The 69164-nt window shown below is 46.2% G+C and overlaps 8 protein-coding genes across 9 annotated transcripts; 3 read left to right on the top strand and 5 right to left on the bottom strand.

The window, feature by feature from the left end:
* Positions 1-8594: 8594 nt before the first annotated feature.
* LOC133911808 (mitochondrial import inner membrane translocase subunit TIM22-3-like) lies at positions 8595-11246 on the bottom strand. The gene is made up of 5 exons (XM_062354223.1): positions 10991-11246; positions 10394-10458; positions 10220-10292; positions 10080-10133; positions 8595-9008 (listed from the first exon to the last, which is right to left on the bottom strand). The coding sequence occupies exons 1-5, from the start codon at positions 11163-11165 to the stop codon at positions 8779-8781; spliced, it is 597 nt and encodes a 198-aa protein (XP_062210207.1). The 5' UTR covers positions 11166-11246; the 3' UTR covers positions 8595-8778.
* A 677-nt stretch (positions 11247-11923) lies between these two features.
* Positions 11924-14603, bottom strand: LOC133911807 (GCN5-related N-acetyltransferase 9-like). Its single transcript, XM_062354222.1, has 6 exons — positions 14281-14603; positions 14109-14180; positions 13344-13431; positions 12628-12760; positions 12508-12546; positions 11924-12301 (listed from the first exon to the last, which is right to left on the bottom strand). The coding sequence occupies exons 1-6, from the start codon at positions 14525-14527 to the stop codon at positions 12236-12238; spliced, it is 645 nt and encodes a 214-aa protein (XP_062210206.1). The 5' UTR covers positions 14528-14603; the 3' UTR covers positions 11924-12235.
* Positions 14604-16281: 1678 nt separating this feature from the next.
* LOC133911806 (cytochrome b561 and DOMON domain-containing protein At2g04850-like) lies at positions 16282-18168 on the top strand. The gene has a single exon (XM_062354221.1). The coding sequence runs from the start codon at positions 16615-16617 to the stop codon at positions 17860-17862; it is 1248 nt and encodes a 415-aa protein (XP_062210205.1). The 5' UTR covers positions 16282-16614; the 3' UTR covers positions 17863-18168.
* Positions 18169-22379: 4211 nt separating this feature from the next.
* LOC133911805 (uncharacterized) lies at positions 22380-24989 on the top strand. Of its 2 annotated transcripts, none has more exons than XM_062354219.1 (2): positions 22380-22536; positions 23503-24989. In XM_062354219.1, exon 2 carries the CDS (start codon positions 23520-23522, stop codon positions 24735-24737), a length of 1218 nt encoding a protein of 405 aa, XP_062210203.1. In that variant the 5' UTR covers positions 22380-22536; positions 23503-23519; the 3' UTR covers positions 24738-24989. The 2 variants fall into 2 exon arrangements, with proteins under 2 accessions (XP_062210203.1, XP_062210204.1); XM_062354220.1 differs by having other exon boundaries at positions 22425-22536; positions 23498-24989.
* An 8048-nt stretch (positions 24990-33037) lies between these two features.
* On the top strand, positions 33038-37334 carry LOC133911804 (inactive FRIGIDA-like protein 2). Its single transcript, XM_062354218.1, has 3 exons — positions 33038-33813; positions 36197-36369; positions 36465-37334. The coding sequence occupies exons 1-3, from the start codon at positions 33150-33152 to the stop codon at positions 37170-37172; spliced, it is 1545 nt and encodes a 514-aa protein (XP_062210202.1). The 5' UTR covers positions 33038-33149; the 3' UTR covers positions 37173-37334.
* Positions 37335-42496: 5162 nt separating this feature from the next.
* LOC133910462 (uncharacterized) lies at positions 42497-45259 on the bottom strand. The gene is made up of 5 exons (XM_062352855.1): positions 44319-45259; positions 43356-43515; positions 43114-43277; positions 42716-42986; positions 42497-42628 (listed from the first exon to the last, which is right to left on the bottom strand). The coding sequence occupies exons 1-5, from the start codon at positions 45257-45259 to the stop codon at positions 42497-42499; spliced, it is 1668 nt and encodes a 555-aa protein (XP_062208839.1).
* Positions 45260-47361: 2102 nt separating this feature from the next.
* LOC133911803 (putative yippee-like protein Os10g0369500) lies at positions 47362-50107 on the bottom strand. The gene is made up of 3 exons (XM_062354217.1): positions 49507-50107; positions 48611-48719; positions 47362-47674 (listed from the first exon to the last, which is right to left on the bottom strand). The coding sequence occupies exons 1-3, from the start codon at positions 49647-49649 to the stop codon at positions 47594-47596; spliced, it is 333 nt and encodes a 110-aa protein (XP_062210201.1). The 5' UTR covers positions 49650-50107; the 3' UTR covers positions 47362-47593.
* Positions 50108-50768: 661 nt separating this feature from the next.
* LOC133911802 (scarecrow-like protein 21) lies at positions 50769-62251 on the bottom strand. The gene is made up of 3 exons (XM_062354216.1): positions 61932-62251; positions 51725-53487; positions 50769-51195 (listed from the first exon to the last, which is right to left on the bottom strand). The coding sequence occupies exon 2, from the start codon at positions 53363-53365 to the stop codon at positions 51755-51757; it is 1611 nt and encodes a 536-aa protein (XP_062210200.1). The 5' UTR covers positions 53366-53487; positions 61932-62251; the 3' UTR covers positions 50769-51195; positions 51725-51754.
* Positions 62252-69164: the final 6913 nt, after the last annotated feature.

The following is a 69164-nucleotide window of genomic DNA, read 5'->3' as shown; positions in this document are numbered from 1 at the left end:
AGACAAAGAAATTCTATATTCTCTCTTAAGTCACAGGCTGGCAATCACGAGCAGTTCGGTCGCGAGGGCTTCAATGCCCCGGTCTCTGGTCGGCCCCAAGGGTCCTCGGGTGGTCCTACCACTTTGGCATGGGTGGTCGGGATCACCCGACCCCAGGAGCCTCGTATACCTTTGGGCGCTCGGGCGCTCCGTTGAAAGAATCAAGTCCCCGGGCACCCGAGCTCGGAAGCACACTCCTCCTGGATCGGTGGGCCGGAAGGCCGACAGCTGTCCGGTGAGTGGTTATATTCAGACAAGTCTGCTTTTAGTAAATTTATGTTCCCGAGTCATTCTCGGGGGCTCTCGCGCCTTAATCTGTTCGGTGAGGTGGTTTCCTCGCACGTAAAAACCCTGCCGCGCGTCTACTTTTTCCCAGAACGACAGAGCGGTTTGCAGAAAAGAGTAGCGCGCGTGCGGTAATGTTTGACCGAAGCCCTTCGTGGTGGTCGTGGTGTTCGGTCCACTTTTAAGGACCCTGAGCACTACCGAGTCCTCGGGTACCCTGGGTAATCCTATCGCTCGAGCTACTCGGGTAGTCCGGAGCTCAGGTCTCGGGGGCGGGCTGTCAGTGCTCGGTCCGACCCGTTTTAAGCCCGGGCACCACCGGACCGCGAGGACTCTTGGTCACATTCTCGCCCGCACGCGTCTCCCTTCTACTAACTGAGTGGTCGCAAAGTGAAAAAGTGTTCATTAGGCACGGCGTGTTCCGAGCGGGATCGATCTATCTCCCGGGCAAGGGAGTCTGTGTCTTCGTTTCTTAACTTAGGCAATGCGGACTCGCGAGAGCTCGAAGGCCGACTGCGCCAGCAACAGCGATCAGGACAACTTCATCCTCGGGGACGGGAAGGTCGGGAATGGCCCGGCTGAGTACTCCCCGGGACTTCAAAGTAAAACACCAGAAGAAACATCAAACACTCAGAGAAACTGGAGTTGCGAGCCCAAGGAAAAACTGCCATTAATATTCACAGGATATATACAAGGCATTTTCTAAGGGTTCACTCCTACATCTACATTCATCAAGACAACAAAAGAAAAAAGGGTACAAAAGGTCTAGTCGGCAGCAGAGGCGTTGGCTGAATCCTCTGAGTCGTCCCCAGGGGCTGGCGGCGGCGACACCTCTCGCCTGAAACCGGCCACCACCACGGCGGTGGTACTCCGGACCGCAACCCAGGCGGCCTCTCCCTCAGCCTCGACCACTCCCTCCCGCGCCGGCTCCAGCGGGAAGTTTGGGTCCCTGCTTCGGTAGCAGGCCAGAACGTGCTCGGCCACTGCATGTGCCAAGCCACGTCCCTCCCGGGCGGCGAGTTCCTGGACTGCCCAAGGCAGAGCCTCGAGGCGCTCGCAGACCTGCTGCAGCCCCAACACTTGTCGTGCGGGGCCGTCGCCCTTCTCGCCTTCAACGAGCCGTCCGAGACCACCCTTCTCTACGGCCCGCCGCATCCGCCGGAGTATGTCTTCCAGCATATGCTCGAGGTTGACCCGCGAGACAAAGGCGGTCTCGAGCTTCTCCTTGGCGGCCCGCAGTTGTGCCTCGAGTCCCTGGTTCCCGACCGGACCGGAAGAACCGCCAACTGCTGCGGGGGCGGCAGCCTGCTTCGTCTTGGCCACCATCTCGGATAAAGCGCGTTCGCGGGTGGCCAGTTCCGCCTCGTGCTTCGCGTTCTGCTCCGCCCTGGTCGCCATGGCCGCCGCCGCCGCGTCAGCCTCGCCCTTTCGGCGACTCAGTTCGCCTTCTCGGCGACTCAGCTCGCCCTCCCGCCGGGCCAGCACATTCTCCTGCTGAGTCATTGAATCCTCCCGAACATCGAGCTCCGACGCTAATAGTTCGTTGTTCACCTCCCGCAAGGAAACGTCCTCCTCCCAACGGTGGATCTCTTCCCTGATCTTCCGAAGGTCGTCTTCCCTGCGCTGGAGGTCGGCGCACGTCTTCTCGGCCGCGCCCTCCCGGCGGGTCAGCTCGGCTTGCCGCTCCTCCGCAGCCTGCTCCCGGGCTGCGATTGCTACCTCCCTCTCCTGCGCCTGCCCCATCCTGGTAAGGGCCTCGGCAGCTTGCTGCCTCGACGCCTCAGCCAGGCGGGCGGCGTCTTCTCGCTCCCGCGCGGCTTCTGCCCGCGCGGTCTTCAAAACTTCCTGTTCCCGCGCGACTTCCGCGCGGATATCTTCTAGGAGCTTCTGCTCCCGCGCGGCCGCCACACGGGCCTCCTCCTGGGCGCCCGCCAGCTGCGCCTTCTCCAAAGCCAGGCGGGTGCGCTCGGCCTCGAGCTCCCCCTCCTTGGCGTCCACCGCTGCGCCCAGCCGCCCGACCGCTACTTGGACGCCTTCAATGGCGGCTAGGAAAGGGTCGGCGAGCTGGCCGGGCACCGGTGGGGCCCAGGCTTCTCCGCAGAGTGCCTCCAGGGGGGCCAAGCTCTCTGCAGGGCCCTGCGCTGCCATCCGCCCCGGGCTCTGCCTGCCCGAGGTAGGCTCCGCCGGCGCCGAAGACTCGGACGGCGGCCGCATTCCCGCATCGGCCGCCCTGTCCGCCGGCCCCGGCAAAGCGTCCACCTCCACCGTCATCCGCCCCGGGCTCTCCGCGCCCGGGGTAGGTTCCGCCGGCACCAAGGATCCAGACGTTTGCTCCGTCCTCCTCTCGGCCGCCGCCTCCGTCTCTCTCCCGCTGGCCGCCACGACGATTGGCGCCTCCGCCGTTCCGGTTCCTGCCTCCGACGCAACGGCAGGCGGGCTCGGTTCTGGTCTCGGGAGACAAATGAAAAATGCCAAAGCTTAGTTCGGGCCAGAAATGCCCATGGAAAAGTAAGAAAGGAGACTCACCGGTACCGCCATTTGGCCGCTGGGAGCCTGATGTCCGGGTCCGGCGCCGTAGGTCCGGACTCCTCCCGCCGCCTCTTCCGCTGGGGGCTCGGCTGAACCGCTGCGCGGGCCTCGGGCGCCGCCGTGCGGGCCTCGGGTGCTGCCACGCGGGTCCCGGGTTCCGCCATACGGGTCGCAGGCGCCGGCGCAAGCCCCATCCGCATCAAGCGCGGCTCCAGCACCGGGAATGCCGCCGCTGCCGTTGGCGACGGCGGAGAGTCTGGCACTAGGATCAGGGCCCGGGGACATTTTCCCCGATCTCCCGGTGCCACCTCTTCGACGATTTCGGTGGCGCCCTCCTCCCTGGCACGGCGGCTGCCGCCTGCGGCGACCCCTTTGCCAGCCCACGCCTAGCTGCCAGCGACCTCCTCGCCCAGTAACTCCTCCAGCCCGGGGAGTTCGGAGGCCTCGGGACTCCGGCTTCTTGGCCGGTCCACAGGCCCCTGGGCGTCAAACTCCGGCAGCCCCGCCATAATGGACACCCGGTTAGGGTTGGCGCAGAGCGCCATCTCCGGCCACAGGAGCTCCGTCCGGCCCATGTCCTCCGTTCCGATGATCACCCTTGTCATCCCCCGCAGTTCCGCCTGCCCCAGATCCCAGCTCGCGCCGATCTGGGTCCTGGTGATGTCCTCCGACCCGGTATAGAACCAGCTCGGCCGGGCCCGCTCTCGCAAAGGCGCCAGCCGACGGCGCAGGAAGTCCACGACCACCAAGACGGAGGTCAGCTCGGACTCGCGCAGTTCCAGGATGCGCTCCAACACCGGCTTCAGCCTCGCGTCTTCCGGCGGCGGCGCCTCCCACGTCGATCGCCGAGGTTCCGCCGCCGCCTCCGGCAGCTCGAGGCGCTCATGGGGGTCGACGTCGACGAAGAACCAGTCCCGTCGCCACTCCTCTCACTTGCTGCGCAGCACCTGGGGAATGTAACGATCCCCCAGGCCCTCCCGGAGCCGAAGGTTGCAGCACCCCGCGACGTCCGCCGTGGAGTGCCCCCTCTTCTTCCCCACCGGCCGAAGGACGAAGAAATGGCGAAGCAGCGTCGCCGACGGCATCACCCCTACGAATATTTCGCAGAGATGCGCGAATGTCGCCAACACCACCACGGAGTTGGGGCTTAGGTGCATCAGCTGAATGCCGTACGTCTCCAGCACTTGCAGGAAGAAGGCGGAGAACGGCGGCACCAACCCCGCCGCCACAAAGGAGGTGAAGAGGACGGTCTGCCCAGGGACGGTCGTCGCCGGCGTCAGGCTCGCCGGCCTCACCACCACAGCACCTTCTTGCCCCTCCGGCACCAGCAGTTTCCTGATTTTGTCCGCCGCCTCCTCATTCCTCAGACGAGACTCCGGCAAGATGCTGTCCGAAGCCTTGTCCCGGCGTCCTCCTCCAACCCTCGTCATCTCGGTAAAGATGGAAGGTGTTTTGGTGGTGGAGAGAGAGAGAAGGAAGAATGCTCCGGTCGCCTGAGAGTTTCCTAAGGGCTTCGGAGCGCAAAGAAAGCAAGAGCACAAGTGCGAGAAAGCGTAAAGAGGGGGACGGACCGATCCTTTCCCCCTTTTATATCTCAAAGTTCAAAAACTGCCGCCCAAACGGTTCGCTCGGCGAAGCGTCGCCTCGATCGACGCAACTGCCAGGCGAATCTCCCGCCGATCGCGCGATGTCAGCGGCTGCCAGGCGTATTTTCCTCGATCTGCGCGGCGACCGCGCGTGCCGCCCGTATGGTCATCATACCATTCGGAAGTTGTGTGGACACGCGTCCACTCATTTTCCCGTTGGGGCGTACTTGAGGTTTGGGTCCGCAAGGGCCACCTCTCGAAAGCTTGCCACATGGCGTCCGTGCCAACCTCGGCCTCGGCCGCGACGAAGGGCCCATTCGCAGTCTCCGTCCCGTCGCCTACCAATGGACCCGGGGGCTGCTGTCGGTGTATTCGGAACCAGGGGTCCCTGAGTTCCGAGACCGGGCCGGCCATCCGCCATATGTCGCCATCCCGCAAGGTCCACCCTGCAAGATAAGAAGAAGCTAAGTCCCGGGAGAAGGTGCTCGGGGCCGCCGCCTCTGGTTCCCGAGCACCCCAGTTCCCCGATGATCCGCAGAGCCCAAATACCGGGAAGGAAGTGCTCGGAAGGGTTCTCACTTACCCCCGAGTACTGTAGTCCCCCGATGATCCAAAACACCACTCGGGAGAGAGTGCTCAGGGCTGCACGTGGCAGCCCCCGAGGACTCGGTTCCCCGAAGGTCTCACCCAAGTGCTCGGGAGAGAGTGCTCGGGGCTGCACATGGCAGCCCCCGAGGACTCGGTTCCCCGAAGGTCTCACCCAAGTGCTCGGGAGAGAGTGCTCGGGGCTGCACGTGGCAGCCCCCGAGGACTCGGTTCCCCGAAGGTTCGCGCAAGATCGTCTGACGACCCAAGGGGTCCCATCATCGGGGTGTCAGCCAGTCAAAGGCCCAATGCCGCATTTAATAGGCACGCGCGGCCTGACATCCTGACATCCTAACATTCTCAGCAGCCCACGCCCTAGTGTCAGACCCTGCCATGCACTGGCAGGGGGGCGTGGGTCCATTTAATGCACAGGTCCCGTCCCGTTTCATCCGGGTGCCTCGGGATAACGTTGCCAGAATCGAAGCGCTCCGCCTGCCACCCTGCCCTGGCAGAAGAACAAGACAGGGTGGGCGCACCGGGCACCTCTGAGGCTGCCCGGTGGGCCCCCTTAATGGCGCTGGAGGGCATCCACAGTGGCGGGTGGTCGGATGCGCGCCGTATTTTTCCACCGCCCCTGTCACTTCGCCAAGACGGAATGATGACGCCTTTCTCCGTGGCGCCTTGGCATTCGCGCCCCCTCTTTCCCATTCTGGATAAGTCGAGGTCGGCGCGCCTATAAAAAGGAAAGGATGGAGAACTCAAGAAAAGGAGGAAGCTCTCTGAAGACAGACCGAAGAACAAGGAAAACAAGGCAAAAAAGCCCGACAACGCCCACGCTCGAACCAGCTCAAGCCGAGCTAGAACACGAGAGCCTCAAGCTCTCTGTAAACGGCTCTCCCCTGTAACCAGATACATCCTTGAAGAATTCCCTTCAAGGATAAATATAGCACTCACACAGGAGTTGGGTGTTACGCCTCCGTGCGGTCCGAACCTGTCTAAACCCCGGTGCACCCATCTTTCTCGCACTAGGGCGATCATCTCCCACCAGCCACTGCATTTATTTCCGTTCCCGCTTATTTTCCAAACAAGCTTATCCAGGATCATCCCCCCGGTCGAATCTCTAAAAAGGGGTCTCTCGGGATCCCTGCGACAGGAGTTCATCCTCCGACAGCCGGGGAGGAGCAGACATGGATTGCCGGGGAGGGCGTCGATGAGCCGGAGGAGGAGGCGGTGGCTAGGGCATGTGGACTGTGGAACGGAGGAGGTGGTGGCTTTGAAAGTGCATCTAGGCATCCTATGTGGGTTTTGGATACTTGGTGACAAATGATTGATGGACTAATGAGTTTAATAAGATTATAAACATGTATTAGTCCTATTGAAGATGTTAAAAGGCATCGGTGGCGTCTTTCAAAAAAAAGAGAGAAACAACATGTAGTTACTCAATAGATTTAAATTTATTTTATTTTCGAATTTAAGTTTATGTGTGTCGTACTATTAAGAGGGATGCGTGTAGATAGACTTAAAGATATCTCAGTGCTCAAAGTACCCTTGTTAACCTAAAAGTTAAGAGACACAATTACCCACGAACATTGGGAAGTTCTAAGTGTTGTTTGTACCTGGATGTTCTGGGGTGACCCGGATACTCCGGGTTGCCGAAGTATTTGAGTTTAGCTCCGGCAGGGAGTGCTCGGTTTTGGTTTTTAAGCCAACCCAGATGCTCTTGGTTGATCCGGATGTTCCGAGTTGCTGGAGTCTCCGGACTTTGCTCTGAGCATGGATGCTCGGTTAATGTCTAAATGTTTTACCTGGAGTCTCTAGGTTGAACCTGGATACTCTGGGTCAGTACAAAAAATATTGTAACTGCTAGCTTTTTGGGGGTACGATATAAATACTCTCTTACCCTCTACATTCATTTGCTATTGTTGCTGAACCAACTCGAGGTAAGAACATTCATAGCCATCTAATAGCACATCCCACTCCTGTAGTGCATCAAATCTTGCAAAGTTTTTAAGAGTTGGGTTGAGAAAGTGAGATTGAGTGCTAGTGAGCATAACTCCATCAGTTGAGCACTTGAGTTCGTCATCAAGCCGTTGATTCACGTTTGTTACTCTTGGAGCTTGGAGCTCCTAGATGGCTAGGCGTCACTCAGAGAACACCCAAGCTTGTGAAGTGCCCTGAGAAGTTTATGAATGTCATCCTCACCTCCGCAAAGGAAAATGAAGCTTTGAGTAAGTCTAAGTTTGATCTTCGTGATCGCTTGGTGAGGATAAGAGTTGAAAGAGATCCGACTCTTTGTAAGCACCTCAACGGAGATGTAGGATCGTTGGATCTAAATTTTGGGAAACAAATTCTTGTCTCATTTGTGTTTTTGCTTCTATTCTTGTTCTAGTTGATCTTTAGAGAAATTTACCCGATCTTTGTGTTTGAAAGTTTGTGACCGCAGGTGGTTGGTGGAAAAATCTTTAGATAACCTTTGGAACATGTGGTAACTCTTAGAATCAACTAGACTTGCTTAGGGTTACTAAGATTTTAATTTCGAGTTCAAGCTAGACTATCTGAGTTGAGCTTGGAACCTCTGAACCCTGGAAGTTTTGAATTGACCCGGAGTATCCAAATTCTATTAATCCGCTGCGAAGTTTTATTTTTTAGGAATCACCTATTCACCCCCTCTAGGTGACATCTAGTACATTTAGGCTCGGCCGCGGGGGAGAGGAGAGGAGGAGCGCGGAGGGGACCGGGGAATGCGGATGGGCGGGCGAAGGACGAATCGGACGGACACGTGGGTGAGAGGATGGAGAAGGAATGGTCACGGGCACATGGACGAGCAGATGGAGAAGGAATGGAGCGGATGCGCAGATGAACGACGATGCGGTTTCACATGCAGAGGAATCTAGCGGAGGCAGAGGAATGGATGGAATACTTCTTATAAAAAAAATTTAAGTAGGAAAGATTTTAGAAGCACAAGACACCCTCAAGAGGACTTAACCGGAGTTGAAAGTTATAAGGTAGTAGATGCAATTAAAATACTTGACGTGGCTTCAGCAGAGGAATTTGGATTTTTTTTTTTCAATACATTACAACTCAAGAGGCTTTGCATACGGGCTGAATCTATTGGGTGGCAACTTTGTTCAGTTCGATATCTGCGTCATCGATGGGCCAAAAAAGGCCGAGCCTGCCGATTGATCAGACGAGCATTGCAATCTCGTGAACCGGGCAACGAATGAAAGGATCTGTGCGTATGTTCAAGCTCCATCGGTCGCAAATGGCGTCGTGGAAGCAGAACGAGTTGGCTGACGCGGTGCCCTTCCTGGACAGCAGAGATGCGCTTGCAACTTTGCAAGGTCGTGTGGAAAAGATCTCTCGGGTCTCAGCAAAAGTATGTAACTACACATATCCGACGTCAACGTTGTTAGCTCTTGGTGCATACTACTTTCTGGAAAGCAAGCCGTTCTTATTGTCCAGCGTTCCTTGGTTACACCGTACACCGAACCGGTAAATGCCACCTGGTTTGAGCCATTTTGTAGTGCAGGCAAGCATATTAGATTTGCATAACCTAACCGGTTAAGAATCTTAGGAAACAACGTCACTTTACTGAAGCAGTGATGGTAAAACAGCTGAACATGGAGATCCAGCGAAATCCGCACACAAGCGCATCTTATCCAAAAACAAAATTTTCATATGCTAAGTCTACATAATAAAGAACCGAAGACTGAAGCTACCTTTCTTCAGCATCTCCCTCCCCCTACTCTGTAGTCTAGTGCTTAGGCTTTATTAACGCTTGGCAGCATGAAGCTAGAGCATCCGATGCATCAAGAATTGGCGGAAGGGTGAACGGGGGCAGAACGCCACCTTTCTCATGCGCAACCGTCAAGGCAGTCCCGCCAAGTGTGTGAGCCATTGCAGCCTGCTGCTTGTTGAGCCCCTCCATGATGCAAGAGAATGCAGCAAAGGTGGCGCAGCTCTGGAGCAACGCTTGCGGTACTCCTGGTGTGAGGAAAACAAGCATGTAAGAAACTATATCACAAAATGTCCAACAATTGAAGATAAGTTGTAGGTAATATCAATATTGGATTCTAATAAGCAGCTCAGGGCAGCACATGCACAAGTGAGCCAAACACTTCCACCTAATCTTCTTAAACACTTGACTTGATAGTTGATACAGTAGATCACTAAAATGTTATGCGGATGTGACCAACGATTACCATGACGCATGACCCAAGATATGTGTCACCAAAGCAGTCAAATATCAAATATGATGTGCGGACTAACCAGAAAAGCGTGTAACAACGTGTTTAGTATATTACCAGTTAACCATCCTAGTGCTGACATTTTCTGGTAATGTATAAGATTAGTCATTGAGCATGACATGCGACTGAACATTGCAATCTATAGACCAATACAGAATTTAATACCAGGAATAAATTTCCCATACAACTTGTGCAAGTCAATACAACATGATGCATGGAAGTCATCAACTGATCAGTCATGATTCATCAACCCTTTCAAGTGTCTAATTCTTGAGATAAAAAGGGAGTGTCCTAATCATACATAGGATTGACATTTAACACGCTGAATAAATGTCCTTAAACAGTTCTTCTGACACAACAGGTTGTCCTCACCATAAAATCTAGAGCCTTTTTACCACCTTGGGAGGTACCAAGAATTATAACTAGTGAGGTACCAAGGTACAAACTTTCGATGCTTCCGAAGGTATAATTTGATGGCATCTCATAGTACCTCCCAAAGGACCGTAAAAACTCTAAAATCTAATGGAGTGACTGCTATTCTATCAATCAAGAATACATACACAAAAGTCCAGATTCTCTAGGTTTAACTGAAATGATTTTTACATGAACCCAGTAGCAAGGAGAACTACGGACAGAAGCAAGATTACCGAAAGAACACGTCTGCAAATACTAGCCAAAAAATTGAGAATGGCATACAACAAAATATCATGTTCTTAAAATGGCTAACTGAGCTAGGCTATGTCAATGCTGAGGCCAGTATAGTAAATTGTAGTACGCAAAAGGTACTGTTAGTTCAATGTAAATGTACCTGGAAAGCTCAAAGCCAGGCCAGTGCAACAACCAGCTATGCCAGCATTTACAACTGCCAACAGAACATGTCAGTTCATACTACACATTCAACTCTAAATATGTTAACAATTAGATGGCCGTCTAACACAGTATACATACTATCATCTTTCCCGCGCAGCCTTCGCAACAGGCACACGACCAAGCTCTGGACGCCAGAGAGAACTGCAAAAGTCTAATCCAAGATATTTCTTTTACACGCAGGCTCCTCTTAGGAAAACACATCGCAATTCCCGTGTTCAAAATGCATTTGCATAAGCATTATGATCAACTAACCTTGGCAGAGGACCCTGCATTGCTGAACGAACCTTTGAAACCATTCTTAGTTATCAAGCCTTGTCCTGGAAAAGGAATCCAATGTGCAACATAAGGATTTTATGCAAGGAAATAGCTATTTCCCACAGGTAACACTAAAAAAAGGGCGTGCCCCGTGCTGAAAGCTCCCACACATCGTGGGGTCTAGGGAAGAGAATTTCTAGGCAGCCTTAACCTTGCTTTTTATATGTAAACAAATACAATTTAATGGTACTCAAGGAAACTAGAATAGGCCAATAGGGTACAATTAGTCCAACACAATAATGAATCAAATTCAGATTACGGGGCCAAAGGATTGCATGAAATGAGAAATTATTTACAATTCGAACAATATTTTTAGGGAGGAAACTTATGTGAAACGATAATTCATTCATATTTCTTATATACCATATCCACATGCTATGGTAAGAATTGGGCGAAACGATAGAAAGAGAAGAAGTTCCTATCTTTTTTGCCCTTAGGAATTAAAATCTAAAGACAGAAAATTTCGAGATGATACATCCAAAATCAATTGTGGGGGTAAGGCTAAACGGGGGGATTTGACAACGGAAGGGATACCGTATCCAACGACGGATCCGACGAAGGCGCCGCCGGCGAAGTCCCCCGCGGAGCGGATGAGGCAGACGACGGGGGCCGCGGCTAGGGGCGGCGGAGTCGCGCCACCGCCGGCTGGGTTGGAGCCCTCCGGTCTGAGCTCTTCGCTGACCGACTCGGTCTCGCGCTTCGCCGCCATCTTCTCTGCTCCCTCCTCCCCCTTCTGCTACCTGTTTCGTTATCGCGTTCGGTTTAGATTGCCTAGGCCAGGCGGCCAGGGTTTACAACTTTACACCCGAGTTGGAGTGCAGGACGGGAAGACCGATTCTGGAGGGCGGGCCCCACTTGTCAGCCCAATGGGTAGGCTGGCCGTCTTGAAGAGGAGAGCATGAGTACTGACACTGCGCTTCTCTTGGGCTCGCATTTAAGTAGGAGCATTGCAAATACCTCAAACCCATCGAAGTGTTCAGTATCATGAATAACGAGCTAAGTTATCGTATGTTACAATAAAAATATAAATATTACACGTATTAATATTAAATATAAACTTAATATATGGATAGTTATGAAAATACCGCTAAATAAATACATCACATCAAGTAAAAACTCAATGTATGGATACATGAATATGCTATGAGAACACCGCTGAACGAATACATCGGAAACAATACCGTAGTTTGATTTCAGATGAGATTAAAAAAAGAAAAAATTAACTGCTAATTTTACTAATAATTTTTATTTTACTTTTATTAGTAAAACGGGTCACGTATTCATAGTTGATAATAACAAGATAATGAGGTTGAATAACGAGCATCGATGATAAAAATAAGTAAATTATTTAAATTTTAAAAGTTTTTTATTAGATAGAAGAAGTAGAGAAAAAAAGATGACATGAAAGCTAATTTGTGTTTTATACCGTAGAGATAATGTGTACAATTTGATCTCAACCCCAAATACTTCCTGCAGACTACTGCAACCTGTCCCATGTTGCCACGAATGCCATTCAGTTCGAGCTCGCAATGTTTATTTTCAACACATCAGACCATAGGGGAAGCTCTCTACATATGCTACCTCACGCAGCATCAACTGTTTAACAATCGTTGGGCGCTGTTATTCTATTTCAAGATACATCACCCCAGACAATTCTTGGGCAGAGAATACATAGTCAGTTACTCAGTTTGTCACGCCGGTTGCACGACAGTAGCTCCGCTCCATGAAATCCATTAATGCCACTTGGTAATTAGAAGCCACCTTGGGGCACATCAGATGTTACCAATCTCCTAAGGTTAGAGGAAATCTCAACGGGAGTGCATCAGCAGGTGCCTCCAGTGTGACCTGAGAAAAGGGAAAGGAGTTTGAGTAACCAGTTATATTTTTAGCTGGAGTGATAGTAATTTACGCTATTTCAATGGAGACATATGTTTTAGGGTCACTGAGACTCCAGGGCACATCAAGGTCGAGAATTGTAATGTTAGCATAAACAATCTTTGGTAATGTCGCATGTTCTTTGCTAAAGTGAGATCAAGTGTCACAATCCATACCTCCTTAAAAACTGCACTGTATGAAGCGTCCCTGAAGCCCTGCATTCAAACCAGAGAAATATAATTATGATCTAGCAAATTGACGAACAAACGAGAGGTTAAGACAAGAGAGGAGCTCACCAATTTCCTGAAGAGTATAAGGGATGCCGTATTTGATTCACTAATTTTTGCTCTGAAAGTGTGAATCCCATACTTTTCTACTGCAAATGCCATCATCAGTAAGATTGCTTCTTGACCGATTCCCTTTCCACGGCTATGAGAAGAAACAGTGTGAGTTTTAGTTAGCATGACCAGACAGCATTGCTATCTCATGGCAAAACATCTTTTTTCTCAGTTCGAAAGTCTGCATCTACTTTCATGTAACATGTATTATTGCTTCAACTCCTCTGTTGCTACTTAAAAATAAGATCACGCCAGAAATATTCAGGACCATGAGCTCATGAGCAAGAGGTGGAGCACAGATTCACGTGCTAAGTACAGATTGTCTCACTTGCAGTACAATATATGAGTTGCACAGAGATAGCATAGTTCCACTGGATTATCAAATAGTTGCAGATTAATGAACTATGCTATGCTACAAATGTCATTAGTGAAGCAGCCAACAAATGAAAGTAAAGGATTAGCAAAATAGCTGTGACTATTTGTTTAAGCTCTCAATGAAAAAAAAAATCAGGTAATAACAACCAAGTGATATGGCCAAATTGGATTATTGAAGCCAAGTTACATACATAAAAATGTATGCATGTAATTGTCGACGGAACAGAACAAAGTAAATGGTGAAAAGATGTCAAAGATGGTAAGAGCAGTTACAGTATCTGTATTATCAGAGACCTTACCTCTTATGTTCAGCTATCATAATCTCTATCTCCGCAAGCTGCAAATCATCAGGGTCATTCATATATATGTTCACATCACCAACCATAGCTGCAATGGATAAGGTACATATAAATGCTAGCAAGAACAGGCAAGCTGTTGGCAATCAAACTCAAAGTACCAAGTATTACCATACTTAAGAAATAGAAAAGGTCAAGTAAACTTAACTAATCAAAGCCAGCAGAAAATTATATAGTTTTTAGTACAACCAATCCTTCGGTTTGTCATTCAACCAGATACAGAGCACACTACTATGCTCATGGGAAGACAAAAACCTTGCCTGCACAAAAATGACCTACTGCTTGGATACCATTGTATATTGCTCTCCACTCCACATACCACATTGAGATGTTGGGACCAAAAGGATGAAGCCATGTGTATTATTTTATAGCAAAAGCAACCAGTATTATTAGTCTATTTTGTTTGACAGATATGTCAGTCAACATATGTACAATCATTTAAAAACACCCATATATCAAATACATGTGTATACTTTTTTCCTTTTCTTCACCTAAAAAACAATGTATATGCTTTTTAGTCAAACTTTATGTAAATTCATTAGGATTGCGCTCTATGCCAATTGGAGACGCATCAGTTATAATTCCTTGACCATAGAGCAGAACAGGCATGATGTTAGGTTATATATTTGTCTCCCAATTCATGATCATAGAGTTGGCTAAACAAGGCGCAGATATAGCTGTGGGAGCAGAGCAGTTAGAGGAATGAACCTTCAGTGTGCGGGTTGCCAGGCACGAACTCTCCCTCGATCAACTCCTTGTCCAACACTATGAACGTATGCTCTGCGAACAGACAAACAAGCAAAAGGATTCCACGGAATCAAGCACAACGCTTCAACAACAAATAGAGACAACTAGAAGCTGGAGGGGTGCAGTGCGGAACTGAGGGGGTCGAGGGTCCAGGAGCGGTGGACGTCGAACTCCTGGGCGAGGGAGAGGGGCTCCGACGCGGTGGCCTCCAGCAGCGCCGGGTCCTGCATCCACTCGTGGTACCGCGGCACGTGCTCCCGCAGGTACGGCACCAGCACCGCTCGCTGCCCCACCGCGTACCAGCTGCCCTTCGTGCCGCCGCTCCTGTCCTCTCCCTCCGCGGCGGCGGTCGCCGCCGCCGCCGCCTCGGCCGCCTCCATCGCAGCAGGGTTTCGACTCGGCGATGGCGTCAACTGGTTTAGGCCCGAAAAGGCTGACGTACTTGATACGCCATATCACTTTGAAGGCGGATCCCCGTATTCACGTAAATGCCCCCTTGGAGAAAATGGGTAAAGACCCTTTGAAGACGGAATTTCGGATAGTGAAATTTTAACGTGGATGGGGTCCTCTACTCTGTTTTCTGCATGGTTAGTTCCTACGTCATCTTTTTTTTTTACTTTTTTATCTAATAAAAATATCTAAATTTTAATAATTTATCTATTTTTGTTATTCATCCTCGTCCTCCAACATCTTCGTCTTATTACCGCTGAGGATATATTATTATTTTACTAACAAAAATAATAAAAAAAAATAAGAGAAAAATTAGCTAATAATCTTTTTTTCGGATCTTATCTGAAATCAAACTATTGCATCACTCCCGACATATTAGTTCGATGGTGCTTTCATGGTACATCTATATCTCCGTACTTTGAGTTCGTACTTGATATTATCGTATTTAATATTTATATTTTTATTGTAATATGGGCGCTTACCCAGTTTCTGGTTTGTGCATAGCAACTGAATGACTGCACAGAGTTGGTTGCTGATGCTTTATTGACACAGGGGAGGTGAAATGGAGATGAACTATTACAAAAATAACTTATTCATGCTTGTTTATAACGGCGCTTTAACGAATAAGTTATGATAGACAAAGAACTGAGGGTAAACAGGTGATCATTTTAGTGTACAAGTTGTTTTTGTGACAGTTTTGACATCTTGTTTGGCCCTCTGCTTTTGTATTTTGCCTTTTTTTTATATGAAAACCCGTTATACCATGAGCTCTTGACTTCCTGTTTCTGTGGCATCAGGTAGTGCTATCTTTTTTCATGCAGATTAAATGACTAATGCCGTCATCTCAAAAAGAAAATGTTTAGTGTCTTCCACGGAGGTTGTGCTTATCACCATGCTTGACAAAATCATACACTGTAACCAACTTCGACAATCAGATGTGATTATTGACCTACGAAAACTAATTTAATTGTCTAATAAAGCCCGCGAACGTGGCACTCCACTAATCCTTCTAAAGTACACAACCCACTTGCTTTCCCCCAAAACATGCATGCCCTGCGCCCATGCTACTTTCTTTGATCGTGCACAAATTCGAGCACCTTTTCCAACCAGAATATCACAATCTCGTAGCCGTGCCTTAGAAGCCAATTATAAGGACCCTCATCATCATCATAACAACTGCACCACTCATGTCTAAAGACCCAAGCTGGGAAACAAATATTCTCTAAATCCATCACATCACATCACCATGTCTGTGAGTGAGATGCCTCTCGAATAGGGGGCAAATTAATTAACTTAAGATATCGACCGATCCTCTTTAGTGTAATTAATAACATTATTTTTTAAATTAAATATTTTTTAAAAAAACTAGTGTTATTAGTTGAACTAAAGATGATCAACAAATAATCTTAGACTAATTAATTTGCACTCTACTCTCCATTGCGGCCTCCCAACCATCTTTGCAATCAGTTACTCGGTTACTCCGCCGTTGAGATCACCGCACACTTAACCTAAACCAGTTTATCGCCTAGCTCCACATAGCTGGCTGGTCAGTGGTCACTACACCCAAAAGGTTAAGGTAAGGCTGTAACAAGCACAAGCATGCAGATGTATATCGCTACCGTGTGGCTTCGTAATTATATTCAGTCGACCGCTACCTTTAACTTACACCTACTGATCCAAGAGGTTAGTGCAGGATGGGGCCGAGGGTCGGCACCACACAGATCCAGATCACAGCGTGCGGCCTCCCTTTTGGAGCCTCTCGTCCCTTGCCTTCAAAGCTAAGAACCCATCGAGGCAACGGCAACCAACCAACCAACGCACATCTCACGGCCATCATCACGCCCGCTCGCTTCGTTCTCGTCACACCCCGAAACGCCCCACTAAAAACCCCACTGACGCGCACAGACAGCCAAATTAAACACGCGCCACACGCCAAAACGTCGTGCACCACTGCACACTAGGTAGCTCGTGGCTGGCCAACTTCGCGGCACTCTGCCGTGCGACACAGCGCGCAGCAATGCGGCACATGCGCTGCCATACGAGGCGTGCAATCCTGGGATTGCTGCTCGTGGTGGTGGTGGTGGTGGCCGTCGTATTTCCCGACGGCGCGGCTGCCGTGGCGGCCGGGCGGTGCACGACGTCGACGCCGGGCAAGAGGTACGCCAAGTGCATCGCCCTGCCGACGCAGGGTGCCACGCTGGCGTGGACGTACGACGCGCGCAACGCGACGGTGGACGCCGCGTTCACGGGCTCCTTCATCTCGCCGTCGGGATGGGTGGCATGGGGCGTCAACCCGGACGCGCCGGCGATGACCGGCGCGCGCGTGCTCGCCGCGTTCTCCGACCCGTCCACGGGCGCGCTCCTCGCGCTCCCGTTCCTCCTCTCCCCCGACGTGAAGCTCCAGGCGTCGCCCCTCGTGTCCCGGCCGTTGGACATCACGCTGCTGGCCTCCTCTGCTTCACTCCTCGCCCCCGCGCGAACCGTCCGCGACGGCGCGTCGATAACCATCGCTGCCACCATCCGGCTCTCCCCTAACCGCACCAAGCTCCACTTCGTGTGGAACCGCGGGCTCTACGTGCAGGGCTACTCCCCGACCATCCACCCCACCGACGCCTCCGACCTCGCGTCGCACGCCACCGTGGACATCGTCACCACCGCCACCGAGGCCTCGCCCACCACGTCGGCCACGCTGCAGTGGATGCACGGGTCCCTGAACGCCCTCTCCTGGGGCCTCCTACTCCCGGTGGGCGCTGCGGTGGCGCGGTACCTGCGGCCGTGCGCGTCCACGGGGCCGGCGTGGTTCTACGCGCACGCGGCAATGCAGGCGACGGGGTACACCCTGGGCGCGGCCGGGTTCGCGCTAGGCCTGGTGATGGGCTCCGCCTCGCCGGGCGTGACGTACAAGCTGCACCGCGGCCTGGGCATCGCGGCAGCGACGGCGGGGAGCCTGCAGACGCTGGCGGTGTTCTTCCGGCCCAAGACGACGAACCGGTACCGAAAATACTGGAAGTCGTACCACCACCTGGTGGGGTACGGGTGCGTGGTGGTCGGGGTGGTGAACGTGTTCCAGGGGTTCGAGGTCATGGGGCTGGGCGAGTCCTACTGGAAGCTCGGCTACTGCATGGCGCTCGCCACGCTGGTCGGAGGCTGCGTGGCGCTGGAGGTGAACGCGTGGGTGGTCTTCTGCCGGAGGCAGCAGGAGGAGAAGCTCATGAGGAGGGAGGTGGAGGACGTCGTCGTCAAGGACAGGGCGGCTGCCTTCTAGGCTGAGCCTGAACGGCGTACGTGTTTTCTTCTCTGCCTCCGTTTGCCATTCATGCAGGCAGTTGTGAATCAAGGGAGGCTGGGGCTGGAGAGAGCGATGTGTCCAGGATGCAGACACCTCCACGATGGGTCTAGACGCTGGCAAGACAAGCGGCAAGGCGTGCGCATTTTGTCGGTTCGATGGCAAGCCTGAACGCTCGTAGTATTGTTACACGACACGAGTGTGTTTTCTGTTCTCCGTCTCTAAAATAGGAATTCATGTACAAGTTACATGTTTGATTTCCAATTGCACACCGAAATATGTGTCCTTAGTTAGTCCTTCTCAAAGAAAACGAACTGATCACAAGTACAGAAGGGGAGTCTTTGTGTTTTGCCGCCAATCTGACGACTGGCGAGCAAGGGAGGTTCCTAGTTCCACGAACTTTCGGATGTCGTGCTCTGGTGTCCAGCTCTCGCTTCCGGTCCAACACACTCCGCGTCCGCCCCGGCCGTGAGGACTCCGGGGTCCCGGAGGGGGAGACGCGCCGCAATACGCGTGCACTGGAGTCTAGCCGACCGGTTACCCGCGCGGATCACCTGGTTGCGCGATCGGCGCGTCGGGCCGGTTGGGCTCTCGTGGAGTGGAACACGTACGTACGCGCGCGGCTTCGAGTTTGGATCGCTCGGGTCGACGGCTTGGGTGGGGGCTCGACCGCACGCGTCGGGTGTAGACCGGAACTGTCGAACTGACGAACGTGTGTGCCGAGTTGCGTGGGTGATCGAGCTGTTTCCGTGTTACAACTTAGGCCCCGTTTGGCACGTATTCTAGGCCCCGTTTGGCACGTATTCTAGATTTTATTTCTTATCAGAAATGAGAGAATCCTTATCGAACATGCGGCGAGCAACCGTTCCAAATAAGAAAAAAATGTTTCTTATTTTTACATTAGGAAGGAGAAATGGCTAAGTGGTCTCATGATACTTCTTCAGGAATTCAAAACTACCATACTAGTCAGACGATTATACAAACTTATTCCTTTTTTAAACGGCACTCCCTATATGTGCGGTGTTCTAGGAGACCAGTAGACCAGGAGTACAGGGCGGGGCCGGGGAACCCCTGCTTGCTCGGCTCCCATGCACGTCCACACACAAACTAATTCTTATTAACTAGGGAAATATTTTTAGAAAAAAAACAAAATCATAAACTGAAACAGGAGAATCCGAATCCTACAGTTGACTTTGGTCCTGTTTGGGGGAGCTGGAGCTTATGGACTTTTTTTGAAAAGCTGCTTTTCTGAAAAGCTGCTTATGGCTTCTGAGATAAGCGGTTTGGCTTATGGGTTTAATTTTTAGCTTCTCAGCATACCAGCTTTTCAGAAAAGTCACCCTCAGCCAGCTTTTCAGCTTTTAGTTCATTTCACCAGAAACCAGCTTTTGCTTCTCCGAAAAGCTCCTCAACAAACAGCCTGTTTGGGGGAGCTTCTCAGCTTCTCAGCTTTTCTGAGAAGCAGAAGCTGCCAGAAGCTCCCCCAAACAGGGCCTTTACCTGACGCGCCCGGCCACCCGGCCTGCCAGGCTGCGGGCACGAGGTCCATGGTGCGGTACGTGGGTCGAGGGGCGGGCCGGGGTTTGATCTTCGGTTTTTGCACGATTCCACAACGTGACTTCGAAGATCGTGCGGAGTTTTTTTTTTTACATTTTCTAACTTAAAAAATTAAATAAATAAATTTTGGATAAAAAATTTAAAAAACAGACTTCTACCGTCCTCGGTCGTTTCATATGGCGGTAAGAATACTACAGTACCAAAGGTAGACCTTACCGTTCTCTCCCTTGCAGAGCAGGGTAGGCTACTGTTACCGTAGTTAACAGTATTTTCGTTTTCTATCTTTTCTGTTTAAAATAGTTATCTTCTGTTACTTTAAAAATCTTAAAAAAAATTATACATGTTTCATAATCTATGTGCAATCCATTTTAATTGGATTCACTAGAAAGTAGCTATAGAATTTAAACTAAAATTCTCTAAAAAATGGTACTTTTATAACTTCTAAAAATTGTTAGGGCATCAAATAAATTCCCAAAAATCTGAAAAATTCACTAATATTCTTCTTATATGATAGACTAATTTCTAAAATTATTTTCAGCCCTAATTTTGTATATTTTTGAATTCAAATAGAGTTAAAAGAAGAATATCACATGAAATTATAAAAATACATATAAATGGAGTATTAGAAAGCAACTCACTTTTTCACCAAATAATATAGGGTTGAAAATAATTTTAAAAAATACACCATCATATAAGAAGAATATGAGTGATTTTTTTCCAGATTTTTGGGAAATTATTTGATACCCTAACAATTTCTAGAAGTTATAAAAGTACCATTTTTTAAGAATTTAGTTTAAATTCTACACATGCTTTTTAGGTGAATCCAATTAAAATGTATTGCACATGGATTATGAAACATGAACAAAAAGTTTTAGGATTTTTGGAGCAACAAAAGAATATTGTTTTGAACAGAGGAGATAGGAAGAGAAATTTTAGCGGTTGAGTAGTGTTCACCGTGGGAACAGTAGCTTAACCGCCTCGGTTGCAAGAGAGAGGACGGTAAGGCCCGCATGAAGGGCTGTAGTCCTTTTGAGAGGGTGGTAGGCGTCTATTTTTGTAATTTTTTTCATCAAACATCTATTTATTTAATTTTTTAAGTTAGAAAATGTAAAAAAAAACTCGATCGTGCACCTCCGAAGATGGGCTGCGGTGACTTTTTGTGTACGCTTTCGACCCGGGAACGTATACATATGCTCTCAAAACTTTGTCACGCTATTACAGAGAGTGGAAATTAGATCATGCTGGTTCCGTCGTTTGCCACACATTGGAAATTCAAGCTTGACCCAAGAAACTCAAGCTAGCAAGAAGCCAATTGCATTCCAAGCAGGAGAGAGCAATGCAAGAGAGGGAAAGAGTGGAGCTTCCTAGCGTGTTTCCTTCAGTCCTTCTGGTCACAATTCACGTCCGCTTCTGGAAGGAAAATGAGAGGAAGTGTCGGTATATCGAATTTATTTTTTGAGGCATGGCTACAATTCTGATTGCTAGAGTCACACGACAAAGATGCTGAATTACAGTTGCAGAAAGAAATCAACACAGCGAGCATTCTTTGAGTCTGGCTTGTTATTCAGGTCGGACAAGACATTGCAGGGTTGCAATTTGCAAGCTTTATTTGTCTAGTGGAGGTTGGTTTCAAAAAAAAAAAAAATTGTCTAGAGGATGGTGATGCTTTTGTCTGCTGAGGTATGTGCTTACCTTGGGTAGCCGACCAGCTGGGGTTCGAGGTTATCCATTGGTCAGCACTTGGACTGAACCACTGACCATATTCACACGGCGAGTTGAACAGCATAAACGAAAGAAAGGCACACTTTCAGCCTTTTTGCCAAGTTTTGTCAAAGCTTTTCTCATTGGAATTGCCCAAGAAACAGCTTTTCTCATTGGAAAGAAAAGCAGTGAGTGGAGTGTGGACTGCTCTAGTATCTTTATCTTCAACAGAGATCCAGGACCAGAAGCAGCAAAGCAACACCTGCTATTCGGCACAAGCGGAACCTGAAACTTCATTTGCGATAGAAACCTTTGGTGAGTGTAACGTAAGGTTCGCGCTACTTTGTTGAAAATTTGAAATCAACTCGATGACTAAGCTTTGATGTCTTTCTGCAATCTGCATGCAAGGCTAGCATCCACTACAGTCATCGACGACTGCCAAAAGAAGTATTCCACAGATGCGGTTTCTAGAGGTGTTGACATTATCATTATCACCATGGATTGACGGCGCTGACTAGAGCATGACTAGTATCGTTGAGGGGCCTAAAAAATAAGCAGAAGAACTATGCCTTTTTTTTGTGAGAAAAAGAATATTGCTTAGATGATTGCACTAGTTGGGGTAGTTGCCGACTTGCCGTGCGGTGCCATTCGTGTTTCATGACGAAGTAAAAACACGTTCCCGTCGAGGAAAAATATGAATTCAAATTAAGCTACTTGCGTCCTAGCTTCTTCAGATTTTGAATCCATCACGAGAAATTGTGAATTTGGGCGGAACTGAGTTCTCACCGTAGCGGCCACCAAGGATTTTAATTTTACTTTACAATTTTTTCATTTACCAACGAAAAAAAATTCAAATTCATGAAATTTTGTTAAAATTTTAACCATTTTTTCCTCTGCTCTTTAGATCCCACATGTCAGTAAAAAAATTAAAATTAGATATTTCGTTCTACTTAAAATAAAAAAAGAGCGGACACAGTTGCGTGTTTGGAAAAAAAAAAGCAGGCACAATTTCGGAGACTTCGCCGTTGGACTGCTGGAGCTATGCAGCAGAAGATCCCGATCTCGGACTGGTGCATCCGCAGGCCGCAGCTGACTTTGGACCGTCCTCTACGCGGCCCTTCTCCACTCCACTGCCAATTCCACATTTTGTTATATAGAACCTCAGATGACTTGAAATGGCAAATCAGTCCTCCATCTGCCAGATTCGTTCGTACCAGCCAACAAGATGTAGTTTGGAAAAAATAGGATATTCTTTCTACAAAAAGTAGCGGCCCTTTTATTTAGTTCACCTTTCCCCTCCCGTTCCGCACGCAGCTGTGAAACGCTCCACAAATTCTCCCATAGCGCGACTCACCTCAGTTCACCACTTCACCCCGTTAATCCCCAGCGAAGAAGGTAATACCACCATTCTCCCCGTAATTTTGCAGTAGAGATTTGTTAACCCCGCTTTGCTATCGGCTCATGCTCTAATAGGCCACTAGTGTCTGTTCGGAGGCCAGACAGATTTTCATGCCTTGCGGTAGTTAGCTCTGTCGGTTCTTGACTCGGGAGTTTTTCTGGATCTTCCTGTTCCTGTTTGGGCAAGACGAAGTGCTAGAGGGCCCGTGTTGTTTTGGGTGCTGCTAGGGTCTTTGATTCTTGTAAGTTGAATTGAGCATGGCATTATGAATTGTGCCTAAATCTTAGTGTATGTACTATGTATTCCTCAATTTGTGCCCCGCTACTGTTCTGGCTATCGGTTTGCGTTTAAGCTTTGTGGTGATCCGGTCAAGTACCAAATTATATCCTTGATTCGAAGTATGTGAGCTGGAGATTGGGGTTTGTGTTGGGGTTACCAAATTCACGCCTTCAATTCACTTTCTGAATTCTGTAAGCCATAAATCTTGGCTTCCTGAAAAAGCTGCATTTTTTCATATTGTCAGATTTTGTGTGGACTGAACCTTGTTTCAATTCGTGTTCCCAGTTCTGCAATTGGGGATCTTTGAGCTAAAGTTCATTTCATTTAGATTATGGGTCAAATACTTTCTCCCTCGGTTACCTTCATGATCAGAAAGTAGCCAGGGGTTATTTCTATCTGCTTCAGCTATTTAGTTTTGAAATCTAAGTAGCAAGTAGTTCATTTTGCAATACACATGATTACATCTGTTCTCTAATCAATTACACATGATTACATCTACACATGATTACATCTTTTCTGTAACTGTGATCTAAATATTCCTCCGAATGTTAGGTCCATTTGTATTAGCCAAGGATTGAAACAATTTCTGTGTATCCAGCTTGACTATGGCTGCAATTTGCATTATTTGTTCAGACAACTTTGTTATGCTTTAGCACTGATTATTTCTTCGGTGCTTAGTGCAGTATCTCGCACACCTGCAATGGCAGCTTATCAAACTGACCTTGTATCTGAGCCACCAATTCTCAACACTGAGATTGTCACTCAGAAAGCCACCAAGTATGTTGCTGAGACTGACATCAAAGACAAATCCATAGGTTACTTGGATGTTTTTGTACACCAGGCACGAGATATCCACAACGTTTGCATCTACCACAAGCAGGATGTGTATGCAAAGCTGTGCCTCACAAGTGACCTGGATGTTTCATGCTCAACCAAGGTGATTAACGGTGGTGGGCGCAACCCAGTGTTTGACGAGAGCTTACGGCTCAATGTGCGGACTGTGGATACTTCACTCAAGTGCGAGATATGGATGTTGAGCAGGGTGAGGAACTACCTGGAGGATCAGCTCCTTGGCTTTGCCCATGTTCCTCTGGCAGATATTGTAATGGGTGATGGAAAGCACGTCCAGGAGTTCTCCTTGTCATCCACTGACCTATTCCACACACCAGCTGGATTTGTGCAGCTGTCCTTGTCATATATTGGTTGTTCCCCAGATGTAATCCTCATCTCATCACCCAATAAGTCGGTGTCAAGAGTGGACGAGTCTGGAGATGACAGTGTCGTTCCTTCTGAGCTTGAAAAGATTGAGTTCCCAGACTTAAATGTCGTTAATGAGAATCAAATTATGGTCTCAAAATATCTTGATATGGGGTGTTTGGACTCTGAGAATCCTATAAAAGCTGAGAATGGCAAGTTGTCCGGTGCAGCTGTGCCTGGTACTGGAACAGATAAACCGGAGGAATACCGGGATGAAAGCCCTCTAAGTTGTGTCTCAACTACAGGCTCCTCCATGGCACTTTCTTCTACACAACACTCAGTTTCTGAGCCGACTTCTGATCCATCGGAGACCACTGTTGAGGCATCTCCCACACAAAGCCAAAAAGAGAAAAACCAAGATGCTACAGATAGTGAGGTTGATTCTTCTGAGGCACCACTGAAGGATGAAGTTGTAAAGCCTGCCATCAGTATTAACCTTCAGCCGGAGCAGTCAGTTGTCCAGCAGGACATAGTTGACATGTACATGAAGAGCATGCAGCAGTTCACAGAATCTCTTGCAAAAATGAAGCTTCCATTGGACGTTGAGAATAGTAGTCCCTCAAATGATGACACCGACTCCATTACGACTGAGAAGCCATCCCCATCCCCATCCCCATCAAAGAATTCTAGGGTCTTCTATGGAAGCAGGGCCTTCTTCTAAGTTGCTGATGCCAGGCAGTGCAGTAGCTCATATATATACTGTTCAGGTTTGTCGGACAGTGCCTGGCATATATTGACATAATTTCTGTCGCAACAATATGCTGCTAGGACTCACTCCTGGTATTGCTAATAGTGTCATGCTTAGTTAAAAGATAGGAATTTCCGAATAATTTCATCTCAGAGTTGTAGATTCACCCTGTGTACCAGTACTTAACTACTTATGAATGAATAATGTCATGAAACTGATTCTGAACTTGAGTTTGTCTGGAAGGTTGTGAGAAATGCATTCGTTTCAGAAGGGCCTACAGCTTGTCCGTTTTCTCGGGATTTTGACTTGTTAAAAGCTAGTATCAGCTCTTCATGTCCTCTTGTCACTTTTATCCTGACATGAAATGATTTCATGAGGGAGCTGAGCCGTAGTGGTTCTTTGGGCTCCCTCTCAAGCCGGTGACTGGGTTCGATCCCCAGTGCTGGCACCGGGAGCCTCTTTGTAGCCTCCTATTCTGAAAAAAATGAAATGTTTTCAAGGTGAACCATATATTGCTTCTCGCCTTCTCAGGCATGGGAGAGGCAGGACCATGACACACGACGAACCGGCTAGTGGAGCTCTCTATTTCCATCAGATTTAAATGCATTTGGAAGTATTGGGAATCTGTGGACATTTCCCTGTCATTTTACAGTGAAATTCTGACTACAAGGTGCGAAGTGATAGCTTGATGTAGTCGGTTCTTGTTTTTTAGTGGCTTAGTTATGCATGTGACAAGAGTTGGTAAGAAACTGACCAATAATTTCTGTTGCTTCATACATGGTCTTTTCCAAAGGACACAACTAATGCCATGGTCTTCATACATGGCTTAGTTATGCTTGATCTTTTTTATCTCGTCGTCTAAATTACTGTGTAATATCGTAATTCCGTAGAGTCGTGGGTATCTTCTAACATTCCATCTCATGACTTACGCCACTGAGCAATCGATTGTTCTGAAGTTGTTTTTTTCTGAAAGAGAACTGAAGTTCGGTTGTCTCCAGATCCTTTGCTTCACTGAGCCTTCTTTGTATGGGCCAAAGACAATGCCCATCTATGTGGATGGGCTTAAATTTAGCTGAATTTTCCGAAGCATCCACGGGGAACAAGGTGGGATTTGGGCTCCCAAGCAAGGTACACGAGGAGTCGAGTTCTTGCTGGAATTAACCTCTCATGAGCTGCCAACAGCAATCAACCGGACCGATTTATGTTTATCAGATCGTGTGGTCTGTGCCTCTGGCCTCATGATTACGATTGTCCTAGTGAGTATTGAACTAATGTTTGAAGGTATTTGCAGTGCATATGAAACATGTGAAGCAACATGATGTGAGTATGAGCAAACAAATCAGAGACCTCGAATAGCCCTGCATGCTTGTATTCGATTAGCAGAAAGTACATCACAAGAATGCTCTGGCAGAACTGAACGAACATTCCGAACACCAGACAATAACATCTGAAACAAAAACATGGAGCAGGATGCCACATGAAGCCTGAAATGAGCTTGGAAAAATTCTGCACAGAAACCGTGGCATCTCGGTTTATTTCCTGTGAACCGATTGCGGCATGTCATGTCATCTTATCATCCTTCATTTGTGTTAACGTGATTATTTCTGTTATATCTCCATATAATTAGTTTTCATTCCAGGATTATCTCTTTCCTTGTATATCAGGATTTCCCTCCCTTATACCTTGTACATGACTATATATTAAAACCGAAGGCCGCCACGATTCGTGTGCTGTGCTTCCACAATTCTTACCTTCTACATTGTATCGGAGAGGTCAGTTCCCTCCCATGGGATCTACTGAACCGGCCACCGGCACGGGGACTCCTACCGCCTTCAGCCATGGCACCACCAGCGTCCTATCCAGCCAACTGGTGCCCATTCTCCCCTCCTCTCCCCTCGTGCCGGCTCTCTCCGTTGCCTCAATCAAATCACATGTTCCCGTGACTCTCTCCACCAAGGCCACCAAATACACCATGTGGTCCACGTACTTCAAGGCCATGGTGTGCAAGTTCGGTCTGCTCCCTCATATTGACCGCAACGCGCCGTTGAACCTCGCCGATCCGAGCTAGGCGCAGAAGGACTCCATCATTCGCACCTAGCACTATGGATTGATCTCGCAGGAGGTCCTCGATGTCACCCTCGAGGCGGATCAAACTGCACATGGTCTCTGGGTCCGCGTCTGTGACCTCTTCATCGACAACCAGAACACCCGAGCGATCTACCTCAACCACCAATTCCATTCCATGGTGTAAAGTGATCTCTCTATCGCTGCTTAGCGTCTCAAGCTCCAGGCAGACACCCTTTGTGACGTCAGTCATCCCATTCAAGATGGCGAACTCGTCCTCAACGCGCTCCGCAACATCGACCCTTGGCTCGAGCATGCGGCGTACATCATCTCCTTCACTCTCCCGCTCCCGTCTTTCAGTAAGGTTCGCTCGTTGCTCCTAATGCACAAGATGAACAACAACGTCAACAACGCGCCCCTTGCAGGCTCCATGTCGGTCCTCCTCGCCTCGACGGACTACAACGACAACTCCAGCTCCTATGGCTGTAGCACTGATCAGCACCACCGCGGGTCCTCCTCCGGTCGTTGTCGTGGCAAAAACTGTGGCTGCGACAATGGCAGCAGAAGCCGTGGCAGCGACAGCGAAAATTCAGCCACGAACCGTGCCTCTGCTCCAACCCAGGCAGCCAATCCTGGCGGTCCCACACTGCCCCCTAGCCCGTGGGTCTGCATATCTTCGTGGGGCTCACAATAGATGGTTGGTCCCACACGGCCTAGATAGGGCTATGGCTGGCCGCACCCTGGTGTCATCCTTCTCAGCGCTCGTTTGGCGCTCGCCCCAGCACAGGTCTACATGACGACACTTGCTCCCATGCTGACCTCCACGCCGTACTCCCAGGTGCAGCGGTGGGATCAAGCCTCCTGGATCGCTGCCCTCAATGCCATGCAAACTCCATCTTAGCATGGTTGGGTTCTCGATTCCAGTGCCACCACTCATATGGCCGCCGATGAGGGTACTCTTCACACTTCTGTTCCCTCAGATTCTCCCTCCTATGTAACCATCGGTAACGGTTCCTCCCTCCCAATCACTCCTTCGGGGCATGCTTCTCTCTCCTACCCTCCTTATTCCTTTCGCCTTAATAATGTGCTTGTTGTTCCTTTGATTGTCAAAAACTTTATATCTGTTCATCAATTCTCTTGTGATAATCTTTGTTCGATTGAATTTGATCCTCTTGGTTTCTCTATCAAGGATCTTCGCATGTGAACCGAGAGTCTTTGCTGCAATAGTGATGGTGATCTCTACACCTTTGGCACCACCACCACTCCTGCATCTCCCACCACCCATGTTGACCACCTCGGCTCCTTTTGACACATGGCATCGCCGTCTTGGTCATCCAGGTTGTGATGTTATCTCTATCCTTCAACGTTCAAGCATTATCTCATGTAATAAACATGTTCATTCCACATGCCATGCATGTTAGTCAGGCAAACATGTTTGGCTTCTTTTTGATCTGTCCACTTCTTTTAGTGTTGCTCCCTTTCAGCTGATCCACTGCGATCTATGGACATCACCTGTCATTAGCAATTCTGGTTACCAATACTATCTTATTATTGTTGATGATTTTTCTTATTATTTTTAGACTTTTCCCTTAAAGCGAAAGTATGATGTTCATGAGATGCTTTGTTCATTTCTGGCTTATGTGCACAACCAATTTAACCTCTCTATTGGTTGCATTCAGGTGGACAATAGTCGTGAATTTCTCAAACATGTGAATCCTGTCTTCCTCCATCAACATGGCACATTTCTCTGGCACTCTTGCCCCTACACATCTCAACAAAATGACAAGGCTGAACGTGCCATCTGTACCACAAACGACGTCATCCGCACTCTCCTACTTCAAGTACATGTGCCAACTTCCTTCTTGGCTGAAGCCATGGGCGCTGCCACCTACCTCCTCAACCGACGTCCCTCGGCTCCTCTCTACTTCATTTTCCCCTTCGAACGCTAATTCAGCTCACCACTCGACCTGCGGCATCTTCGAGTATTTGGGTGTCTCTGTTTCTCCAACACAGCTTCCACTTCCCCAAACAAGCTCTCTCCTCGGTTTACATCGTGCGTCTTTCTTGACTATCCACTCGCTCACTAAGCATATCGATGTTTCGATCCCTCCACTCGACGTATCATCATATCTCGACATGTCACATTTGATGAGTTGATTTTTTTTCCCTTTGCGCCATTTGCAACACCATCTTCTTCGCACTCCCTCAACCTCCTTTCTGATTTATGCATATCCACTAGCCTGCCCCTAGTGGCCACAAGCATCTTTTCTCCTGCAAGTTCCTCCACTGGTGGTGGTGCACTGGTCTATGGCACGATGGACCCTCCCGGTTCTATACCAAGGATGATCGGGCCTTCTACCTCGACCCTAGTCGGGCTCTCTAGTCCCGGGCTCCCTGGAGTGCCCCCGAGCGCTTCCTCGTCGCCACGCGAGGCACCGCGCTCCTCCTCGCCGCTACACACGACACCGCGTACCTCCTTGCCGACCTTCGACGTGGCCATGACCATACCTAGGTCTTCCACCTCGCCTGCGGATCTCGCGTCTGTGCCACGCGTGGCCTCCATCACGACTGCAGGACCGACGCTCGTGCCACGCATGGCCATGGTCACTCCCGTGGCCCCAACACCGCTCGCGGCACTGCCACCACCGGGGCCCCTCGTAGTTCCGTTGTCTCCTCCCATTCCACACGTGACATCAGCGACGCCTTCACCGTCTACGTCCCTGTTGCCCGGTCATCACATGATCACTCGTGGCAAAGCAGGGATTGTCAAGCCTATGGATCGCTTGAACCTCTCTGTGGTTCACACCTCTGTCGTGCCAATCCCATCCTCATACCGTGTTGCTCTCGCGCGCCCCAGTGGCGTCAAGCAATGACTGAGGAATATCAGGAACTCGTTGACAACCGTACTTGGACGCTTGTGCCTCGTCCTTCCAGTGTCAACATTGTCTCAGGGAAGTGGATTTTCAAGCACAAGTTCCACTCCGATGGATCCTTAGCTCGGTACAAGATGCGTTGGCTCGTGCGTGGTTACTCACAATGTCCGGGCATTGACTTCAACAAGACTTTTAGCCTCGTTGTGAAACCCGCAACAATTCACAATGTGCTGAGTATTGCCATCTCCAACTCCTAGCCCATCCATCAGCTTGATGTGAAGAACACCTTTCTTCATAGCACCCCCACTGAGACCGTTTACTATCAGCAACCCACCGGGTTCGAGGACACTTCTCGTCCTACTCACGTTTGTCGTATGCTGAAGTCTCTCTATGGTCTCGAGCAGGCTCCTCGTGTGTGGTACCAGCGATTTGCCTCGCATATTTGCACCCTGGGCTTCATGTCTTTGGCCTCTGATGCCTCGTTATTTGTGCTTCACGACGGCTCCTCACTCGCGTACATCCTTTTGTATGTTGATGATATTATTTTGACAACATCTTCCATGGAGCCTCCTCAACACATCACCAGGCGCCTACACCAGGAGTTTGCCATGATCGACATTGGTGACCTCCACTTCTTCCTTGACATCGATGTCTGTTGTTCTGTAGACGACCTGTTTCTCTCCCAAAGATAGTACACTGTCGACTTTCTCCAGCGCATAGACATGCCTGAGTGTCATTCGACGGCGACACCTGCTGACATGAAAGACAAGTTCTCCGCATCTGAAGGCGAGCCCGTCGCTAATTTGACTAAGTACCACAGTCTTGCTGGTGCCTTGCAATACCTCACCTTGATTCATCTGAATCTTGCTTAAGCTGTTCAGCAAGTTTGCCTCTACATACATGATCCGCGCGAACCTCACTTACACATGATCAAGCGCATGCTCTGATATCAAAGGATCATTGGATTATGGACTTCATCTTTCTATGTCGTCATCACTGACATCCCTCGTAGCGTATTCTGATGCTGACTGGGTTGGCTGCCAAGACTCTCATCGCTCTACTTCTGGCGATTGTGTCTACCTTGGTGACAATCTCGTCTCCTAGTCTTCTAAGCGACAAACCAGTATTTCTCGCTCTAGTGTCGAAGCTGAGTACCGCGCAGTTGCCCATGCCGTTGCTGAGTGTTGTTGGTTTTGTTAGCTATTGAAGGACATGCATCAACCCTTTCACAATGCCATTATCGTCTATTGCGACAATGTGAGCATTGTCTACATGATGTCGAACCCTGTCCATCATCATTGCACTAAGCACATTGAGATCAACATCCACTTTGTGCAGAAAAAGATGTCTCTTGGTCAGGTTCACGTACTGCACGTCCCCTCCAGTCATCAATTCGTAGACATTATGACTAAGGGCTTCCCATTCAGCTCTTTAAATAGTTTTGTTCCAGTCTGTGTATTCAGAAGCCTCACGCTTCGACTGCGAGAGGGGTGTTAATGTGATTATTTCTGTTATGGAGATATATCCCCGTATAGTTAGTTTCCATCCCAGGATTATCTATTTTCTTATATATCAGGATTTTTCTCAATTGTATCCTGTATATAGCTATATTGAAACCAAAGGCCGTCACGATTCGTGTGCTGTGCTTCCACCATTCTCGCCTTCTACAATTTGGCCTGCAGTGAAATCTGTGTGTGTCAGCATGAAGCTTTTTCTGTGGGCCTAGTAGGACGAATTTGCTGCCGACACTAAGCAACTCTACTGCAGTTTACCTCTAACTTGGCCGTCGTACTTGCCCCGGACCTTGAACTCTTCGTTCTTGAAGATGCGATTGATCAGAATGTCTGCAGAGTGGATACCTAAATTCAATTTGCAACGCGTAAGCATAGCAACTCTGCATTCGAAAACAACATCATACGCAAGATGAGAAAACTGAGTTCAGACCTGCAAGGTCCGCTCCATGGAGGTATCCATTGTAGTGCTCGCTGGTGTGCTCCTCACCGAGTCACCGGTGAAGTAGACCCTCCCAACCGGCGCCTTTGATAGCAGAAACCACAGAATTAGCACACGGTTAATTCGATCGATGCAGATAACTGAGATTTGGTCAAGTTGTACGTGTAATTACCCTGAGTTGGTGGTATTTGTAGCGGTTGACGCCGATGGGCCAATTGGAGTAGGATCCTTTGAAGCGGTTAGACCACCACCTCGGCACGTAGATGTCGGTCGCGTCCGGCACGTGCACGTCGGGGAACGTCTTGCGCAGCGCCCCCAAGGCCTCCGCCATGGTCTTGTCGTTGTCCGGCTGCTGCTCTCCGCCGGAATTCGTCGTCGGTGACCGTCACCAGCAGGACTTTGGCGCCCGGGTACTCCTCCTCGAACGACTGCCACATCGCGTAGTAGCCTCGCCAGGTGCCGCGTAGACGAAGAACTGCTTGCCAATGTACTCTTTTTTTTATTATTTCTCTCAGCAGAGCATTTTTGGATCTTTTGATTTTTTCACTTTACTACGTGATTTTACAAAACAAACATGTTTGGAAATACAAAATTGATTTCGTTGTGAAATTGACAAAATCGTAAAGTGGTTTATCATTCCATATGACGATATGTATGACATGATAATATGTTGTTTGACATGGTTATGGTGGTATAATTATAGAAGATGTGCATACAACAATGATGCTTGTGGTAGTATGATGATATTTGTGTTTTTGTTTTGTACAACATGCTTGGATGAGTGATGTTGTGTGGATTAATGTTGAATCAGGTTTATGAAAGTTGTGTTTAAAAGTTGCTGGTTTTGTTCACGTGCAGGTGAGACTGATTTCACTCATTTGAACTCATTTGTTACGTCATGTAATAATTGGGTTGTACGATTTAGAAAGTAAATTTTATAAGATTTTGTACTATAAAAGACTTTCTTTTCTGTAATGACATATGTTCTTACTTTTTTCTCTCCAAACCAGCCATTAAATCACATGATAAATAACGTGATAATGTCTCACGAGAATCTTACTTAGATAAGATCTTCTAAAATTTACTTTCCACAATTTAGGCCCCCATTATCGGAGATAATTGCAGCAACCTGTAAGGCTCGGAGACGTCCTGGCGTGAGCATCAGATTCCACTTGTTCTCCATTTTGGCCATTTGGATGTGCTAAACACGCTAAGCTGTTGCAACTCCTCGGCGTGCGCCGGCCGGAAAGGTGTGTAGCGATCGAGATGAGAAGAGATAGTGGGCCTTTTTACACTATCATGGGCTAGATTTCAGACTGAAATTTTCAGTTGGCTCGTCTCGGGATAGTGGGCCTTTACACGGGATGGAGTTTTACTTAACACGGGCCTCTTCTCCGCCTGCCTTCTTCGTTTCTACCTTTCAGGCTCGGGCCGTTCCGACGCTCTCAACCACCATCGCCGCACGCACCCCGATAGGGTTTCCGTCGCCGGGGCCATGGCCGACGCGGCGCCGTCCATCCCCGCCGCGATAGCCTCCCTCCAGACCTACTCCACCGCCCTCTCCGCCTTCACCGCCGCGTGGCGCGCCGTCGAATCCGACGCAGTCGGTCTCGACTCCACCCTCGCCTCCCGCCTCGCCGGCTTCTCCAAGCTCGAGCTGCTGTGCTCCGCGATGGACGGCTCCGGCCTCCGCGGGTACCTCACCGAGCACAGGGACGAGCTTAGGGAGCCCGCGCACGACCTCGACGCCGCCCTCCTGGTGGCGCCCGACCCGGGGCTCCTGGTCCTCTCCGCGGCCGCGGGGTTCTGCCGCGCGCCGCCGGAGGAGGCCAAGAGCGGCGGTGACGTCAAGGTGTCCTGCCGGATGCTCATCGGCCTGCTCGACCGGCTGCGCGCGATTGGGGTGAAGCCGTCGCCGGAGGCGCGCGAGGAGGCCAGAGCTGTCGCGGCGGACTGGAAGCGAGGCAAGCGGATCGGGACGGAGGTGATGTTTAAGCAGGAGACGTTCGCCTTCCTGCTTCTCGTCGGGGTGTTTAGGCTGGTGGATGATGTTGGCGGCGCCGGCGAGGTGCTCGATCTTATCGTGTCGATCGCGAGCCGGGAGCGCGCCGTTGATGCGTTCGTCAGCCTTGGGCTCGATCTCCACGAGCACATGCCAGGTAAGCCACATGTTACTCTGTTTACAATAATTCGTTGGTTTCATTGCTTATATGAAATGTTAGGCTCTAGCATTGTTTATGTGAAGAGTTGCGCAACAAAGTTGGATAGTCACTCGTCTGGCCTGAAGATTCAGGATGGTGCTGATAGTGATAGTTGGTTACGTGTTGGCTGCAGTGATCAGTGTCTTGATTTGTTATCATCCTTACTCTTTAGTGCCTGTTTGATAGAGTCTGCTTCTGTATTTTCAGCTCCTAGAGCTGGCACTCAAAGTGTTCAGTTGGCAGGTTGGTTCCGAAACAATGGAAGAGAGGTTTCCAGGCATATGGACCGTGCTTGCCCCATTTCTATTTATATTTGTAACTTATTCCTTTATATTTTTAAGCTAATTTCAGACTTTTCTTTTACAGTTACAGAATATAAATATCTTAGGACCGAGTTAAATTGAAATGCGGTACTATATGAATGCATTTGAATTATGCAAGCTGACACCACAGGATTGACAAGTTTGATTCTTTAGCGGTGAATTAAAACTGGCATAGAATTGTTCAAAGGATAAATGAGTGCTTTCATATAAGTTGCATAGAAGTGTTGAAAGGATAATTGAGTGATGACAGAAGGTCACAAAATATCCCAACTATTGGGTTGACCAATGTCCACATTGAACAACAGCCCTTACAATGTAATCATGGAATCTATCCAGAGACCTATCACTCTCCGTGTTTTGAAAAGAGCTAGGTGCTAGGCAGGTGGTTGTATGCTGCCTAGGGTGTCTAGGCAGCGACTCATAGGTGAGAAGCGAAGCATGGGGATGAAAGGAACAAGTGCGGAGGGGGGGGGGGGGGACCTTGCAGTGCTACCTGCCTGCAGAAACAGCATGAAAGGGAAGAAGCGGCCGTGTGAGGGTTTGATGTTGTAGGAATTCTAATTTCTTGGCCTACTAGGCCCACTCGGCCCAAGAAGAAGAAATTCTAAACCACAAGGAGGCCTATGGTAGTTCTTCAATAAGCTAGTGTCCTTTGGTATTATTACTAAAAATCTTTATGATGGGCAACTATGACTAATAGGGCTTAATTGGCCAAATGAATTTAGTAGATGCAAAAGACCTCTTTTTCTTGGACCAATAGAAGGCGGCTAAAATGTCTTGTTTTAACGACTATAGGGAGTATTTCTCAGGATCGATCAGATGTGTCAACTGAACATACAAGTGATAGGTCAATGGATAAGTTCGTGATGACCTTGCAAGGGTCCTATTCCTCAAGATGAAAAATCCAATAGTAAGGATATTTTCTGCTCTTTGGTTAACACTCAATTATCTTTTGAATAATTATATATACTTCCTTGGTAGAACTCATTCATGCTTGGAACAATTCAATGGGAGACTCATTAGTGTTACCTGGACACGGATACGGGTGTCGGAATCCGACTCGGACTCGGGTGCCCGATTTGGTAAAGAAAATTTGGACACGCGAAATATAACTCGGAATCCGACACGGGTGTCGGAATCCGACTCGGATTCGGGGTGTCCGATTCGGGAAATAAATTTGGACACGGGTGTCCAGGTAAATTGCTAAATAGCGTGAAAGGTAAATTTCTTCTTCTTGGGCCGATAGGGATGTATAGCGTGGGCCGAAGGAACAACGTTCAGTTTGACTCTATTGGATAGCTAAATTGTTCCTCTTGGCCTACTTTTTGTGGATTAACTGTTGTTCATACTTCATATCACACACTACTGCAAGTTTCATTAGCTAAATTGCTAAATAATGTCCCCTAGTTGTATTGTTAGTTTTTGAAGACTCTTGATTCATTTGAATAAATTGAGTTTGGTTTATTTTCAAGATTACGATGCCACCCTTGTAAAATGTACCATCTAACGGGATTGATTAGCAAATAGCCATGCTATCGTTCCTACTTCTGATGTAACTATGTTGTCGGTATGTTCTATACAAATTTGCAAATTATTTCTCTTTATCATAGCTTCCTAGATGCTGCCAAATTCTTTCTGTTATTAGCAATCATGTTACTCTTATTTTGTTCTCACACGTCTTGTTTGGTAATATATTTCCCCATCTGTTCTGTAACTAGTGTTGCACCGTTGCTTGTTTAATCCTTCTGGGGCATGTTTGTGTTTTAACTGTGTGTGCTTCTTTATGAATTGGTTCTTTGTGTTGTTTCTTTCCATTGATTTTCCCACTTCCATAGATTGAATCTTTTGTATTTGTAGTGTAGGCAGATTTTTGCCTGTTTTTCAGGAGTAAGTCAACATCTTCGACAGCTCTGCTTACCATCGAACGATGACATGAGCATAATGGCCTTTTCTATTTTTTGGCTTATGCTGTGCATTTGTTCACATTACCTTAAGATGAAGCTTTTTCTTTGGACCAGTTCTCATTCAGAAAATGATACAAAAAGGCAAACAGCTAGAGGCGGTCAAATTCATTCAAGCTCTTAATTTAGTGCAAAAATATCCTTTGTTGCCTGTTCTGCGGTCGTACATTAATGATGCTGCATTAGCTGGGAAGATGATCCGCATCAGGGGAGATGGTCTTGCTTCTCATGTACATCTCTGCTGCTGTATTATTTGCTATGAACATTAATTGTTAAAGTTACAGAGACTGTTCTTATTTCTTAAGTTATCTTGGCACTTTCGCAGAATGCAGCTGATGCAAAAGAGCGTATGCTGCTCGGAACATTGCAGAAGTTCATTAAGGAACAGAATCTTGAAGAACTGCCTATTTTGGAAGAAGCTAACAAGCGAATGGCACAGTTGGAGCAGCAAAAAGCTGAGAGAAAGCGAGCTGCTGCCGCAGCAACAGCAGCTGCTCAAAAAGTTAGTAAGAACATTGAGCAGCAGCAGAAGCAGCTACAACAGCTGATGCAGCCTGCTAAGCGACCAAAACCAGAGAATGTGGTGCAAGGTTCTTCAGGCCAGAACATCCATTCAGCTGGAACCCGTAGCCAACAAATTACACCAAGGCAGAGCATCCACGCAGCTGGAGTGCCAAATCAGTATCAAGCTTCTTTAACCCAGAATGCACTGCCTGCAACCACTCAGATTTTGCAGCTAGATGCTGGGAGCCATCGTCCAGTTGGCATCCAAAGTCAGGTCCCGGTTGTGCCTGTTGTTCCGACTCGGTATGGTGGCTTGGCAGATTATTACGGAGTGACGTCATCCAGGCCATATAGGTCCGGCTCTCTAGCTACTGGACCAAGTGCTCTGAATGTTCCAAGTGCGCGAGCATCGTCAAGGTCAAAGCTCTATTCAGAAGATCCCCTCGCGGTTGTCTCCCGATCATCAGATAAGAAGGGTTCATCTTACAGCTATTCTTTGTCAAATATGTCGACGTATGATCCTAAATGAATAGGATTTGCTTTGCCTACCGCTGAACTAACCTTGAAAGTTTGGATTTGATGCCGAGCTCTGCCCCCTTTGTAAATGATAAATATTCATTGTAGAATACCAAGGTCCTGTTTGAAGCAAAGGAAATGGAGCTGAATCTTATAGGAAAACATTTCCTACGAAGTCCAATGAATTTTGTAGGAGTTCTAACACATATCCCGACAGATAGTGGCAGAGCTAGAATTTTGGTGTTGGGCAGGCACTGTAACCTTCCATAAAACTGCAAAATCAATATATAAGTGAAATTTTCTAAAAGTACTATCTTCATTTCAAAATATAGGGTATATTAGGATTTGGAAAAGTCAAACTTTATAAATTTTGATTAACAATTAGTCAAATTATTTACATGTTTAATGTTAAAAAATTGTATCAATAGATTTGTATTTCATTGATCTTTTAATACGATATATATTTTATTAGCAATTTATAATATATTGTAAGGTTACGTTTGGATCTCGGAATTGGGCCCAGAATTCTTGAATTGGAATTGAGCCTAATTCTTGATTTGGAATTGGGTGTTTGGTTCATTTTACTGTACATAATTGAATTGTCGATCAAAATCCATAGAATTCACCCATTACATCACCCGATTCCGTGGCTCCCCCTTCGGAAATGTGCAGAATTGTCCCCTTGGTTGACCGTGACTCGATCTCGTGCTCCACCCGCTCCCCGTAGATCCGTCGCCGTCATGACTCGAGCCCGTGCTTCGCCTCGTCCCGTGCTTGTCTCTCTCCCCCGCCGTTGCGTCCCACTAGAAGTTGCAGAGACCCGCCTCCTCCGTGTGCGACGGCGACACTGCAAATGGGTGAGCTTGAGCCACGCAAGGGAAGGATGTATCCAGGCTCGCCCCCTCGGTAATCCTCGCCGACCACAAGTTCACACACGCTCCTCAATTACGCCGCTGTTGCGAATGTTGGCTCCAGAACCCGTCTACTGCTTCTGCTCCTCCTTGCGGCCGCCTACGGCTGCGGCCTGTTGATGGAAGCCAGTCTCAGAGGAATAGGAAGCTTGTTGATGGAAGCCAGTCTCAGAGAAGCCATCGAAGCTATTCATTTGATGATTGTATGTTACTGCCTTTTATATTTGGGTACTTGTTCTTATATTAGCATTCACTGATTCAGTGAGATTGAAGTCCTGTTTTTCTGTTGTCAATCGTCGTAGGAAAGCCTGCTCGAGCCAATGGTCACATCTTCAATGTTGGGAATACAAACAATGAAGTTACTATTAGATTCCATTCTGTGAAACCCTGCAAGGGATTATCCATATATGTGACAGAGTTGATGTATTCCATTGTACTTTGGTTGCTCCTCATGTGTCATTCTTCCGAATTGTCTCGTTGGTGAGAGCTGTTATTGTTCAGTGTAGATGATTGCTCAATGAAATTACATGTTGGAAGTTATGTTGATTGTGAGCTCAATCTGGGTGAGTTTATTGTATAAATTTAATTCCTCTGCTTAGTTTATTCATAGTAGGGTAATGGTATGACTGATGTGGAAGCTGTAAGCTCTGGTGGTTTCACTGGGTGACATGATGCCAAATTTAAAGATTTTGATAAATTGACATCCTTTTGTCAGTATTTTATGTACACCTACCAATATGAACTGAGCTGAATGAGGCTTATCATTTTTCATGGCGGAAGTTTCTGAGACCCAGAGGGTGTCGTGAATGTTAGTTTACATGTTAAGTATTGTCTGCTGATGCTAGAGAATTCAATAGAGGAAGCAGACAATTCCGAAAAGGTGGATCCAAACAAATTCAGGAATTGAATTGCATCTAGATTCCATCAGCAAATTCAGCTTGCAACCAAACAACAGGATTAAAATTACAGCCTAATTCCAATTCCCCAGGAAATAGAATTTCTGGTCAAATTCCAGAAAACCAATTCAATTCCAGAAACAAAACGGAGCCTATGAAAAATTAATGATCAAAGTATACTTTCAATGATTTTTTAAAATCCTAATACGCCCTATAAAAAGAAATGGAGGGAGTACAATACAAATGTATTAAAAAAATATCTTATAATATCACAAATTCAACAAATAAGTTCAATTTTTACAAAAATTACGATATAGATTGTTCAAACATAAAATAAGATCTTATATAAATAAGATATTACAATACTACTCTAGATTCTTCACTTTGTGCTTTCTCATAGCCATAAAAGTTTCAATTATACCATCATCACTTACTTTGAAGAAAATATTCCACTCAATAAATGTGATTAAGCCAAATAACGGTTCAAAGTTTGGCACAAGTCACACGGTCTAATTTCTAATGTTCTGTAGATTAAGTATCATATAGTAATCTAAATAATAAAGGAAAGCATCTGTCAACAAATATTGAAATAAGGTCAAGATCCATCAATCCCAACAACAATAAATAGTACTATATCGTGCAATACATATACTCCAGCTGCTAGCTAGTACCGTAACCACTTCACTTCCTATCTCTTTTCCTTTTTTTAGACAAAGATCAAAGCTAAGGATCCTCATTTGCTAAACCAATTAATAAATTACCTGTCCTGCAGCACGCCTCCCCGCTTAAGCGGTTGGCATCACCGCCCACCGTGCGCTACTCGTCACGTGTCTACCTGCTGCTGTTAGGGTTAGAATCTGAGAGGATCGACCGATTGGGAGTAGTCAAGAACGACAAGAGGGAGGCAAATCGATCGACGCCGATGCGTATAACGCATGTATTACATCATGAAATGTAGGGAACAACGGTGTGGGCTTTTCTTTTCTTTTTGTTCCTCTTATCTAATGGGCTTAATTAGTAAACAATGAGCCAAAACTCGGTAGTTCTGGCTATAGGTCTAGCTAATTGGACTACCTTGTGGCTCCGCCACTATATCCCGATGATATGAAAAATGTCTCTTTATGTTATTCTTTTTTATTAAATTCCTGTGTTTTCTTTGTGTTCCATACAAATGGTCATTTCAGCAGCTGGCCGTTTACGTTTTGAGTCTTTGTTCTTCACTTGTATCCAGATGAAATTCTGATGTATTTCCTAGTTGTTTCGAAGAAAGGGCCAGAATGCTTGTTGCCGATTCTTTTTGCGGGGCATTCTGCATGCAACGAAATTTGCATGAGTCACTGCGCATGGGTCCCCGCTGAAACGGCGATGTTGTTGTTCGATTCACTTGTCAGATACGAGAAACAAACGCACGAGTAATTGCGGTCTGTTTGTTATCGTTAACAGATTATAGCATTAGATCCGCGATTGCAATGGGGTCCATGTCGTGGTGGATTTCCAACTAGACATTGCATTCTGGCTGGAATTACGAACAGGGCGATTTCTACTTCGCCGGTAGTTTGTTAGGCCATTAGCCATCGCTTGGCCATCTCACCACAACGGACACTTCTCCATTTCCCTGGCATTTTAAATTGAGGGGAAGTTTTGTCTATTATTATCTTTTCCACCTTTTTTTCAAAAAGAAAGTATAATGCAGCTAGGGAAGCATATAAATTTTGTTTTATAAAAACAAATTGTTCATATTTGACTGTTTCTAGTGTAGCAACCAAACGATGGAAAACGAGGCCACGAAGGAGAAGACGTCTCCAGGATTTCATTACGTGTTGGAGTGAGGACTCGAACTCGAGCTGGTTAGGTGGAACTTTTCTCCCCCAAATAATGTTTATTCCTCATTTGAAATTGTGAAACTACAACGGAATTCAGTTCCTGACTTTCCTAACGGATCATGAAAAGCAACCTGAAGTCTAGAGTAGAAAAGTAAAAACTCCATGCGAACTCGCGCGTCAGCCGCCGCTCAATCTCCCCGGCGGGTGAACATCCTCCTGACGACCCTGACGGTCTGCTTCGCGTGCGTCTGCTCCAGAACCGTCTCCGGCAGCTGCTCGATCCGCCGCGCCAACTCGCGCGCCGGCCCCTGATCCAGATATTCCTGCACCGCGCCGTGAGATTAGAGACGCCAAGATCAAAACACCAAACCCATGCATGCGCAAGCAAGTGGACACTCGTGGCCGAACGAAACGACGCAAGTGCACTTACGTCCTTGGCGGCGCTCTGCAGGAACTTCCGGAGGACGCAGCTGCCGTACTCGTCCTGGACCAGCTCGGCGATCTCGTGGTCGCGCAGCGCGGCGAACGTGGCGGCCACGAGCTCACGGTCCAGGGGCGTCGGGCATTTGAGAATGCAGGACTCGACGGCGTAGCTGCCGAGCCAGTGCGTGGAGTAGGCCACGAGGTTCCGCATGACGTCGTGGAGGATCTCCTGGTCAACGCCGTAGTCCTTGATGCGCCGGATCAGAGAACGGAGGGCTGTGCCATCGGCGTCCAAGTCGCCGAGTATGGCACCGGCCACCGGCTGGCTCGAGCTGCTCGATCGTGAGGAAGAGGAGCTGCCGAGTCGCAGCGCAGAGGCCGAGCGACGAAAGGAGTCGGCGGCGTGATTAGGATGCATTGTGTGTTGTTGAGAAATTGAAGGGAGTGTGCGTGGGGTGCAGTTATATATAGTGAGACTTAGATGGCCTGGGCCGCCATTTCATTCGTAGGATTATTCGGCGAAACCGTTATAATTTGTAGTGTTGATCCCATGCATACTTGTGTATGCAGGAAAGGTTACGTCGAAGTTAAAAAAAATTGATTTACCTACTGTGATCAATGTAGAACCGTGACCTATAACCATACAGATAACATCACTGCGAAAAACTTGCAAAGACGAATCTAGGAAGCACGTTGTTTGAAGTACGAAAGAATCTAGCACGAACAAGAATCAGGTTCGCATGGGTCTTGGGCCTTTGGATTATCGGATGGCAAACGGATGTGCCCACTGCCCAGCATAGCCAACAATATATATAGTATATATAATAGTTGTACATGCCACTAGTAAATAGTATAATAGTCAATTTCTTTAATAGTATAATTATAACACTATCTACAAAAATAATGTAAGCCCACATGCAAAAGAAAACAATATTATTGTATTTAGTGAGGAGACTACCTACTGTAATCAATAACTACCTGTGACACCCCTTATAACTAACGGCAATGGACTGTTGGAGACGCCTTATTGTGAAATCAAAGCCATACAAAAGCAGTAATCCCATGACAGCTTAATTGCACCTGGAAAACAGTAAAACACATGCTAGGACAACCCAAAACGCACGGACCTCGCCTAATGAACAAACCAACAGATAAGCTGAGTGAACACGTACATGACAGACAGACAAACACCTCAGAGGCCTGATCCTAGTACTACCTACAGTCGCAGGAACGTACTTACACGCATCGTTGTGCGCGTGAACAGAATCACAGAACAAAGATCCGCTAGTAGCGCGGCTGCCTGGGGAACAGCTTCTTGACGACCCGCATCACCCGCTGCGCGTGCATCTCGCGCTGGACCGCCGCCGGCAGCTTCTCGATCCGCCGCGCCAGCGCCGTCGTCTGCTCTGGGAAGTACTGCATTATTATTGCCGATCAAAACGGCAGTCAGCTAAGACAGTTAATCGAGCGCGCATTGAATTGATTAACGTGACTACCGCTTACGTCCTTGCCGGTGGCGAGCAGCTTGTGCACGACGTAGTTGGAGTAGCCGCCCTGCACCAGCTCGGCGAGCTGGTCGTTGCGCAGGCCCAGGAAAGCGGCGAGCACGCGCTGCGCCGGCGCTAGCGACAGCGTCCGGAGGAAGCAGGCCTCCACCACGTAGCTCCCGAACTGGTCCGCGGACAGGCTCGCGACGTCCTCCGCGACGCGCTCGGCGATGCGGTCAGTGAGAAGCTCGCTGCCGCACTCGAGGGCTCCCTGCAAGAAGTAGTTGCTGCGGCACGCGGTCAGAGGATCGAGTTCTTGTTAGTTTCAACGTCACCTTGAGAACGTTCAAAATCACGACTTCACGAGACGAATCATCGTAGGATGAGGATTGTAAGTGTATGCTCAGGTCGTACCTGTATTCGCCCCGCGCAATCTCGCTGGTGCGGCTCAAGATGATCTCCTCGAGAAGGCGGAGCTCGTCTTTTTGCGCATTCCTGAAGCATTCTGCCAGGCATCTTGACCCAGACGCCGACGAGAGCATCTCGTCGATGTTGATGATGGCGAACCGGATCATAATCTAACAGAAAGTTAATCGGCAAAAGTAAGCTCTGTCAAGCATGTGGACAATCAACTGTTGGTGACCTGTGATGCATACCGAGCAATTCTCATAGGGCATCGTGGTGAAGCAATGGTGAAGCAGCTCCGCGCCTTTGCTGTGTTCCATCAGGCGTTCACGGAGCAGCCAGACGATGAGCGGCAAGCAAAGTTGCTGGTGCAGCGCCACCGCCCTGATGAGCTCCTCTAGAGCTGTCACCCTGCGCCGTGTAAGCAACAGAAGCAAGGTAGAAAAATTAGAATGTGTTCGAATCTATGTAGTGTGAGTACATTGTACTCTTGTATCTCTCTGTCTCGATTGGAATATCTGTATAAGTGAACATGTGAATCGCTCCGCTAAATTACTTGTGATCAAACAAAGGGCGGTGAGATAGAAGTGAAATTGAAGGGGATTGTTTTTTCAGACGCTTGTTTTTATTTTTTGTTTCAGAGGACGGTTGTGAGTCATTGGATAGGCATTTAACGGCTCACAACCTTTTTTCAACCTCTTGTGCACCTCCGCTCGCCTACAACTTTCTTTAACTGATGCCGGCTCGCTCCTCCATCTCCTTCCCACCTCTAACCATCTCCGACAACGGCCCCGCCGTCGGATCCACGGCCTCCATCCCTCCCCCACTTGTTTTTGTGCTCCTCCACCCCACCCTAGCCCATCGGCTGTCCTTCGCCGCCGGCGGCTAGTGGCACTCCTGCGTCAGTCTCCGGGTCGACCTACTTCCCCAGGCCTCCTTTTAAGTCCGACAGCCATAGAAGACTCTAAATCTCAAATCCCAAAACTCCTAACCCTAACCCCTCCGCCGGCCGCCCGTATTCATCGCCTGATCTCACCTTCTAAATTTAAAGTGTATGAAATTTAGAAGGTGTGAAAATTAAAACTTCAAATGTTGTACAATTTTTTTTGCAAAATCTATGGAGGAATTTTATTTTTCCGTGCAATTTTGAACTACCAAAGCAAGAGCTTGATCAGAAAAGCTCGTACTCGATTATTTCGAGTACACGAACGTACCCGTGGTTGTACTTCACGACGTGCATCAGAAAGCCCGTGCCTTTGCACACGGCCTGGACGATGCCCTGGAGCTCGTCGAGCCGCCCCTCACAGGCGCGAAGCAGCGCGAGGAACACAGCGTGCCCCTCGCCGCACCCTATGACGCTGCGCACGGTGCGCTTGACCCCTGCGAGCACGCTCAGGCGCACCTCCTCGCCGCCCTCCATGAGCAGGCGGACAACGTGACCCGCGGTCTCAGGGAACATCACAAGCTCGGGTTCCATCGGGCGGCGGAGCAAGCGCGATCTGACCTCCTCCAGCGTCGGCCGGCGGCGAACCGCCGGCGTGTGAATCCACGATCGGTAGTCCATCTGGTTAGGGCGCAGCGCGCTCAGAAGGGCGGAGGCGTACGGGTCGAGGCTGGCGTGGTGATCCCATGCCGGGAAGGGGGCGCCGAGCTGAGGAGCGCTGGGCGTAGGCTGGCAATGGTTGGTGCTGGAGCTCGGCATTGACGACCAGTGCGATACGGAGGGGTGGGAGGGGCCAATGGGGCTGTAGTGTCCGGCCCAGGCGTTCAGCTTCGCCGACACCGACGGGAACGGCGCGGTGGGGGTGTTGAAGCGCGGGCTGTGCGCGCCATAGTGCGAGGCGTAGAAACTGTTAGGGCTGCTGGAGCCGAAGGGCGAGACGTACCCAGCGCCCGTGGAGCTCTCGCCCACGCCGTAGCTCTGCGGCTGCGGCTGAGGCCAGTACTGCCGCACCTCCTGGAGCTGTTGCAGCAGCTGCTGCGCGTCGGCCCTCGCAGTCGGCACGGGCACCTTTGGTGGCTGGGGCTGGGGCGGTCGCAGCGAGGTCGGCGCCGGACAGCGCTGCTGCTTTAGCGGCGAGGAGGAGCCGTTGAGCCGCATCGCTTGGAGGTAGGCCTCGAGGTCGGCGGCGGCGCTCTGCTTGGTCGTATCCATGGCGATCGGGGCGTCGAGTTTGAATCGGCGTTGCGGATCTTGAATCGAGGCGTGTGTGGGCGCGCTTTGATTATATAGACCGGACTCTTGGAACGCATGCAAAGCAGAGTCCGACTCGAAGGCGAGGCGTGAGTAGGTTTCAACTTATAGATGGTTACGGCTTAAAAATTATGGTAATTGAGCTTACCGCCTCTGCATCGATAATAAAAATCGATGATTTTAAAATTTGAATTTAAAAAGTTTTAAAAATAAAATAAAAATTCTAAAAAATCAGAGACAATTATAAGACTTTTAATAAAAATTTTAAAGAAATAATGTCGTTTGCATCATATTCTATAGAGAAAGTTTAAAAAAAGGAAAAAAGTTGAAGCGTACCTCTCATTTATTAACTTAGGTTAAGAAAAAGCTTAATATATAAACATATTTTTTTATATCTTAAGAGGATCTTTAAAATTGGTTTCACTTCATTTAGAGTTTTATTAATTTCTCTATAATTTTTACAAATTATACAAGTATAGAGTGAATATATTAAGAAACAACACTGTAATTAACCTTTTTATGTCTACCATTATTTTTCCTACATAAAGCATAGTATAAGTAAACTAATAAAAGTAGTTTCACTGATTTTGGAGGTGTGATCGATTAGTTATGAATTAATCTAGTTGTAACACATTTGCACAAGTCTGCATATAACAATAACTATTTCATGATTTCATGTATTTTTAAAAGATATAGGATCATGTAAGAAGATTAACAAAATTGGTTTCATGATTTTTGATTAGCAAAGAGTAAACGATGCATTTAACTATGTTTAGCAAATATATTTTCTTACAAAAAATATTCAACTTTTTATGAGTAAATACTTTTATCACGTAGATAATGTTACGAGAAAACTAACAAAATTTATTTCAATTGATTTGAAACTCAGATGCATTAATTATTGATTTTAAAGATTGAACATTTTTTTGTTATTTTGCTAAACTTTATTAAAATTCGAGAAAACAGCTCGATAAATCGCTAAAATCGAATGATTACAGACAAATTCAAATGGTTACCGGTAATTCAAAAATACGGAAAAACCGCTCGATAAATCGCTAAATATGATCGATAACTGTAGAAAACCGACCGGTTACAGTTCAATTGATTCGGTCTGAATTCTTGTCGAATTTCAAATTTGCAGAGTAAATTTTGAGCAAATTCTCACCAAATTTTGCCTGATTATTGCAATAACCATGATTTTCCGATAACCACTGGCGAGCGGTTTTCGAGGTACAAACAGTTTTGTGAACCTTAGCGTGTGACAGCCAGACCTGCTTACCGGCCACCTATGCTCCAATATCGTGGGAAATACAACCTCGCATCTCCTTACACACTCGATATTTATCTGTCTGTTAATTTTTTCATCTATTCTATAATTCTTTTTTACTTCTTTTTTCAACATAAATTTTAATATAAATAAAGGATCCTAATAAAATGGAAGTCTGCAAAGAGTAATATAATTTTGTGGTTCTCGCGCAAAGTGGCGGGCCGGGTTAAGCTCGATCACCGACTGAGAGGAAACCTACGTGACTACGAGGTGAGCCGCTAATTCAACAACGTACTTGTGATATAGTTTTTCGCTCTTGCAGATAAAGCGCTGCAGACACGTACTCGTGATACAATTTTGCCCCTGCTGCAAGCCTCTTGCTTGCCTCGGGCGAATATCGCTGTCTTCGTACCCGGAGTCTCCATATCTAAAATATAAAACACTAAATGGTTTAACATCATTTTTTTTCTCTTCCTATCTAATAAAAACTTTTAAAATTTAATTAATTAATTAATTAATTTTTGTTATTCATTCTCAGCCTCTTAGCCTTCTCACGCAGGCTCATCGGTGGCATAGAGGACTTCAGCAAAATGCGAGAGGGTGGCGCTGGCGGAAGAGCTAGGCAATGACGGTGGCTAGGGTTACAGAGCTAAGCGAACCCACGAGAGCCATCAGACATCAAACGGGAGAGCGAGCTCTCAGGATGCGAGCGGCACATTTTCAAATCGGACGGTCTTCAACTCCTGTTGCTCAGATCCGACGGTGGTGAAGTAATGTGGCTGACGTGGATAGCGTGGGAGGTGGCGAATGCGACAACACAACATTTAGATTATAGAGATTCAACAAATGGTAGCACTGCTAGCTTCTAACAAAGCTACGAGCATTCTGAGTCAATACTATTTCACAAATCAAAGCTGCTGCTGCTGCTGCCAGTGATCATCCTAAGCGGCAGCAAGCGCATGCTGCCGATTCTCTTTATAGTTTGCCTCTTGGATTTTGAGTAATAAGAACATTCCAATCACCGTCTGTCAGCCGCCTTTCACCATCCTAGCTCGTTCCAGGATGAACTTCCCTTCCTTGTATTTTTGGCTTTCGTTGTAGGCTTTCTCCTGCAGCACACCACCCAGGAATTAGGATGCGCCATGCCGAGAAAATGGTACAGGAATAGGAGGATGTTTACTGGTTAACGCGAAACCAGGTTCATGAATAAATGTATCATGTCTACTGGTATCTGATATTCTGAGGATTGGAATGGTATCATGTCTAGATGAGTAAATGTGTTTTCAACATTAGGAACCACAGGCGGACGAAAATAAGTAAATAAAGATGGTGTATTACTCTTTGACATGGCAAATAATCCAGCTATCCATTATTACCACTAGATACTATGGTTGGAGTAAATGAATTCTTGTATTCTGGTTTCTGGACATAACAGCGGAAATCAAGGCATGACGACAGGTTGAAGATACAAAAATAACAGTCATCAACTCACCATTTTAGCACAAATGAAAAGTTCTCAGAATCGGATAGGCCAAAAACAGGTACATGGGCAAATTATGTTGTTTTCAGTTTGTTGTTAAAAATACATCCCTAACTTCTGCAATGAAAAATCAGAGATCAACTTTTGAGATTGGGGAAACAACCATATGTTCGCACCAACAATGTTGTTGTTGTTGACATCTCCAGAAGAATATATGTTGTATCATTGTGCACTCCAATTATTAAGCCCAGAAAGTGAAACAGAGTTCATTACAGTATTATTTTAGCTAAAAGTTACTGGAAGAATTTTATAATTGACGAACAGAATGAAGTACCATTTTTCTGCCTCTCTACATTCATGTTCACTTGATATTCAATAATTTTTCAAAGAAATTATATATATTTCTTCTTCAGCTTTGTTTTCTTTTTCAGCAAACTGCCACAGAATAATTTTTCTATTGTCTTTTTCCGGAAAGTAACTTGACTATTGTGTCAAATATCAAGCATGCACGAAAGAAATGAGATAATCATTATTGCAAGGTAAACCAAATTATGTTTGTACTTACATATCTCCAGCCAAGAACCTGTTGGCAGCAGTTACAGTAGATGTCATTCACCGTGTGAAGCCCAGTTATAAGATAGCGATCTTCATTAGGACCAAGGCATACGTTCACGCTGAAATATTACAAAAAAAAGATTTAAATAAGCATATCAGAACAGCTACGTATGAATCAAAGGCAGATAGCCTGATGATACATATGGGTTTTTGGATTGTGCTGCTGAGTGCTGACTGACAAATTGTTCACAATCTGGCAGTGAGTTTATCAGAAGGACTGTATGGAATCTTGATATTGGTTACAAGCATACGAAAATGTGGCACATACAATAATCTTGACAAAACAGAAGACTATGCTATGTTCATGCTAATGATTTTCTTCAGATTTTTGTTTCTGAAGATTGTACAGTACCGATCTCCATAATCGAAAATACTAATGGTTTCCTTTAAGATAACTATCGACACCACAAAGTGCAACGACGGCCTTACGACAATCACCAAACAGCATGGTGCCAGTCTCTTATCATGCTTTTTTTTTATCACATTACTGATCTTCAATGGAACCCGGACAGAGTTGCATGATCTTGCTTCAATTCCAACGGGGATCAACCCCGAACGGAATCAAGACTGCATCCCCATTGCAGTGACCGCACATTCCCTGCCAAGTTTTGATCACATTGGGCGGACAACTTCAGCCGATCCGAACCAAAGGTTAGTGAGCAAAACGCCCGGCCCTCTCCTTAGAACCACTTGATGTTATCAATTCCCTGCCAGTCACTACCCATTTCCGCATGGGCAAACACCATCGCGCGAGTGAAATCATGCAGCCAGTGAGGCGAGAAGTAGCAAAACTAAAAGGGGGAAGAGAACTAGAGAAGAAGTGGAGGGAGGGGAGGCGAGGCATACACGTGATCGAAGAGGTAGGCGCGGCCGGAGCGGCCGTAGAAGTCCCTGGAGATGATGGCGTCCTTGGAGGCGGCGTCCACGCGGCACCGGCGGCACCTGAACACGCCCTCCCCCTCAAGCCGCTCCACGAACAGCAGCCCCATCCCAGGAATACACCACTGCTACTACTGTCCGATCAATCGACGGTCTGATAAAGTGATCGGAACCGAGCTCCACCGGGACCCTCAGCCTCAGGAATCAAGGAGGAGGGAAGCAAGAAGAGGAAGGGAAGGAAGGAGACTGGCAGAAGGAAAGGCGCCGCTCGCGGCTGCCAAGAAAGCAGGAACCTTTCCTTGAAGAGATGGCTACCGAGGAGAGATGCGACGATGGACGGATGGGCCGATTGGGGAGGGAGGGGGGAAAGGGTGAAGAGAATGGAGTGTGGGGCAGAGCAAGGGAAAGGCAACCCTGCATGTGACGTGCGGAGGCGTGAAGCCGTGTCTGCGGTGCGAGGACGGTTGGTGCCGTACATACAGAGAGGCTAGTTAATTCTAACGAAAACATAAATATAAATTTGAGGTACGAAAATTTACATGTGCAATGAGAGCACTTAAACGAATATATCTGAAGATGCCATAGTTGATTTTAGATATAGAAAAAATAAAATATATTATCCGCTAACTTCTCTTCTAATTTTTTTATTTATTTTTATTAATAAAATATATCTCATATCCGTAGCCAGTAATAAGACCATGAGAGTAGATAATAAAAATAAATGAACTATTTAAATTTTAGATATTTGTATTAGATAGAAGAGTAAAAGAAAGATAGCAGTTGGACAAGTGCGCCACGATTCTGCATTCTGCACTTCAGCTGATGCCTAGGCACAGCCGGAGCTCCACCCATGAAATTCCGCTGTTATGTGAATCAAATCTGACCTCCGATCAAGTGATCCACCTCAAAGCACCGCAAGCATGCAAAGGTCAGAGCCAACACAGGCAACAGAGGGTCTGGAGCTCTGAAACCATCCAGAGGCAGCATCAGCATTCAGCAGTGAGACAGTGACGGAAGCCGGCATGCTTCTTTGGTGCAGAGTGGTTCAGTCATGCATCAGGTGTGCTGTCATCTGATCATCAGAAGGCATTCACACTTTACTCCTACCATCTTGGCTCAGCATTTGTGCCGTCCAGCACAGAGCGAACCTTAATCGGATCCATACTAAAATATGCTATTGGCTATCATGAATTTAAGGCAGAACAGAACTGTGATCACCAAACCATACATAGTACCGAAGTAAATCACCCAGATTGTATAGAATTACAATACACCAGCAGGTTGTACATACAGAATCTAATGGCACTCCTTGTGCCTACTACCAAGGCCTGGCATAAGCTTCGGACTCATAGACAGCATTGTAGAGGTCAACCTAAAGGGAACGTAAACCATTTTGGCGATCCAGATTTGGATACTGATACCAGATTCTACCAACATGTAATATTAAAACCATTAGAAGGTGGCGAAACCACTGATCGCACCTTTATATAAGGATGGAACCGAGTCATGGTGACTATTTCAACAATAACCATACTGAAATGATGGTGAGCATAGGAGAAGCAGCAAGGAAGCTACCAACTTGTTTTTTATTATGGAGTCCTTGCTACGAAGGTTTCACCTTGGATTCATGTGCGGAACACAAAGCCACGAAAGAACCTGCAGGTAACAAAATCCGAGCAAATTAAGCAACACTGCTACTGAAAGTAAATATACCTTTTTCAATGAATGGCAAGTATGTGTTCAAGTCATACACAAACTTATTTTCTCAATAGTAATTTGATCACGTGGCAACACAGTACAGACTGCCATTACCGTAACATATTATTCAGACATTCCTTTGCTCCTAACTCCTAAACTCCAGGTACTTTCAGGTAACAGACCATTCACAGTGGGCTACAAGTCTCAGTGTTCTTCATAGGAAAAGTTCAATGGGACTAATCAGTCTTTTTTTTTTCACGTTGCCTAAGTACGGAACTGTATTGCCAACTAAAAACTTGAGGCAATTCCAAGTTTCGAAACTACAAAACACCGAATCGGGCATCACTAATGTTTTCCTCTCCTAAATAGAGGATTATACTGTCACCTAAAAACCTTGTGTTTCCAAGTTTGCAAACTAAAAAGTTTCAATTGATAAGAATAAATTAGGCATAAGTAACTAAAGCGCTGTGAGGTGCCAGCAACATACCTAAACAAGCTTCTTCCAAAATCGGAAATGTCAGAACCAGGCAGAAGATACAACCAGCTTTCTGTTCTTCCAGCCAAGATAAAGGACACCATCTCTCTCCTCAAGCCTGTAATAGCTGTGGTAACTATCCAGCAGTGTTTTGATGGTACTGTTCACCACTGAACTTAATGGGTATGGTCTAAATCCAGACATTACAAGTCTTGCCCTCCATTTCCCAAAAGGCTCATGCCTCTCTACTCTTTCTGCACCTTCACAAGCAATTAAATTGACAATATCTCTTGCAACACAGTGCTGCTCTGTGCTAATGCGCTTCTTGTCGTTCCTGGGGCAAGCAGCATCTATTGCCTCAAACATGGCTGTGTAATAATCAAGAGTCTCCATGTATCTGAGAAAGAAAGGTGCCGTGTTTGTATTCGCCTCCTGCTCTACAAGAGTTACCACCCTAGGAGAGAGGCTCTTGACCATCCTCAATATCCTATCACGGTGGTTTTCTATGCCCACGCTCTCATCAGGAGTATGATGCAGCTGATAAGCGAAATTGACAGCGATAGCCTCCCCAGGTCTTATACCAAGATGTTCAAGCATAACCTCATGACTAGCTGCTGGCACAGCATTGAACTCAAAGAACAGACCACATGACTGGGCGATGCTGTGTAACCTCTGTCCAACTATATCCAGTCCACCACCTCGGGCATGAGCAGAATTTGAGTCATCTATACCGGTAATTCTGAGGTATGGTTGTCTCCCAGGCCTTGCAGCAAGGACCTGTATCATAGTTATCCACTGACTCCCCTGAGCGATTTGGAAATCGATAATGTGAATAAAGTTTTCATCCTTAACAGCCTCAGCTATCGCACCATTGGCAGACATGTAACCAAACTTGAAGAATGGACAGATGTCGTAAAGAAGATGCATATAGGACATGAGCTCAGAACTTGTAGCCACAGGCTCTTTACACTTCAGAGATTTATATAGGGCATGTCCAGTGAAAGAAAGCCTCGCAACTAGGCCTTCCAACATATAGGCTCCCAGGCGTTGCATTGGTTCACCGGAGACGGAAACCATCTGCCGTAACTCAGACATCAGTGTGTCCATATAACAAGCATTCTCGTCAACAGCCTTACCACAAGCTATAAGTACCTGCCTCAAATCCCCAGTATTAATTCCCAGAAGTTCTCTCCAGTTGTTTTCATGCAAAGCAGTACCAGATAGTAAGGAGCTGTCAGGGCTAACTATGTCAGAATCAGGTCCAAGCATCACATTTTCTAGATCCTTGAGTGTCAAACTGGGAACCCGAGTAATGCATGACGCACTTGGAGAGGAACCATATGCATGATCAGAGTGACTCTCATGCTGAGACAGAGGGCTCCCACTTATGCTCTGAGAAGAAGTAGAGCTATGTGCAGGATAAACACAATTGGCTAAGGACGAGTCTAGGGTGCAGTACTGTGCTTGAGCCCCTTGAGCCCTAGAATTACTAGTCTGTGATCCATCATCAGAGGACATGTACCGAGTATCATCATTATTTTGTTGCATATAGTAAGCACCATTGCCCCCAACATGCATTAAATTGCCATTGTAGTATGGTATTTGGGAATTGTCTGGATATCTGTACGACCGGTTAGAGGCCTGTGTCGACATATTTTCTAGTACAACCTTGTGGGAAAGAGGTATATACTGGAAGACGATACACTTTCGACACTTAACAGGGAGCTGAGCTTGCCCTCTTTACCACAAAATCTTCATCGTGATGATGACATCAACTGGATAGGACAAACAGACATAGATAAGGCAAATTAAAGTTACAGAAAAAGAAGATACTTATTCGCAAAAAAAGAAAAAGAATGTACTGGTAGATCATAGAAAGAGAACAAATAAGTAGTCTGAACCTCTAGTAGAAACTAAAGCGATTCATTTTCTGTTCAACATGTGAAATTAAATATCAATTACTAAAATAAATTATCAAGTGGGGCCACATTTTGCTACTTGATGATCAAGGTGTGGGCGATACCCAGGATGGGTGGAAAGTGGAAAGACTCATCCATAAAAAGGCTATCCTGTTTCAAATTAGTGTGCAATGGAAACAATTTGAGGGCTCGGACAAATTACACTTTCAGAAATAAAAATCTTTAAGAGCTCTTATCAGCCTATAAAAGAACCACCACTTCAACCCGATAGAATTGTTGACCGGTGAGTTGCTACTTGGATTTGCATCTTTTGTTTATGACTGTTATCTCAGAACCATTTATTATTCAATCATTGCTAGAAAAGGGAATGAAATCAAATAAAACGTGGGTAGTATGGGTAACTTTTTATTAAAATAGAAGGCTACTCCAACATGGGTACAAGAAAAAAATTATATATGATATGCTATTTTTTGTTCAGTCAAAGACATCAGAAAATGTCACAAATTAACCAACCTTTAAGTTTGGTTTCACAAACATCTGAAAATAACTACAGAATAAGCATAAACTATTGCCCAGTGTTGCAGAATGTAAAAAAAATGAAAATATTAAAAAAGGTATTTGCAACTAGGAAAAACTAGTGTTACCCGGATACCCATGTCCAAATTTTTTTGCCGAATCGGATACCCCGAATCCGAGTCGGATTCCGACACCCGTGTCAGATTCCGAGTTGTATTCCGCGTGTCCAAATTTTCTTTGCCGAATCGAACACCCGAATCAGAGTCGGATTTCGACACCCATGTCTAGGTCCAGGTAACACTCAAAAACTGGATTTGACATAGGTGGTATATCTCGTGATGCATATCATGGGTTGGAAGTGACAAAATACAGAGAAAAGGATGCGTAAAGAGCAAATGCATATACAGCTTTTAATAGGTTAATTAATACTTGTTGGTCTCCAAGATTCTACAACAATTTAAACTTTAATTGAAGCTATCTAGAATCATGCAAAGAATCGTCGTTCAAATGGCAAGTAAAGGGACCTCATATTTTTGCCATATAGAAAAATGCAAGGTGGGTTGCAGCGGCACTTCTACTAAGAGACATGCCTATGTCTGGAAAAGCAGCCGAAACCATGTTGGGCGTAACACCCAATCTAAACATGTCACAACTGTGTCAGATAAATAGATAGTGCATCAAGGAACGTGTCAGATAAATAGATAGTGCATCAAGGAACTTTCAATAGATATCTGATTTCAAATTAATTATCTCTCCAATATGGAGTGCTTAGCAACACCAGCCATAACAAATTTGTTGTAGCATAGCTAACATGACTTTCGTACCCCTTACGACAAGTACATAATCTAATCAAGTGGTTTATACAAAAACGTAATGCTATAGGATAAAAAATGCAACCTCCTATGTCATCAGCATGTGAAATAAATCATTATAATCAATGTAGCACACGCCATATCGGTACCAAGAGAAGTTAGGAAAGTGAATGTGGCTCGTTTTATGTTTTCAATCTTTTTCATATACATATCCATGCCACTCTAATGGCAGCTTTAGTGAAATGATCTACTGCCGCATCCGTATTGTGTTGTATTGTACTAATGATGTGCCCTACGTCAATGTAAGTATCCTAGCATCTACAGGAGTACCACATGTGATATTCCTTGAACCGTGACGTTACTACTGGTATTTAAGTTAATGTGTCTGTGTAATTACTCCAGCATCTGCGGAGGGGTACCACATGGGATATAGTCCCTGATATTACTACCAGTATGTAAGGAACTAAGGCCCTATTTGTTTGGATTTCTGGTGGCTTCTACTTCTTAGAAACCAGAACCTGAAACAAATAGCCAGCTTTTGCTAGCTTCTGGCTATAGTTTCTGAGAAGCAAAAACAATCTTTACTACTACAGAAGCTTGAGAAGCCATAAGTAAGTCTGAATGTGCTTGTACTAGAAGCAGACTTCTAGAGGAGGCACAGCTTGTAGAAGCCCAAACAAACAGAACCTTAAGTCCAGCTCACCTCAGCTGGTGAGAGATGTGGGTCTACACCCCAACCACTCAAGCTTGAATCCTATTCGGCTCGGATTTGCGTGCCTTTCTTCTTCATAATTAAAGAAAATACCTAGTTCCTAGGTACTCTCTGTTTTTTTAACTAGTGGTATGGCACAATTGGTCCTGGAGTGCAAGCATTGGATATTGAGACGGAGCTTCGAAGCAATATGAAGTCGTGTAGTACAAACATGAGTTTGAAAAGAAGCTTGGGTGGCAATATGATGTTGTTCCTTAGAGTTCAACATAAAATGGAAAGGACCATTTGAACGCAAGACTTGTTGATAATCATATAACATAATCTGAAGTATCTCACGTATGATGTAGCTAACAACAGACACCAAGTTCATCTCTACTACTTAAAAAATACGAAGTGGTTCCTGAAGCCTTCCCGCACCCTCTGTGTCTTGCCTCCACGTCCTACCCTCGCACCTCTGAAAAGATCAAAGTACCCATTGGCTTTCACAAGAAATTACCCTACCTTACCCCCTCGCACCCCCGACGCCCCTCATTCGGCCTTGTGCTCGCTCTCCCATCTCCCCCATGTGCTAACCCTAACCACTGAAGACCAACCTCCAACGGCCATCCCCTCCCTCCCCGGCATGAATCCGACGTGGCTACCCTCGCATGCGCGATGCCCAGCACAACTACCCTCCCAGGCGGCGGTCACCGACAACGCCGAGGACGCAGATGGCGCGTAGCGTATGCTCCTGTCCGGGCACAGTGCGGGAGCTGGCGCGGTGGCCCTCCACCGAGCGAGGTACCGTGACACGGCGGAGGAGGCGTGGCCACTGCTCTATCAAGCGCGGGGTAGCCCCGCGTGCTAGTAGCTGACAGGGACGATGCGCAAGTCTGGGTGCCCGCTAGTGCTAACCTCTCTTCCACGAGAATCTTGTGTCGAGTTGTTTTGGAGGCGGTGCAACGACCCGTCGAGTGGAGAGGCAACAACGCGGGGGGGGGGGGGGATCTGCGTTGGGTTATCCATCCGCCTCCCTCGCTGTTCGCCGCATCGCTTTTTAGGGTTTTCTCCTCCTCTCCTCGCTCCCACGCACGTGCGCAGGCCGCGGAGCCGGGCCTTCAAGGGATCCGCCGACACCCTGTCGGCTTCCGTCACAAAGGCCGCGGAGGCTCTACTCCTGTCACTCAGCATCTGGTCGTCGTCACAACGCACGTGTGACGCCATGGTGCGTCGCCTTGTGTAGACGCTGCCGGCGCCCAGCGTCCTCTCACAACGCTATGGTGCCGTCCTAGAGCCCGAAGCTAAGCGCGCCGCAGCCTCCGAGTTTGCCGCTGGCACGTCCCTCGCCTTCGTCGAGCATATTTTCCTCTTCTCCGTCGAGTGAGGCACTGCCAACAGCTCTCTTGCCGGATCGGGCGCCGTGAGCCATGTCATCATTGGATCTGGCGTCAAGAATCACACCCATGCCATCCTCTACGTTAGATGCGGAGTCCACGACCATTTCAGCACCCTCCTCTCCCGGTCGATCTGGAGTCCCTGACCTCTCGACTGCCGTGTCTAGCGTTCCCGACCGCTGCCTTTGAGATGATGTTCGTCCCCTCCATTCTATCTAGCAGCGACAATAAAGGGGATTCATCTGATGACTTTCTCATATGTAAGTCTGGTCTGCAATCTTTCTCTTGTTCGCTCCATTCTCCTTTTCTTTTCGTGTTTCTTATGATCGTCATCATAGTTTTTTTTTAGCAGTTTGGAAGGAGAGAAGCAGAGATGAGGCAACATCTGTGGTACCTTCTACCAAGATGACCAAAGAGACCATTTCTCTGCAAAAGAAGAGCAGAGATGAGGTGCGTATTTTTGTCTTTGTTTCTTTGATCTGCTCCAAATTGTTTGCCTCCCATAAGACCAAATTAGAGTCATGCCTGCTACGTGATATGAACTTGATTCTATGACATATGTGAGTTTGGTTATCTAATTTGGATGCAACCAAGCAAAGAACAATTTGAGGTTAGACTAGGTGTGCAAGAGGTGTGCAATATGATTACGTTCTTATGATAGCAGTCATCATGTGCTCTCTCTTTGGCTGTAATGTCTATTTTAGGTGGTCTATAAGAGTTCTCTTGGTAATTTCAATTCTTCCATGTACTTCTTTTTTTATAAATTCTGATTCATGGGTGTCAATGTTATAGAAGTCAGTCAAGAAAAAATAGGCATCGAGGTCATATGAAACTCTGCACTGAGGCCAAGAAAAAAATAGGCATTGAGGTCATATGAAACATTGTTGATACTAAGGGGCTGTTTGGTTCGGTTCCCACGCGCGCCTTACCAAACATTGGCGAGCCCACGTATTTTGGCCTGTATTTGGTTCGGTTCCAAAGTTTGGTGCGCCCGAAAAACATTGGCAACGCCGAGCTACAGTTAATAGGAAAGCGTGGGCGAGCAAATCTCGCGCCCGCGTTTTGGCGGAGCCTGCAGCAAAAAAGAGCTGAGGTGGCATCAGCCTGTTAGCTACACGTAGTACAAGAACTTAGAGATAACAAGATTCAAATGACTACATTTTCCAAACTATAAGTCTAATTTACAATCTGACTGCACCATTATTATCCTTGTAATTAAATCTACAAAACAAGACCCCACTTGGCTATATTTTGATAGGAAAAAATTTATATGACAAGTGGGCCCCATATATCATACTCTGAATTGCCTCAAATTTTGGTATGGTTGCAATCCAAACATCACTCTCTCAACAATTTGGCATTGCCCATGAATTGGTGCGGTCACAATCCAAACACGATTCCATTGCCCACATTTTGGCGCGCCCATGTTTTGGTAATACCAAACGTTGGCATGGCTCCTATGGGCACAAACCAAACAGGCCCTAATACAATTGTAAGGAATCCTATGTTAATAATTTCTTGATTTGTAAGGTGTTGGTCACACAAAGGTAGTGCCTACTATGGTTTTGGCAGCAGTGTCCAATGCATTCTTGCAACAGATTTTAACCAACCATTAACTCATACTTTTAGTAACACTATTTGTTTTCCTTTTTTTTTTAGAACAAGTAGCACTGTTTCTTTGATATGGTTGAAAACGGGCTTGAAGGCACTGGCTTAATATTTCTGAAACCCACAGCATGTTGCAGCTATTATGCCTAGAGGTATGAATGGCTGTTTATTGTATGTATATATGTTACTGTTATTATCCTAGCATGTAGCAAATTTTCTTGCCTTATTGCACCGTATTGAAGTTGTTTTTGTTGGTTTCAGATGTCCCTCAAGCTCGTAAGGCGTCTCTTGCTCGATTCTTGGAAAAAAGAAAGGAAAGGTAGAATTCATGTTCTTACTCAGTGTTATTGAATTCATGTTCTTACCAGTGATTGTAATGCATTTGTTTGAGTACAAGTGTACAACACCAGTTCTCAGAAGCTGGTCCTCATCTGTGCATGCTTCTGTTGTAGGGTGACTTCAGCTGCTCCATACCCATCAGCCAAGAGCCCGTTGGAGAGCAGCGACACGTTCAGGAGCTCCAACAATAAGTCACCGTGCACAGGCATTGCCCTCTCGAGCAACCGCGATGAGTCGCTATGTTTAGGTCAGCCCAGGAACATCATCTTCAGCCAAGAGTCCCCAAGTACGAAACTATAGATTTGATCTGATCATGATCCGATGTCCATAGATTTGTCCAGGCTGACTGATGCAAAAACATAGATTATTTTTGCAATCTGGCAAGAGCACGAGAGGCTGACTGATACCAAGGGCTTGATTATAGTTTTTGTAGAAGAGGGGATGTGCGGCTGGCAGTTCGATCAAAACTGGGTGGACCGTCTAGCCTGATGATGGCTCTGCCTACAAGACTACAATGTAATCTTTTGTTGTTGTTTTTTTGTGAATGTGAATATTTGGCATTAGAATGATGTTAGTTCACTGGTTACTTTAGTGCACAGGAGCAATGCATTCCCGAGTTTACGGTATGTGGTTGGTCCGATTGCTTTGCAGAATGCTGATTTGCTCTGTCCAGTGCTGTTTCTTGGGAGATGCTTGCTTCATTCTGTTCAGATTTAGGCAGTTTTGAAGTGTTGTGGGAGAAAACGACATGAGGCTAGGATGAAGGATGAGGAATGCAAACTATGCGATATGGATGAAGAAATCTTGAATGCAACAGATGTGTAGTATGCTCCGGCTTCTCGTGTGTGTATGCATAAAGAAATATTTGCTGGAGCCATTTTTTTTCATTTTCTAGATGGGTTCTTAAAACAAGCATTGGGATATAGAGAATTAGTTATTAATGACCTTTAGGTTTAGGGTGTGTCATGTTTGCTCTATTCCTCTACTTGAGATTAGATGGTGTAGCAGCTTGCTTTACTGCTGCAGCTCCAGGGGTTATATTAGTATCATGTTTGTTCACTTCTATGTCACTTGCTCACTATTTCTCTACTTGAGATTAAATGGTGTAGCAGATTGCTTTACTGCTGCAGCTCCAGGGGTTATATTAGTATCATTTTTCACATATTCAGCACAGTCCTTTTGTGATCAGGTTTGGACTTGCAACTTCTGTCATCTGAGTTTCTATGTGAATTGGCTGCACTAACTATACACTTTGTGCATGTAAAGTTTGACATTCATATCTGTAAGAGTATGACGATTGGTGTAATATTGTGTGTGTTGTTGCATTGAGCTTCGATGGCTGAATATATAGAGTACAGATGGCTTGGATATCAAGCAACCCAAGAGATAGGATGGAATCTAATCCTAACCTACCATAACAAATGGATCCTTGTGTATCATATACCATATACTCTAACAATATCCTTGTTATGATGGCACTACTTCTAGAGAGTAACATTGAAAATTCCCATCCTAATGTAATATTATGATTCGGTGAAGCAATAGATATTTTGAAGCATTATTGTTCTAAATTTGGTGATTCCTCTTCCTTCTCCCGGATCCAGTTTTCTCAATGGGACAACTCTACGTTGCACCATCTCAAACTACTGCAAAGACCAATCTTTTTAGTAGTGAGTTTTTTTAGTGATAGATCAATATCCAAAAAACTCTTATAGTTTTACAATTCAAGATATGTGGTTGTTGTTTTAGGTAAGTGAGAGATACTAAAATTTTATAGAGATTAAAATTAGCAAAGCTAAAAAGAAAAAACCAAGGTACCGTCGAGCAAGCCATGCCTGCTAACAATGATGTAGGGTGTAATGACCGTAGCAATGCACGGCATCTAACTATCATGTTTATGATGAAACAAATGAGAATATCACATATATTTGTACACCACATTATTTTTTTCGAGTGATACGCTATCGTAATAGAAGGACATGCATTCAAAATATTTAGATATCGTTGCAACGCACGGGCATTCAACTAGTAAATAGATAAACCATAGTAATGATCACAAGAAATTCATGATATTCCTATATAAATAGGCAGGAGCTAAGAAAGCACATTTAAGGTATACATATGATTGTCTTATAGCCAAAACAAACGATCGACTTTCTTTTGGACAGTACAACTTATTGACCGTCGATGTATCTAGTACAACTCGCCTAAGAATTTAGCGGTAGCGGGTACCCAAAGTCTCTCTCAACCTTGATGGGGGTAGGATCAGGATTGCAAGCCACCAGTTTAGGAGAAGAGAACATAACCAAAAGCAAAAGTAAAAGGACAGAGGGAGAGAAAATGGAAGAGAGCTGTCGTTTTCCTATCCATTGGAGTTAATAGCATGATTTATGCTGGTGTTCAAGAAAAAACAGGGGATTTTGAGAGGGATCCTGACGCAATATAAATCGCACACCAAAGGAATTCCCCTGGAACTACTAGGTAACAACGTTCACAAAACAAGGAGTCAAAAGCTGAGGGGAAGATGCCTCATAGTGTTACCCTTTCTCCTGATAAAACCGCTGATTTTTGTTCCGAAGAACACAAAAACTTCCTAGAACACGCCGTATAAATTTCTGCCTAGTACAGAATCGTACTGATAATAGCAAAATGAACGCGGCTTAGGAAAGAATCAAGATGGGCTCAACGTGGGGGGATGGGAGCTCAGTTGAACACCCCCAAAATTGCAGAATAAGTAACCTGCTACGAGTACCCCCGACCACCCAACAAACAAAACACCAACAAACTCGACGGGCAGGACTCATTGGGGTATCCGAATTCCATCCCAGAGGGCAGGATTCGGATTCCACATCTCAGAGCAAAGAAAACAGGCTGATTCCTGCAGAAAAAAACCTCACAAAACTAAGAACAATCCGCCCAAGCAAGCCAGTGGTTCCTTACCAAGTCCCGAATGTGTGATCCCCACTCCACGCCGGAGCAGCCGCTCCAGCAGAGGGGAGCACGAGGACGAGGAACACCGCGAAACAAGAAGAATTCCTTCCAGGTGGCACTCTCCGCCTTGGCAGGAGGAGGCTTGCGTGCTTGGCGGAGAGGCTCGACGGTGGCGTGAGGCAACCGGGCCGGGGGAACGGAGAAGGAAAGAGGCGTTGGTACTTGTGGAGCTAGCCTCACCTGGTCGCCTCACCGCCGCGACGACAACGCCAAGAGGAGAGGAAAGAGGGCTGATTAGTTGGGACCGGAGGGGGGACGGGGTGTTTCTGTCATCTCGCCACTGAAAAAAGCGATGTAGAGGAAGCCCAGGTGTGTTGGTTGCCTAATCCTCTGGTCTCGGTGTATACGTATAATATTAAAAAGAAAACATATTTAATTGTTTATATTTATTATTTTAATTTGATTTACGGATGCAAATGTATATCTCATTTTAGTCTAGGAGTTAAGCTTTACTCTATAGTCTAGTGTAGTTTATGCTATATATTTGCTCATTCAAACAAGCTCATTTGTCTTGAATTTTACTCTTAGATCATCTTCAATCATATCCTTTTTATTTCGTTTCCTTCTCGATTTTTTTTCTCGTTCTCATTTTTTTTTTACTTTCTCTTATCTCTAACAGCTTCTTTTCGGGGAATCGCGAAGTAAAAGGAGAGATAATCCCGTCTTGAAGGGAATGATCATTGGAATCCCGTTGTGACGAAAATCGTGAAGTGAAACCGTTGCAGCGCTGAAGGAAACAAAATTCCTTCACGACAGAAATACGACCCTTGAAGGGAATCTCTTGGGGCTAGTCTTACATCCGTTTATGCTTTAGAAGTTAAGCTTCACTCTATAGTCTAGTGCCATAGAATAATCTTTATACGAGTAATTAAACATAATTTTAACTCTTACATCTGTTTATATAATCTCAAATTCAGTCAACTAAATAGAAACTCATATCAGATAAATACAATCAATCAAACACTCTTATTTTCAATAATATAACTCATATCAACTTGCTTATACGATGCAGCTCTATAAAAATTTATCCAAAGAACCAAACACACCCAAGTGTAAGAAGGATTCGTCTCGGCTGTGATATGGTTAGGATGTCCCCATTTGAATTTGACTTTTAGACTTGGCATGACTACTCGTAATTTTTTAATTAAACCTTGAGAGGAATGTGTTTAATGGTCAAAGCATGTGCACATGAGGTTATATATCCAATCTTATTTATATGTGTGCTATATATATGCACGTGAATATATATGGGCATAAGTGTACATGTGTAGGTGTATATGTATTTTCGACTTGTACTTTAAAAATATCATGGCCAGCTGCATCGATACAAAAGTATAAAGAAGACATTAAGTGTGTATGTGTATTCGACTTATACTTAATAGCTAATGGTCTCACTTAATTATTGCTTCCCGTTTCTCCCCACGCGACCTTCTCAAATAACACCGATGCATTTCCTTCAAGCAAGACACAGCATTTAGTGTATTTCTTTATCTGCTCAGCTGCTTCTCCAGACGGAGTAATTAGGATCCTGATGGATCTACGTGTGCATGGTCTCGAAAAGTTCCCCGTGAGGTGAGATATTTTGGAGTTTGGATAGACTGATTCTCCTCCGTTTAAAAATATAAGACATATTTTATTTAGATAAAATTAAATTTTATAAATTTTAATTAATAATTAGTTAAATTATATGTAAGACAAAATTTGTTTCAATAGATTTATATTTCAAAATATTTTTAATATAATATTAATTTTACAGTAACTGATAATATATTTAAAAAATTAATTTAATAACTTTTTAAAATAAAATGTCTTACGTCCTTGAACGAATTGTCTTGGTCTAGAACGAATTGTCTTGGTCTTTAGGTGTGGATCCTGATAATACTACAGATTGTACGCTGTACCTAATCTTCAGAAAAGATCACCAAAACTGCAGCGCATTAGGTTTTTAACTAGTACAACAAACAAGACTTACGTACTTAAGCTGATAGTGTTACCCCTCCCTCCCTTGGCTTCGAAAATGGTGCCGACAAGCCAGACATGGCCAATTGAGCCTCTTAGGACGGCCAGCTAGCATACAGTATGTCAAATTTAGCTAACTAATTGAATCATATCATGCTGAACTATATGCTAAAGACTCGGTCTATGGTATGATCTGGGCATGCCCACGGCACAACGTGCTGTGTTGGGTGGTAGAGTGTGGTGGCGATGTGGCGGGACAGTGTGGTGGTGATATGGCAAGGAAGGAGCGGCGAGGTGGGGCGACTGAGGCAAAGGCATGGCGGTGATGGGATAAGCAATGATGAGGCTTAATCGGATCAAGCCGTGTCGACACAACATGCTGTGGCATCGACCTAGATATAGTCTAACGAGACATGCCATACCAATCCGACTCAGCTATCTCTCAAATCATATCGTGTTTAGACCGTATTTATAATACCGAGTCTTTTGTCGGTCCAATAGACACAGCTTTTGAGTTTTGACAATCAAGCCCACAAGCGTAAAATGTTGCTTGAGTCGGTAACTTACGTGTACTGTCCTCAGGTGATTAAGGAGCAAATAGTGGTAGTACAGTGCTTGAATTTAATTTTAAAAAAAGTACAGTACTTGTGCTACTGATTGTGTGATTAAGGCAGTCATGGTGGACATGTGTATCACACCACCTGATCAGATGTTGGGCACGCTGTCCAATCGCCGAGCTGTCTCAAGACACTTCTGTCCCTACGAAGTTGACACGCGAGAGCAGAGAGGGAAAGCGGGTGACGGGAGCATGACACCACGACGACGTACCCTGGGTCGCCAAAAGCCAGGGGCTACAGTTTTTTAAAAGTGTAATACACGCATCATCCGATGCATACTAAACTCACACAGCATATATACGCATATATACTATCTCGTAAAGACTCACGTTAGAGATAGATTAGAGATCTCTACATCCTAATATATAAAAACGTATAATACGATTGAACATATGTATATAGGGTATTTGATTTTTTGTCACTGCTATTTAGCAGAGTGACAAATTTATCATTAAACTCAGAAAGATCTATTTGTCATCCTTATTGTCACTCCGATAGAGTGACAAAAGGTTAAATATTCTCACGTATATACCTACAATCTATCAATCTATCAGGAATCTAATTCGCGAGGTCTAAAACTCCGGCGGGCTCGGTCACATGCCACATGCCAGCGATCTTGCTCGATCTCGCCAGGTGCCGCAGTTGTTTCACGGAAACCGGCTGGGCTGCGCTGAGCTGACCCCGCCGCATTGACCGGCTCGCTGAATCGGACCACGAAACCGCGTGACCTGATGGGCCACGGCTCGTACCGGCGTAGTGCAACGACACAAAAAAAAAATGGTACCAAAATTATGTTTCTTTGTGGACTCAATTGGCTCGTTTCCTTCTCGAGGGTGGGTTGCCGCGTCAATCGTGCCGCTATTTTATGCCGGGAGTGTTGCGCCGACTCGTTTTCAGAATAATGGAGGGACATGCGAAAGTCCAGCTCTGGTCCACTTGCAAGTTGCAACAACTTTTTTAATCAGAGTGAGGTAGGAGTCAAGGTAAGTCGACCCAAAAAAAAAAAGAGTCAAGGTAAGTCAATGCGTTTTATCACGTCGAATATGCTGTCAGGATGCCTATCCCATGCGACCCAACAAAAGAAAACAAGGTCATGTTCGAGTTAAGCAAGGTTACAAGTTGGAAATCCGTTTGGCGCAGCCACAACTTTGGCAAAATTCCCTATGCCTTCCACCTAGAAGTCAGTGGCTGGACAAAGCGCGGCAGAATTGTTTACCTAACCAAAGTGCAACAATAATTTTGATGCTAAAATCTAAAAACTGCACGCGTGACATGCTTTAATTTTATAGAACGTGTATTTATTTTACTTTTGAAAGTATATAAAATTACTTTTGAGTTTGAACCAATTTTCTTTTCTGAAATTTGCTTGCAGCAAAATTATTATCTTTTTTATTAAAAATATGTAGTAACTAGATCTGATATTGCATTTGAATAATTCTAATTTGTTCAAAAAATTGTTGAACACCCGATCTGAATTATCTTAACTTATTTCTTAAATTGCTCACAGATCTATTCTAATTTGCTTATATTTTTTCACAAAATTACTTACATAACTAAACTTAAGAGGCAGATAAACAAATAGATTATTTATTAAATGCATCCTCTGTTTTTGCTACATATTGAAGTGGGTCACAGATAAATATTACCAGTCTAGATAAAAAAGTTCAAAAATAGAATAAAATACTCATATTTAGACTTTTTTTTTTATAAAAATGATATGTATGTCATAAGTCTAAAGCATGCATGTGCAATTTTTAGATGTGTTGTAAACTCGATCAACTTCCTACGGTTGCCAATGTCCCTTGATGTGAGTTGCCTGTTCGAAAGGATGACTTCCGAACGGGCACAAACATACCCTTTCAACGTGTGTATATATATAATTATATCAATGGAATAAACAATCAATTTATCAGTTCTTGCTCTGGGTCTACTCTTTGTTTACACTATACATCAATACGTTATCAGCACATGCTCGACAAAAAAGGAGAAGGACCGAGCATCATGGATAACACCACACGAACAAATGAGGAAGAAGCAAGAACAAAGAAGGCTGATGAACAGAACAAAGAAGGACAACCAAGGATGAAAATCGGCAATACAACCGAAGGTAACGGTGATCCTTGGACTTACATGATGTCATCGGAGATAGATATCCTTCTTGTGCTTCCTCTACTACCACTGCTTTGTACATCATTGTGAAAGGATCGAATAGCCCAAGAGGAGGGTTGAATTGGGATATTAATTAAAACTTCTACCGTTTAAGCAAATAAAACTAAAATGGAATGCGACTATGGGATTTAAACTAGTACAATATAACTAATTTAAGCAAAATGACCAAGAGAGAGAATTCTTAAAGAAGAACTTGCAATAGCAACGATGCTCAAAGTAAGATACGGGAAAGTAAATAGTTGGAGAAGAGAACACCGATTTTTTCCCGAGGTTTCGAGAAGTTGGCACTTCCCCCTGGTCCTCGTTGGAGCATCCACCAAGGATGTAGCTCCCCCTTGAGTCACCAAGGCTCAAATGCTTCCTCTTGATTACCCCTTCTCCATCTCCGGATTGGCGGGTATCAAACCAAGTACATCATCTTTTCTCGGTGCTCCCACAATTCCTCCAAGAGCTCACCGAGAAATCCCCCGATCACCAAGACCGTCTAGGTGTTGCCAACCACCAAGAGTAACAAGCCTCAAGCTTCACTTGATAAAGACCAAGCCTAGACAACAGCTAGATGCACACTTGTTACTCTTCAAGCACTCAAAGAAGTCCTTAATCTTCAACTAAGAACTTAGAATTGACACAAGTGCTCTCTCTCTCTTGCTTCTAAATGACACACCAAGCGTATGAGCTACTACAGGATCGCAAGAGATACTGAGAGGTCCAAATGGGTGGGTATTTATAGGCTAAGGATCGAAAATTAGCCGTTGCCTAACAACCCAGAACTTTTTCTTAACGTCGGAAGGTCCGGTGTGAATAACATGCTTTACATTGGAATATCCGGTGCTAATACTTCTGACAAAATAGCCGTTAATTGTTCCATTAGCCGTTACACCTCCGGTGATTAATCCGGACCTACGGCGGATCATCCGGCGCATTGAAATGGGCCAGATGATAGTTTGCAACCTCTCTGTGTAAATTCATCTGGTGATCACGCTTTGCTACGCCGGACCATCCGGTGAGTGGAATTAGTTATGGACTTCACTACTTTCTATTTCTCCGTTGTTCTCACCTCTCTAACGCCGGACTATCCGGCGTGGTCTTCAACAATTTTTCAAGTCAGAACTCTTAGGAATTTGCTCCGGTGAACTCACTCTTGATACAGAGGATCATCCGGTGAATTGAAGTTTCGCTGAATTTATCTATTTCAAAACCATTTTGAGTTCTATCTTCTAGATTCGGAGCCAAAAGCTTTTTGAGGTTAACCTAGCAATAGAAAGTCACAAGTGTACATCGACTATGTCTAGACTCACCTAGGTCAAGCTACAACTCTTAACCCCTCTTTATAGTACGGTCAAAAGACTAAATAGAAATGGAACCTATACTACTCTAAGTGTCCTTCATCTCCTTATGACACTTAGATCTAGAAGATCCTTATCCTTCAAGTTTCGGTCCTTTGATCGTCCATATAAGCTTTTTAACGGGCAAGAGTATCAAGGCATCATTGTCAAATAAGTTTTTCTTTATCCTTTACACTGCTCAAAAGCTCAAACGTTAGTCACAGTGATATGGTTGTCATTAATCACCGAAACTCTTACCTCTTTCTTAGGGGCCTAGATGCTACACACTGCAATGTCTTCAACGCTGTCATCACCATCTACGCAATTGTTAGAACCATCCTCCAGGCGCTCTCCTATCCAAGTCAGTGGTGTATACATTCGGAGGTTTGCCTAAATCAAGGCCTAGATAAAAGGCATCTCAGATTCATCGGTCATCGACACAGCTACCCAAGGTCTAAACTTCGAGCCCTTCTTCAATAGACTGCATTGACACCCTGTACGCTCGATGAGCAACCTCATGTGCAAGTTCGAGAAGTACGCACGCACAGAGGAGTAACGGCTCTGTCGAGGGATCATGTATGCTACCACGACCCCCTGCGTCGAGTTCGAAAGGCCAACCTCGTAGGTGGGGTCCTCACATGCCCCACCACCTTCGTCGACAAAAAGAGCTCCGAGGATGCTGAGGGCTCTAGATCGTGCCGGCCCCAGCAACGACAGTGGTGCAACATCCACAACATCAACGATATGCAAGGGGCTTCGAAACCAACCCATCCTAGGGGGCACGGCTGGTGACACTCCGGATCCTTCCTCAGGAGGCAGCGCGCCCTGGGTTGGCAGCGAAAGAAGAATATTGGTGCACTCTGCATGGGGTTAGGCGTGCCCACAATACCGAAGATTGTCGAATACTCGTGATATTCCAAGAGGAATACCTCGAGAGACAGGCGGCACACACCACAAGAGGTAGGACTGGCGACAGGCGACCCGGAGGACGTAGGCCAAAAGAAGCTCGCCAGGTAAATCACTTGGCCCTGCAAAACCCTCCTCAGCTAGCTCTATCGCCTCCACCTCCACCACCAATGGTGCAACACATCGACGAAGAGGACCATGCCAGG

Source organism: Phragmites australis, chromosome 3, assembly GCF_958298935.1.
Source record: "Phragmites australis chromosome 3, lpPhrAust1.1, whole genome shotgun sequence".
Taxonomy (NCBI): Eukaryota; Viridiplantae; Streptophyta; class Magnoliopsida; order Poales; family Poaceae; genus Phragmites; species Phragmites australis.
This window is presented reverse-complemented; position numbering and strand designations above follow the sequence as displayed.

Bases quoted from the DNA above. Each gene is read 5' to 3' on its own strand.
- LOC133911808 (XM_062354223.1), bottom strand. From the start codon at position 11,165: ATGGCGGCGAAGCGCGAGACCGAGTCGGTCAGCGAAGAGCTCAGACCG. The intron at 10,293-10,393 runs GTTAGTTGATCA...ATCTTGGATTAG, and splicing joins ATGCAGGGTCCTCTGCCAAG to ACTTTTGCAGTTCTCTCTGG. The intron at 9,009-10,079 runs GTACATTTACAT...TCCTCACACCAG, and splicing joins CCTGGCTTTGAGCTTTCCAG to GAGTACCGCAAGCGTTGCTC.
- LOC133911807 (XM_062354222.1), bottom strand. From the start codon at position 14,527: ATGGAGGCGGCCGAGGCGGCGGCGGCGGCGACCGCCGCCGCGGAGGGA. The intron at 14,181-14,280 runs GTTCCGCACTGC...GTCTGTTCGCAG, and splicing joins CTGGACCCTCGACCCCCTCA to AGCATACGTTCATAGTGTTG. The intron at 12,547-12,627 runs GTGAGCTCCTCT...GTTTGAATGCAG, and splicing joins TTATACTCTTCAGGAAATTG to GGCTTCAGGGACGCTTCATA.
- LOC133911806 (XM_062354221.1), top strand. From the start codon at position 16,615: ATGCGGCACATGCGCTGCCATACGAGGCGTGCAATCCTGGGATTGCTG.
- LOC133911805 (XM_062354219.1), top strand. From the start codon at position 23,520: ATGGCAGCTTATCAAACTGACCTTGTATCTGAGCCACCAATTCTCAAC.
- LOC133911804 (XM_062354218.1), top strand. From the start codon at position 33,150: ATGGCCGACGCGGCGCCGTCCATCCCCGCCGCGATAGCCTCCCTCCAG. The intron at 33,814-36,196 runs GTAAGCCACATG...TCTTTGGACCAG, and splicing joins TCTCCACGAGCACATGCCAG to TTCTCATTCAGAAAATGATA. The intron at 36,370-36,464 runs GTACATCTCTGC...GCACTTTCGCAG, and splicing joins GAGATGGTCTTGCTTCTCAT to AATGCAGCTGATGCAAAAGA.
- LOC133910462 (XM_062352855.1), bottom strand. From the start codon at position 45,259: ATGGATACGACCAAGCAGAGCGCCGCCGCCGACCTCGAGGCCTACCTC. The intron at 43,278-43,355 runs GTATGCATCACA...ACTTTCTGTTAG, and splicing joins TGCCCTATGAGAATTGCTCG to ATTATGATCCGGTTCGCCAT. The intron at 42,987-43,113 runs GTACGACCTGAG...CGCGTGCCGCAG, and splicing joins ATTGCGCGGGGCGAATACAG to CAACTACTTCTTGCAGGGAG.
- LOC133911803 (XM_062354217.1), bottom strand. From the start codon at position 49,649: ATGGGGCTGCTGTTCGTGGAGCGGCTTGAGGGGGAGGGCGTGTTCAGG. The intron at 48,720-49,506 runs GTATGCCTCGCC...GTAATATTTCAG, and splicing joins GCCTACCTCTTCGATCACGT to CGTGAACGTATGCCTTGGTC. The intron at 47,675-48,610 runs GTAAGTACAAAC...GGTGTGCTGCAG, and splicing joins AGGTTCTTGGCTGGAGATAT to GAGAAAGCCTACAACGAAAG.
- LOC133911802 (XM_062354216.1), bottom strand. From the start codon at position 53,365: ATGTCGACACAGGCCTCTAACCGGTCGTACAGATATCCAGACAATTCC.